Genomic DNA, 67067 nt, shown 5'->3' with positions numbered 1-67067 from the left:
AAGTTGGATCCAAGAGCCAAGAAAGCCATCTTCTTGGGCTTCGGTGACGGTGTCAAGGGATATAGACTGTGGTGCCCTGAATTAAAGAAAGTTCTCATCAGAAGAGACGTTACCTTTGATGAGTCTGCAATGCTGAAGCAACCAGATCCTCAACAGAATGAGGAAGCATTGAAGAAGTCAGTGCAGGTGGAGTTTGAGACTCCAGCAAAGACTAGTCAGCCAATCAACCATCCTGAAGAAGTCTCAGAGGATAGCTCTGAAGAGAGTTCAGATAAAAATGAAGATCCAGAGGCTCCGCAACAATCAGAACCCATTGCAATCAGGAAAGGAAAAAGGGTTACTAAGCAACCCAGTTGGATGACCGATATGGTAGCCTATGCACTTCCAATCATTGAAGACAATGTTCCGTGCACTTTCAAAGAAGCTGTGCATAATGCAGAAAGTGTCAAATGGAAGGAGGCTATGGATGAAGAGATCGGGTCACTTCACAAGAACCAGACTTGGGAGTTGGTGCAACTTCCAAAAGGCAAGAAAGCAATTGGGTGTAAGTGGGTTTACACCAAGAAGGAAGGCATTCCAGGCAGAGACAACATCAGATTCAAAGCTAGATTGGTAGCTAAAGGCTATGCTCAGAAGGAAGGAATAGACTACAATGAGGTATTCTCACCTGTTATGAAGCACACGTCTATTCGCATCTTGTTAGCTTTGGTTGCACAGTTTGATCTCGAGCTCGCCCAACTCGATGTCAAAACTGCCTTCTTACATGGAGATCTTGAAGAGGAGATATACATGTCCCTACTAGATGGTTTCAAAATTGCTGGAAAAGAGAATTGGGCCTGTAAGCTGAACAAATCGTTGTACGGATTGAAGCAATCCCTGAGACAATGGTACAAGCGATTTGATCGGTTCATGATGGAGACAGAATACACAAGAAGTCAATTTGATCATTGTGTATATTTCCGTAAGCTTCCCGACAGTTCCTTCATCTATTTGCTCTTATATGTAGATGATATGCTGATTGCATCTACGAGCAAGGTGGAGATTGACAAACTCAAGGCACAGTTAGCAAAGGAGTTTGAAATGAAGGATTTGGGAGAAGCAAAGAAAGTTCTTGGCATGGAGATCAAGAGAGACAGGAAGAAGGGCACGGTTTGTCTGACACAAACCCAGTATCTGAAAAAGGTGTTAGACAGATTTGGCATCAATGAGAAAACCAAAGCTGTAAGTACACCATTGGCCCCTCATTTCAAGCTTAGTGCTTCGTTGTCTCCACGCACAGAAGAAGAACGGAAGCATATGGCACAAGTTCCATATGCAAATGCAGTTGGTGCATTAATGTATGCTATGGTTTGTACACGGCCTGACATCTCGCATGCTGTGAGTATGGTAAGCAGGTATATGCATGATCCAGGAAAAGATCACTGGCAGGCAGTGAAATGGATCCTAAGGTACATACATGGCACGGTCAATCTGGGATTGAAGTTCGAGTGAGATAACCGACTCGGGCAGAATTTGGAAGGATATGTGGACTCAGATTATGCTGGTGACTTAGACAAACGCCGGTCAACAACAGGGTATTTATTTACGCTTGCTAAAGGGCCGGTAAGTTAGAGGTCAACGCTTCAGTCAACGGTGGCTTTGTCTACTACAGAGGCAGAGTACATGGCAGTGACGGAAGCCTTTAAAGAAGCTATTTGGCTACATGGGTTGATTGAAGACTTGGGAATTGTTCAGAAGCACGTTGAGGTGTTTTGTGACAGTCAGAGTGCCATTTGTTTGGCAAAGAACTAGGTTCATCATGCCCGCACCAAGCACATTGATGTCCGTTTCCATTTCATCCGAGAAATTGTGAATGAAGGGGATATTCTGCTTCAAAAGATTGGTACTGCAGATAATCCGGCCGATATGCTCACAAAGGTAGTTTCTGGGATCAAGTTCCAACATTGTTTGGACTTGGTCAACATCTCTCGGAACTGAGCACCTTCGGGTGCATGGCAGTGTTGATCGATCACTATGTTGGATAAGAGAATCCTCGCCAAGGTGGAGATTTGTTGAGTTGGCTACAGATTCTGGCCATGTGAAGGAAAGTAGCAGCCAGCTACATGGTGGGGAAGCCATGAGGCCATGTGAGTTGGCCATGAGGCCATGAGGCCATGAAGCCTCAATCTGGAAAGCCACCGAAATGGGCTGGCAGCTAGCTCAATTTCTCTTGCATTGTAATCTCTATATATAGAGAAGCTAAGGAGAGTTGAGATGTACAGCTGAGGGGTGTGAGCTTAGAAAGCAAAGAGAGAGAGAATTACAGAGAGTGTTGTAATTCTTACCATTTTGTTCAATATAGTGAATCCGCTGCCCGTGGACGTAGGCGACTTGCCGAACTACGTTAAATCTTGTGTGTTATTGCTTGTTTGAGTTCCCTGGTGTGCCCCCGATCCTCAACAATAGTAGTATAGACTTTATATTCTTCGGGACATGATGTTATCATGCTGGTATTTCAAGACGAGAAATGTTAGCGATCAAGAAAAATTTTTCATGAAAATGATCAGGAAAGATTTATGACCTTTAGATTAATGATATGGACTTTGTGCCAGACAGATTTGGGCCGGGCAGAGTTGTGCCAGACAGATTTGGGCCGGACAGAGTTGTGCCGGACAGATTTGGGCCGGGCAGAGTTGTGCCGGACAGATTTGGGCCGGACAGAGTTGTGCCGGACAGATTTGGGCCGGGCAGAGTTTGGACTGAGTGTGTGCCACCCCGGACCGAACAGAAACTGCTCGGCCAGGAAGTGACCGGTCGGACCAGGATGCTCGGTCCGAGGATGGTCGATGCCAGACAGACCGAGTGACCGGCGCCCGGAAAGGCGTGGTCAGCCGAGGTAGTTGATTGACCGGCAGGAAGGCCGACCAAAGGAGGTACCCGGGCTAGGCTTTGCCGGGATGCCGCCTAGCCCGGTCCTCCATGTGTTTGTCCGGTTAGGCGCATGGGTATGAAGCATGGCATGGCCGTGGTAGAGCAGCTCGGCTGCCGAGCTCCAGCTGTGAAGTCAGGCAGTTGAGATTAGGTGATGTTCAGCAAGGTCTATGCTGACAGATGGAATAGCAGAGCCACGTGTCAGGAGATGACTGGGAGTGGGTAAGGGGCTCAGAAGGTATATAGGCATGTCTGCGCCCCCCATACGCGACAGACGAACACTCTGTAAGGAATTTCTCACACTCAAACACTCTCTCCCTTCTCTCTATTTCCTCTAAGGTGTGTGCTAATTTGACCGTCGGAGGGTGTTTCCGGCCACACACCGCCGGGTAGCTCACCGTTATTTGCTCGCAGGTGATCGGATATCGACGGAGCTCGGAAGAAAGGAATACGGGCACGCCGGAATATTTGCTCCCCGTACAATTGGCGCCGTCTGTGGGAAACTTGACAGACAAAACCTTGTCTTCCAGGTTCATCTGATCGCCGTCCATGGCGAACAACGACGAGTTTCCGTTGTCCGCCATCGACGGAGCCACCCCGGAGTATACCCGAAGGAGAGAGGGACCTCCTGCTGTCCACCAAATGGCTGACTTGGGAACGCCCACTGGCGGACAGTCAGGAGACGCGCGGGATAAGCGCGAAAGAAGTTATGGTCGTTCACGGAGTCCAGACGGTCACCGGCGGAGGAGAGACTCACACGCCAGACGTCTGGAAAATAAGTTGAGGGACCAAGACGCTGTCATCCGGCGAATGGCGGCGGAGATGGAGGATCTGAAGCGGCATGTCAAAGGGAAAGGTGAAGCTAGAGTGGGCGACCACAGTGAGCGCACCCCATCCCGCCGTTCAGGCGGTCAGAGTCAGCGACGCATTCCATCCATTTCTATTACCAGAAGTTACCAGGTTGGTGATTCCGACGTGCATGCAGAGAAGTCTAGCGCGCAAGACAGCACCTACCGGCCCTCACGTCCGGTGACGACTTCGAGGTACTCTTACTCCGCTCATTCAGAGGATTTGCGGGCGGTCTTAAAGGAGCGGGTTCGTCGGCGCGAAGCTCAGAGGATACCGGCGTTCCAGCGGCTATCCTACGGGGTTCACGCCAGCAAGGAGGTCGGAATACCTCCACCCCGCCAAGCAGCGCCACTCCTAGTGGATTCAGATTTGGCCAGGTTGAGTGCCACCCCTTTCTCCCTGGAAATAGAAACTACACCGCTTCCGGCAGGCTTCCACCAACCAAAGTTCGCGCTTTACGACGGGAAAACCGATCCTTACCTGCATGTGAGCCACTTCCGACAGGTTATGGCCGGACATAGGCGAAATGACGGACTTATGTGCCTAATTTTCCCGTCAAGTTTAGGCGAGCTGGGCTTGAAGTGGTTCGAGAGGTTGCCGGAAGGGAGCATACAATGATGGCATCAGTTGGCAGAAGCGTTTGTGACGCGCTTCAAAACCAACACAAAAACACCAAAGGAAGTCGATCATTTACTTAGTGTCAAGATGGAACCAAGCGACACACTGAAGGCATACAACTCGAGGTATTGGGAAACCTTCAACGAGATCTTGGATTGCCCGGTCAACCTTGCGATCACGCAATACAAGCGCGGTCTCCCGCTCGGACATAGGCTGAGGGATTCGCTTACAATGAACCAGCAGACATCCATGTGGCACCTAATGCAGCGCATCAATGAGCACATCCGAGTAGAGGATGATGCGGCGACGTCCACCGCGGAGACAACCTCGATGGCAACGAGCAAGTGGGCGACTGGGTTTTAAGGAAGGTCATGGGTAACGCACTAGTGCCGGGTGAAGGCAAGCTAGGGGCAAACTAGGAGGAGCCTTACAAGATAACCGGGCAAGGGGGCATACAACTTAGAAGATTTGGATGGCAAAGGCGTACCCCGGCCATGGAATGCGGCCTTATGTAATTTTTTGAGGGACTTGTTTCCCCTACACTTCTGAATGCAAATACTCTTTTTGTCAATGTAATAGAAGTGAATTACTTTTGCTAAAGAGCTTTGTTGTGTCCGAAATAATAGTGGATAAGGGGCCTACTCTTCTGTTCCAGCCGAGATGTTTTACTCCGACTGAAGAGTTGATGATTTGCTCAACTGCGAGGTTCCAGCCGAGATGTTTTACTCCGGCTGAAGAGTTGATGATTTGCTCAACTGCGAGGTTCCAGCTGAGATGTCTTACTCCGGCTGAAGAGTTGATGATTTGCTCAACTGCGAGGTTCCAGCCGAGATGATTTACTCCGGCTGAAGAGTTGATGATTTGCTCAACTGCGAGGTTCCAGCCGAGATGTCTTACTCCAGCTGAAGAGTTGATGATTTGCTCAACTGCGAGGTTCCAGCCGAGATGATTTACTCCGGCTGAAGAGTTGATGATTTGTTCAACTGCGAGGTTCCAGCCGAGATGTTTTACTCCGGCTGAAGAGTTGATGATTTGCTCAACTGCGAGGTTCCAGCCGAGATGATTTACTCCGGCTGAAGAGTTGATAATTTGTTCAACTGCGAGGTTCCAGCCGAGATGTTTTACTCCGGCTGAAGAGTTGATGATTTGCTCAACTGCGAGGTTCTAGCCGAGATGTTTTACTCCGACTGAAGAGTTGATGATTTGCTCAACTGCGAGGTTCCAGCCGAGATGTTTTACTCCGACTGAAGAGTTGATGATTTGCTCAACTGCGAGGTTCCAGCCGAGATGATTTACTCCGGTTGAAGAGTTGATGACTTGCTCAACTGCGAGGTTCCAGCCGAGATGATTTACTCCGGCTGAAGAGTTGATGATTTGCTCAACTGCGAGGTTCCAGCCGAGATGTTTTACTCCGGCTGAAGAGTTGATGATTTGCTCAACTGCGAGGTTCCAGCCGAGATGTTTTACTCCGGCTGAAGAGTTGATGATTTGCTCAACTGCGAGGCTCCAGCCGAGATGTCTTACTCCGGCTGAAAAGTTGATGATTTGTTTAACTCCGAAGTTTCAGCCGAGCTAATGTTGCTCGCCAAGAAGAAAGTCGCGGAGCGGATGTTGCTCGCCTTCTTTGGAGTTCCTTGGCCAAGCTGCTCTTGTCTGCCAAGAAAGAAGTGGCGGAGCGGACCTTGCTCGCCTTCTTTGGAGTTCCTTGGCCAAGCTGCTCTTGTCTGCCAAGAAAGAAGTGGCGGAGCGGACCTTGCTCGCCTTCTTTGGAGTTCCTTGGCCGAGCTGTTCTTGTCCGCCAGGAAAGAAGTCGCGGAGCGGACCTTGCTCCCCCTCTTTGGAGTTCCTTGGCCGAGCTGATCTTGTCCGCCAAGAAAGAAGTGGCGGAGCGGACCTTGCTCGCCTTCTTTGGAGTTCCTTGGCCGAGCTGATCTTGTCCGCCAAGAAAGAAGGGGCGGAGCGGACCTTGCTCCCCTTCTTTGGAGTTTCTTGGCCGAGCTGATCTTGTCCGCCAAGAAGGAAGTCGCGGAGCGGACCTTGCTCCCCTTCTTTGGAGTTCCTTGGCCGAGCTGATCTTGTCCGCCAAGAAGGAAGTCGCGGAGCGGACCTTGCTCGCCGAACTTGGAAGTTCCTTGACCGAGCTGTTGTTGCTCGCCAAGAAGCAAGTCGCGGAGCGGACCTTGCTCGCCGACCTTGGAAGTTCCTTGACCGAGCTGATGTTGCTCGCCAAGAAGCACGTCGCGGAGCGGACCTTGCTCGCCGACCTTGGAAGTTCTTTGCCGAGCTGTTGTTGCTCGCCAAGAAGCAAGTCGCGGAGCGGACCTTGCTCGCTGACCTTGGAAGTTCCTTGACCGAGCTGATGTTGCTCGCCAAGAAGGAAGTCGTGGAGCGGACCTTGCTCGCTTTCTTAGTACGGTCACCATCTTGCATATTGAGGACCGAGGAAGTATTACCCCGATCGGGATAAGTAATCCCAGTCACGCTTCAGCGGACGGAATTAAGGGGCAATTGAGAGGGAGATTAATGATATGGACTTTGTGCCAGACAGATTTGGGCCGGGCAGAGTTGTGCCAGACAGATTTGGGCCGGACAGAGTTGTGCCGGACAGATTTGGGCCGGGCAGAGTTGTGCCGGACAGATTTGGGCCGGACAGAGTTGTGCCGGACAGATTTGGGCCGGGCAGAGTTTGGACTGAGTGTGTGCCACCCCGGACCGAACAGAAACTGCTCAGCCAGGAAGTGACCGGTCGGACCAGGATGCTCGGTCCGAGGATGGTCGATGCCAGACAGACCGAGTGACCGGCGCCCGGAAAGGCGTGGTCAGCCGAGGTAGTTGATTGACCGGCAGGAAGGCCGACCAAAGGAGGTACCCGGGCTAGGCTTTGCCGGGATGCCGCCTAGCCCGGTCCTCCATGTGTTTGTCCGGTTAGGCGCATGGGTATGAAGCATGGCATGGCCGTGGTAGAGCAGCTCGGCTGCCGAGCTCCAGCTGTGAAGCCAGGCAGTTGAGATTAGGTGATGTTCAGCAAGGTCTATGCTGACAGATGGAATAGCAGAGCCACGTGTCAGGAGATGACTGGGAGTGGGTAAGGGGCTCAGAAGGTATATAGGCATGTCTGCGCCCCCCATACGCGACAGACGAACACTCTGTAAGGAATTTCTTACACTCAAACACTCTCTCCCTTCTCTCTATTCCCTCTAAGGTGTGTGCTAATTTGACCGTCGGAGGGTGTTTCCGGCCACACACCGCCGGGTAGCTCACCGTTATTTGCTCGCAGGTGATCGGATATCGACGGAGCTCGGAAGAAAGGAATACGGGCACGCCGGAATATTTGCTCCCCGTACATCTATATATAGAGAAGCTAAGGAGAGTTGAGATGTACAGCTGAGGGGTGTGAGCTTAGAAAGCAAAGAGAGAGAGAATTACAGAGAGTGTTGTAATTCTTACCATTTTGTTCAATATAGTGAATCCGCTGCCCGTGGACGTAGGCGACTTGCCGAACTACGTTAAATCTTGTGTGTTATTGCTTGTTTGAGTTCCCTGGTGTGCCCCCGATCCTCAACAATAGTAGTATAGACTTTATATTCTTCGGGACATGATGTTATCATGCTGGTATTTCAAGACGAGAAATGTTAGCGATCAAGAAAAATTTTTCATGAAAATGATCAGGAAAGATTTATGACCTTTAGATTATTTTGATTAGTGTGTGGTGTTTTATTCTAAGTGTAATCTAAAAGCCACAAATCTTTCATGATTATTTTCATAAAAAACTTTTCATGATACCTAGCTGTTTCAAGACACCAGCTATTATGCCAGTGTCTCTTTGGTTTCTATCAGTCATGCGCATCATACAAGAACAGGCCATTTAACACCTAGTGCCCGGTGCACCACGAATCCGGATCCTCCGTCGCACTTCCCTGTAGCGCTTCCCTGTCGCCCTCCAAAACGACGTTGTTTTGGAGGGTTTTTTTTTTTTTTTCTTCTTCTTCTTCTTTCTTTGTTTCTGACTCCACAACATGAGTGAGGATCCTCTTCTTGCAGCTTCGGTGCTTGCGCCCGTCCTTGCAGGCCTTTGGGTCTACTTTTAGGCCCAATTTTGATAATCCGAACCGTTCATATTTTATAATTTATTCAGTATATCATACCTGTAAAAAATCAAGTTGATCGGATATCAGAAAGCATATGTTCGGAAAACTGTTTATTAAATTCTTTAAAAAATAGTGTTTAGTTCAATTTTTCAAACACATACTTTCTGATATCCGATCAACTTGATTTTTTACAGGTATGATATACTGAATAAATCATAAAATATAAACGGTTCGGATTATCAAAATTGGGCCTAAAAGTAGACCCGAAGATCTGCAAGGACGGACGCAAGCACAAGCTTGCAAGGAGAGGCTCCTGACTCCCACAACATACCCATTGTCTCTGACTCCACCCCTCTTCTTCTTCTTCTTTCTTATTTTGATTTACTATTATTAATTGTTTCTGACTCCACCCCTCTTTCTTCTTCTTCTTCTTATTTTGATTTACTATTATTAATTATATTACCATTATTAATTCTTTCTGACTCCACCCCTCTTCTTCTTCTTCTTTCTTATTTTGATTTTCCCCTCTGGTTTCTGGGTCTCCAGATCTGCCTCTCTGCTTCATCTTTTTTTACCCACAAACCCAAGAACTAAAATCAAATTTCATCAATCATACCCTTTTCGAGTTGATTCGTCTTTTGTTTGGATTTCCTGTTTGATGTCACTGGACTGACCTTGTACCACTGGAACAAGTTCCTTACCTCTTGGATCTAAATGATATCCACCAGGCTCGTCTGAGGAAATTGCTAACACATTACTTGCATCTAAAGAAGAGTAAGAATTTCCCATGGGCGTATCAACAGTAACTATCGCTAATTTCTTCATCTCAACAAAGTCATCCATTAAGCTCATGTCTGAAACTCCAAAAATTTTGTGAGCAATCCAAGCTGTGCAAAAAAAAAAATAAAATGGGAAGATCCTCCACCGCTTGAATGAAGTGTTTTGAGGGAGAGAGAGAGAGAGAGAGAGAGAGAGAGAGAGAGAGTTATCAGTGAGAAGAAGAAGAAGTTTTTGGTTCAGATGAAATGCTTTCGGCTTCATCACAGTGAGAAGAAGAAGAAGAAAAAAAATAGGAAGCTCCAAAAGCTTTGGTTCAGATTTGATGCTGTGTTTTTTGTTTTTTTTTTTTTTTGGGTTCAGATTTGAAATCTGATTTTTTTTTTACAGATTTACTCACAGATCTGTATTGAAAATATCAATTTAATCACAAACTTCACAATAAACTTCAAAAACAGAGATGGCAAAAATTCCCAAAAAATAAAAATAATCAAGAAATGAAAGAATTTAAATAGAATTGAAAGAGACCCAGAAAATGGGTTTTGTGAAGAGAGAGAGAGAGAGAAAGAGTAGTGAGTTGTGGTGTTGTTGGGTATGTGATGTATCGGTGCCTCTCTCTTTGTCTCGCGTCTGTCTGTTGAAAGAAGAAGAAACCCATCAGCAGAAAGAGAGAGAGAGAGAGAGAGAGAAAGAAACAAAGAAAGAAGAAGAAGAAAAGAAAAGGAAAAAAAAAAAAAAACCCTCCAAAACGACGTCGTTTTGGAGGGCGACAGGGAAGGGCTACAGGAAAGTGCGACGGAGGATCCGGATTCGGTGCACCACCACCGAATCCATCCCATGAATGGGCATTTTCCCATGGATGGACCCATTTCCCATGCTCATCCTTAGATTGCTTGTAATCTTTGCAGAACTTGGAATCTTTTGCAGAAAGAGATGTTACAGAAATTTATTCATGTATTCTCTTAAATATGCTCCTTAATCTGTAAGCCCCCACAAATTCAATAATACATTCTACCCTCCTTTACTACATTGTGATTCTTGACAAGTCCATCACCTTTGAATTTGATTCTATTTAGAAAATATTTGATGATGATCCCTTTTTTTTTTGGTTTTACTTTTTACTTTTTCTTCTTCATATTCCTCATTTCACGTCAGTTTAGGGAATACTCCATTATAAGGATTAAAGGAAAGTATTTTACTCTTGAAGCACGTGTACCTTAAGTCCTAAGAATGGGCACTCAACTTATTCTATCAACAAGATAATAAACATACCATATCACTATAAAAATCTGCCTTCATTCCTTGAAAGATTTTGGGTCAAGTGGACACAACTGAAATCGCATTTAGGAAAACAAAGCCAAAGATGTTTTTGATATTTCCATTTCTTTCGGTGAAAAATATTTTCCCGGAACCAATTCAGAGAATGACTTCCACAGAAAACTTTTTCTTGTGTTTGGTTGCAACCTTGAACATGATGTGTTAGTTTGTTGTGTAGTGGTGGTGGCGGCCGTGGCAATGGCAGATGATGACAATGACAATGGTAGTGTGATAGTAGTAGTGTTACCAGAAAATAGTAATACCCGAGTGATTTACATTTTAGAACACATGTTTTCAAATATGTGTACATTTTTGTTCCGAAACGGTGAATTTAGTGATCTAATGGGATCCCAATATTTTTTCCACGTATTAAGAGGAAAAATTCAATTATGTTTTGAACTAAAAATCTAGAGACAGTGGAGTTTTGGCAAGAAATAAAGCAAAAACAATGGGTCATAAATGCTCCTAAAATATTATTGTACATGATCATTTGAAGAATAATAAACTACATCTTATTAGACGTCTAATTAGTGGAAGAAAATTGCTCTTGCAGTTAAAAGATCCTTAAATCCCAATAGTGTGGTCTATACAAGCCTACTCTTATCATATAGAGCATGTGGCATACCACGTCCATGTTCCTGTTCCCGTTCTCCTTCCTCGTATTGGAACGATTCACAATTCAAGTAGCATAGTGCAAGACTATAGTTCGAAAAATGTTTTCCACCTTTGAAAAGGAGAAAATGTTTTCCAACAGAATCAGTTCATATTTGGTTAATCATGAAAAATGTTTTCCATTTACTTACATTTACTGTCGTACCAGACATAAAATAATGCAGAAAACATATTCTAGAAAATGTTTTTAGCTGAAACAAATGGGGCGTTAATGTTGGTTGAAATTATTTCTAATGGAACCCTCCTCACTCGGGATTGATTTCCTCTTATTATGATGGCATGCAAGCAGATACCATTGGCCAGTTTTGGTCGTGTAGTATTTCTCCTTGAAAGATGGGAAGCTAAGATGTGATTCATTTGATATGGTGACTCAGTGACTTACCGAGAAGATTAGTGCAGTGAGATGATTTTATTCATTCCATTATATGTTTGTCTGTTGGGTGTAGTTTCAAGTTATTCATTAAGTCAAATATAGAGAACTCAAAAGTTGCTGGATCAATCTATATTGTTGAAGAAATATATTTGTTTTAATTGACCCATCTACCGTTACATATATATATATATATATATATATATTTTAATTCTATCAAGACGTCTGAAAATATTTGATAATTTTATGTACCTATTTGCCATTGAAGTTTTGCACAGACGACATGGAATCATTTTTTTCTTGAGGCACACTAGGAGATCTTCCTGTAGATTTAGGTGGAAAGCTTTCTAATATGCTCTGATAAGAATGGAATTTATTCGTCCACAACATGACAAAAGCTTTTGGCATAATTATTTGGTTAGTGGGTTTCATGGTTATATTAATTTACGTCACTTAGACATCGCACAGTTCTTCAACAATCTTATATACAGAGAGAACAAAGGAGAGAGGAGGAAGGTATAACTTCTTTCCTGAGAGATCCTTTAAGATAACAAATATGGCTGACGCTGCTGTACAATTCTTGGTTGGGAGCATTGGATCCCTTCTTCAGAAAGAAGCAGCCTCGTTAGGAGCAGTCCGTGGTGAAATCAATGAGCTTAAGCTTGAACTAGAAAGCACGAGATCATTCTTGAAGGATGCAGATGAGTTCAAAGATGATAGTGAAGGGTTGAGACTATGGGTGACACAAGTAAGGGACATAGCATACAAGGCTGAAAACATAATTGATGAGTTCATGTATCATATGGGTGGCCAACTAAACAGAGGTGGTGGTTTCAGAAGTTTCCTTGGAAGAGTTGTTCACCTCCCCAAGGAACTCCTGGTGAAGCATCGAACTGCCATCAAGTTGCAGGAGATCAGTGCCGAGATCAAGGCCATTGCAAAAAGGAGCAAAAGATATGAATTTGGTAGAATAGAAGAAGGTCAAAGCTCACATGCTGCTCCAACATCGGTACAGAACCTTGCAGAGTCTGCATTGTTTATTAATGATGACGATGTTGTGGGGATTCAGAAGGAAATAAACTCATTATTGAAGTTGTTGATTGAAGGAGAAATGCAACGAACTGTCATTTCAGTTTGGGGCATGGGGGGTTCTGGTAAGACAACTCTGGTTGCTAAAGCCTACAACAATGAAGCAGTGAAGCGGTGTTTTGACTGCTACGCGTGGGTTACTGTCTCCCAGCACTATGTGATTGAGGACCTGCTTAGAAAGATGATTAAAGAACTTTTTTGCGGAAGGAAAGAATTAGTACCATCAAGCTTAAGCTCCATGGGTTACAAACAGTTGATGGAAACTCTAGTGGAGTTCCTGCAACAGAAAAGGTATGTCATTGTTCTAGATGATGTATGGGATGTTAATTTTTGGAGTCAAATTAAACTTGTACTTCTAGATGGTAGAAATGGAAGCCGAATCATTCTAACAACCCGAAACAAAGACATAGCATCTTACCCTTATGGAGTTGCACACCATGTTATCCAGCGTAATCCTCTTGAGGATTGTGATGCTTGGATCCTTTTTTGCAAGAAGGCTTTTGCCAGTGAACCTAATAATCACTGTCCTCCATATTTAAAAAACCTTGCTTGGGCCCTTGTGAAAAAATGTGAGGGTCTACCACTTGCTGTTGAGGCAATGGGTGGTCTCATGGCTTCAAAAGACAAGTCAGAACTGAAATGGGGGGCAGTCTATGACAGTTTCAATTGGCATCTGTGCAAAGATTCCAAGCTCGAAGTGGTGAAAGCCATTTTGTTGCTCAGCTTCAATGGCTTACCATACTACCTTAAGAATTGCTTTCTGTATTGCTGTCTTTTTCCTAGCAATCATTGGATTTCAGCACATAAACTTGTAAGACTATGGATGGCTGAAGGGTTTGTAGAAGAAAGGAAAGGTCTCACACCAGAGGAGGTTGCAAAAGGCTATCTTAAAGAACTCATCTCCCGAAGCCTGCTCCAAGTTACAAGGAAGAACAACACTTTTTTGAGGCCCAAATTATGCAAACTGCATGATCTAATGCGAGAGCTTGCACTTTCTGTATCTGAACAAGATCATTTCTGTTCTATATATGATCCACAGGGAATAAAAGATGAAAGAATTGCTCGCCGCTTCTCCATTCACACGTTTGATCATGCAATACTTCAGCTGTGCAGTACTGATATGTCACGGGTTCGTTCTTTCTTTGCTTTTCATTTTGACAAGTGCCATACCTTTCCATTAGATCCATTTCTATCTGGTTTTAGACTGTTAAGGGTATTAGAGCTGAGAGGTGTGCCAATTGACAGTGTACCCAAAACAATAGGTAAATTATTCAATTTGAGGTACTTGAATCTAAAAGGAACTCGTATAAGGGAGCTCCCGAAATCCTTGGGAAGGCTTATGAATCTGCAAACCCTGGATCTTCGGAGGACAATGGTGAAGGCACTTCCAGAGGGGCTAGGTAAGTTGCACAATTTGCGCCATTTACTTGCTTATGATGGTGATACTGGAAAGGAAGTATTTACCTATATGATAGGGGTGCAAGTTCCAGCAGACGTCTTGAAGTTAAAGAACTTGCAAGTCCTAACCTCTGTTGAAGCAAATGGCGACATAATTAGGGGAATTGGGAACATGACTCAACTCAAAAGGATAGGGCTTACAAAGGTGAAAGAAGAAGATCAATTAGCATTGTGTGCCTCACTCCAAAAGCTTAAACTCCTTCGCCATCTACTGGTAATGGTTTCCAATGAAGAGGAAACCCTTCGGATGGATGCTTTATCATCCCCTCCTCCACTTCTTAGGAAGCTCACTCTGATTGGGAGATTAAATAGTGCGCCTCCTTGGTTTAGTTCACTTAGCAGTATTGTCCATTTGCATTTGCATTGGAGCCGGCTGACGGAGGATCCCATTCCGTACATAAATGCATTGCCCAAGTTGGAGCGCCTTGCTTTTGTCAATGCATATGATCATGGCATAAAGAAATTGTGCTTCCATGAAGGCTTTCCTAAGCTTCAGCACTTGTCTGTACTTGTTTCCCCTGAATTAGTTGAAATAATAATTGAGAAGGGTGCGATGCCAAGCCTCTCACGCATAAGTCTGTGTGTATGTACCAAATTGAAGAAGGTGCCCCTTGGCATTGAGTACCTCACCAACCTCCAAGAACTGGAACTGAAAGATGTTTCAGATGAACTTGTCAATAGCATACGAGGAGAAGAAGGCTTTGATCATCCAAGAGTTCGCCACATCCCAGTGATCAACCACTACCAGCAGACAACATCATTCTGCAAATTTGAAAGCCTATCTTAGGTTTTTGTGGGGGACCATCATCATGAGTCATCACAGGTACTGCTATAGTTTTCCTTTTCTGTTTTGTCTTTACATTTGTGCAAGGTATTGGAAATATGGTGCTATATTACATAGACTCTTATAATTCTAAATGTATGAAGTACCTGTGTCAGACGTGTAGTTTGACATTTACCTAACAAACATATATAGTAGTTCGAGTTAACTATAAAACTGTGCATAAAACCCCCCATACTATGCATGAATAGCTGCTCTATCACACCTTGTGAACATTATTTTACTTAGAAAACAAAATTGTAGTAAGAAATATTAATTTGTTGTATCCTTGTATCTTTGGAAATGAGAATCAGATGAATCAGATACTCATATACTATATCTGCACCTGATATCCATACCTGAGTTGTAACATAAATGTTAGTGGCATGGTGTTGACAAGGTTATGTTCTTTCATTTTAAATTGCATCATTTGATGTTGTGATATAAACTGAAATCATTTGTTATTCATGATAAAGCTACTGTGGTAAAATTTAGTGCATCATCATCTTCTTCTTATAATTATTATGATTTATCATTTAATACAGATTGATTGAAGTTGAAAGTTGAAAGTTGATAGTTATCATCCAGTGTGACTAGGAACAAATCTGGTTTCTGAACTAGAGAAGGTAAAATTGCCTCAGCTACCAGTATATCAGCTCTCTGAGGCAGATTGGTTGGGGTTGGAAATTAAAGTTTGCATCCAATTCAATTCAAAAGGGTATTTAGATTGAAATTTGCATCCAATTCAATTCAAAAGGGTATTGTATTTAAACTTTATAGCATAAGAGATTGTCTGGTTGCTTTGTAATCTTGTTGAATAACCGTATTCTATTGTCGGTTGTATGTACTTTGAGAAGTTGGTATGCTTACATTCTTGTTGTGCATGGTCCTTTTTCTTGTTTGATCCTTCTTTCTTTTTTCACCATAGCTCTCTTGGATTTGTTAATGAAATGAACTGGTAGGGTCCATTACCAAAATTGCATACTAGGCATACATTGCTTCATAAAACAAAGTGTGAGCTTCTCTCCAGTTCACCAACCAGAGAGAGTATTTGGTCTTAGTAGTTCCATCTTGGCCAACTCTGCAATCTGAATCATTCATCTTATAGAATATAGCAAATATTACAAGTAATAAAATGTGACGTATTAATCCATTAGTTGATAAAATTAAAGTGGAGAAACAAGAGCTATCATACCACCAATTTTATGAGATTGAGGAAGAAGGTGACCAACTATCTATAATTTTATTAAATTTCTAATCGAGCGTGCCACCGTAAGCTATTACAGGGTTGATTCCATATGAAAAACACAGCAATTAAGAATCAAATCTACTTTTAAAAGATCAAATCAAATCCCATCCTAATCACAAGCAAAACTGTTTTTATTCTAATATAATGCTAACCTCAAAGTCTTCTCTTTGAGATGAAATAGAATCTCAAAATTGCCTCTTATAAGTCATCCATGACAGTCGTCAATGGAATTCTACAGACACAAACACTCTTATTAAAAATACGAGAGACTAAATATGATCTATTGTCAAAAAAAAATATTATATTGGTACTTAATCATTCAATGAATATCCAATGAAGGTTGGACACATGTGATTAATTAAGATTTTTAGTAAGGCTCTTCTTCAGTTATGTAGCAATAAATTGTCGCTTGTAATGCATTGGCTACCCTTTCTACATCAGACCATTCACGAAATCAAACTCAAACCTCCAATTGCACTCGCATTGTCAATGTTGATGTTCATTTTCTAGATTAACTATATATAATAGAGAGGAATTTCTTTTTGGGGCACACTGGCCTAATAAACTTCCTTGCATCTGTTTGTGGAGCCAAGGAATCAATCCTTCAATTTAATTTTTTGTCCAACAGTGATGGTTTACACAAAAGTGTGGTATCTGCACTGAAGAAAATGTCGACAAACAATACATCCATTGATTATTCTTAAAATTGCAAGAAGCTATATTCTTGTTCTCTCTAGCATGGGCACGGAAACGAGACTCCAAAGAACATTTTTGTACTTAGGAGAAGCAAACCTTTGTGGTAAAAAAATGAGAAATGCTACTTTTCCTTTCATTTCTTTACCAAAGTTTTCACCCCTGCTTTTGTCAGGCTGTGATGTTTTTTCAATACATATACCAACATTCAGGAAAGTTCTCTGTTCTCTGCCTGTGCTTGTTGATGACCGGTAATGCCACATGCTGAGTAGAGCATAACTTTTCTTTTTTCAAATTCAATATTTTACTTTTTCATCTCTCTTCAGAGTAGAGACAATTTGTGAAGCTGGTGAACATTTCACAGGGAAGAACATACAAGAAGGATTGTAATCAACAATAATAAGAAGAAAAGAAAAAGGAGAACTGAGAGTCCAATGGTAAAATTCTCACAATATGGTCCAGAGAATGAGATTCCTACATGACATCAATCTTTCAAGCCTGCAAATAGGTAATGTAAATGTCATTTTTTTTTTTTTTAATTCAATTTCTCAACCAATCAAAGAAAATAAATTGAAAAGGTAAGAATAATGTAGAATGCAAGGATTGGAAAAAAAAAAAAAATGATTCAACAACAATCTTTTGATGGCATACCCTATCTTTTTATTTTCTACTTTGTACTTTCGAAACATGCAGGATGTTTAGATGAAATAATATTTACAGAAAACGAAAGGAGAAGAATGATTGTGGAGCCCATAAGTTAACACTATCCGTCTTGCAATTTTAGTTACAGAGAAAGGAACCCTCCATTGGAATAGTTAGAGCACAATTGAACAAAGTGAGTGACAAGAATCATATATGCTGGTCCCAACTTTCACCAGTTCACTTAAAACCAATTGGTGTTAGGGAGGAGAACTTCAGCTTTTGTATGGTGGCAGTCAGTGCACTATCGGTGGTTAGTCCACAGTGCTCACTACCAGGTCACCTAAAACCCATTGGTGTTAGGGAGAGCTTGCTATGGTGGATTACTTGGCCCCATAACCTAACAACATACAACCAGAACAAATTCATAAAGTTGATGACAAAGATCACCAGAGATCTGTCAATCCAACTAGTAGACATAGATCCCAGACAATGAACAATTATATGTCCTTAGGTTTACTTCAAATGAGTTGCATTCATCTGCATACCTTTATGAGGATGGAAGCGAGCACCAAATTTGTGTAAATGATTCACAATAGCACTAGTATGGGAAGACATTACACTCTTCATGTCCGAAAAATTTACCACTTTGTCATATAAATCTTTATGCTTGAAGCTAGAAAACCTTCTAAGTGCTTTCCTTTGTAAGCCAGAGAAGTGTGGGCTAATATTACTCCACCCATTTCCCACACTAAGTAGAGCACTGGATCGAGCAAACTCCAATGCACCACTTCTTGTAGCCATAAAAGCTGAGAGAGAAGAAAAAACAAAGTGTTGATCAACTTTGGACACTCAAATACAATTGAACACTCACAGAAGTACAGGCACATTTTTCTATCAACTGGTGTACAAGCACAAAGCTAAACTCTATTATTATTATTATTATATGACGAGGAACATCCCCAAGGAAGGGACATTTGGACCCACCGTTCAGAGTAAAAAGATACCTACAATACCAAGAAACCACAAGTATTATTAGAGGGTGTTTGGCATGTGCTAAATTAGTATACTTTTTGGCTTTTTATGAAAAAACATGAAGTATGGGTTAGGTTTGAAGTGATGTGGTAGAGAAGTGACGTGACTCAAATGAAATGAATGTAACCCAAATAAGATAATGTGCTAAAATAGCATGTGCTATTTTAACACATGTCGTGGTATTTTAGCACATGTCAAACAGTGCCTTAGTTAAGCTTGGGAGACACCAGCCAGAATTGAACCTAATACATCCGAGTTTACGGCTTGTTCTAAAGCTAAACTCCAATATACCAATTATGCATTTTAGCATTCATGTTGCCTTAAGGTAGATAGGAGTGTAAAAGATAACTTCACAATTAGCCACAGATACAGAGAAACCATAAAAACAAGTAAATTACAAAATGATGTGAGTACCGTTATAAGGAACTTCCAAGACATAATTTGCAGGGAGACCAATGCCGAAACCAGCCAGAGTGATGCCAACACTAAATCCAACACCACAGCCAGCTCCAACATAACCAATCACCTCAGGACCAAAGCCAGGACCCCATCCAACCCCACAACCAATGCCTATTCCCATGCCCCAAAAAGCTCCAGATGTTGGATGCACTGGATTCCATCTTTCATATCTCCTGAACAAACCTTTTATGATCATTAGGACCTACAATCAGAATAGACAAATATGTAACAATTCATAAGACAAATTTCTACAAGCAACAACTCACAATGTGCCTAATGCACAATAGAAGGAAACTGGTTTAATTTAAGAGAGTTTTTACACCTATTTTCCAGTTACATTCAGTATTTTAGCTGTGTATGAGGCAGGCAACTGGTTTAATAAAAGAGACACAACAAAATTATAACACTATTTTGCTAGTCAAATTAAGTATTTAAGCTATTTGAACTATATATAGATGCTGAGAAAAAAAATCTCTCTTATCAAATGAGAATATTTTCACCTGTCCTCGATTCTGGAACAAATTGTGGTTGACTTTTTTAAGCTCCATTCCTCAACAAGGAGTAAAAAGGTACTCAGAGCATATTGATGCTCCCATTTATATATATATATATATATATATAAGATAAATTTGGTTTCCTTGTCAAAGTGCAAAGAATTACGTTGTTCCATTGGTGTCTGGTAGACTACCTGGAAACACAACTGACAGTAGATAAACAGTTTTTCCTACTAGTTTAATTCTAAGTACAAAAGGTACAAAAGTGATGAAGCAAATATTGAGAGGGTGACCTTCCTAAGGAAAAAATATAATCAGCAATCTGAGAATATTCAACCCCCTATATTAATAGACATACACCAACAATACATCTTCACAAGTTTTCAGTGAAGCATCATCATTTCTTCAAATAAATAGAAATGAGCCCTATATAGAAAGTGTTGGAACTCTCTTAATTGATTCAGGAAGATCACTGACCAAAAAGATTAACTCTACTGGTGGGCTCTTATTTCAGACTATGTTAATGCAGAAATAAGATTTTCCTATCGACTTTTTTGGTATGGAAATTACATGGTAAACTAAAAGATGAAAAGACAAGAAAAGAGTCTTAGTTCTTGAACTTCATAAACAATTGCTATTTTTAACTAAAGAGACAATGATCTTGAGACATCAAGATTGATGATACAGAAAGAAATTTTTTAAAGAAACGCATTCACAAAACTACAGAATAGCACCCCAAGGAGTCAGCAGGTAAATTTGGTAATGTGTGACAAAAACTAATACTGCACCTGTGAGGAGGAGGGATATGGTTCAACTAGAAGGCACTGCAAGTATGAGTAAATTAGAATAGGGGGAAAAAAAAAGAAGAAGAAGAAGGATGAGGGTGCGATTCTAAGAATACTGGTGCCTGCAAATTTATACCGACTATGATTATAAAATATAGATGAAGAGAAGTGATAAAACACAACTATAGAAACCTGACAGTTCATACCCACAATCAATTAAGGTGGATATTTTGAGGAACAGACTCCACTTTTTTTTTTTTTTTTACACTATCTTTCACGCAGTGGTTGAGTTGAACGTATGCTTAGTATTCAAGGATATTGAGGTACAAGCCTTACAATTCTACAATATCTGAGCATCATACAGGTCCTAAAGACTCACCTGAAACTTTCTGCTGTTGCAACTCAGGTTTCTGATTTCACCTAGTCATGCATTGGAAAGATAGTCAAGTTATTGATTTCAAGGATCAAAATTTACTAAATTATAACAAAGGATTCCATCCATTAATGTCGCCCTATGTAGTCAAAGGAAGATATATAACGAAATTTGTGTCCAACATGCTAATGGAAGCAGCAGCAATCCTAGGTTCTACTATCCCAACAGAGTAGTGTTCCACTCTCGTACAACTAAACTACAACATAACAATCTACTCCATCATTCTATGACTTTAAGAATTGCATAAGTACTACTTGAGAACATTATTTAGATGACACTCTTAACATAACATTGCAATGACCATGCCAACTATTATTAAGAGAAAATGGTAACTCAAGTGAAAAGGAGGCAATAAGATGAGCTCCTGTAAAATTATAAAACACATTTTCCACAGCTAGGATGAAACGTGCTTGCCATTGTTACGTGTTCCAATGTACTATACTTAACCAATCAGTGATCTGGGGCTGTTGCGCGATACGCCTCATAAGCATTCAAGTCCTAGGTTCCTAGCACTCTATGAGACCTTCAGGGTCAGTTCCAGTCATGGCATGCACAGGATAGGATTTTTTTTTTTCTCTCTTTTTTCACATTGAGAGTATAGGTATTGTGTGGGGGCATGAAAGACAAAAACAAAGATGGGTTGAGATACCTTGATATTTAACTGAAACACAGCATTTGATCAAGTGGAATGGTGTAATAGGATTTCATGTAGCCGACACCAAGTAGTTGGAAAGGGCTTAGTTGAGTTGGTTTTTTTTTTCCATTTCTTTTCATACTGACATTTCTCATACACTAGTGAATTTAACAGATAGATCATCTGCAAAAAAAAATAAAATAAAATAAAATAAAATAAAAATAAAAAAAAAAATTCTAGAATATCTAAACTCACAAATAGCTATATTTTACAGTAAGTTCTTTATCACCTTTACTAGAACAGTATCCCGAAATAACACTGTGTTTGGAAGCAGGAAAACAGGATTTTTTATTAGAATTAGATGCCATTAGTACAAATTTTGAAGTAGGATGGTCTCCAATTCCAATTACAGGGTATAGATTCCATGCCCCTAAACAAACTCCAATCAAATTTGTACTAACCCTAATCATATGCTGATCAGTTAAATATAATGAACTCATAGTACCAACCGAATTGCACGATTGGGTTTTTGTTTTTCCATGTCACTGATTAATTACAACACTCCAACCCCTTTCCTAATTGAACAGTTTGCACCTTTTTTCGGTTGCAGGAAAAGCCATGAAAAATAAAATAAATTAAACATTTCAATATTATATCCTTAATTAATCAGCCAAAAAAAAGAAAACCCCCCACTTAACAAACCTGAAACAACTATTCAGTTAAGTTCAAATGTCTACCCTATACTCAACTAATTTTCAATTTCTTTCAACACAGCAACACATAAACACTACATGGAGAGAGAGAGAGAGAGAGAGAGAGAGAGAGAGAGCACTGTGATTACGTTACCATCAAGCTGAGATTCAAATCGGAGCTTCTCTCGATTATTTTTTTCGTTTTTCAGTGTGAGTGCCGCCAACGAAGCTGGAATTGGATAAATGGGGTTCATGAAGTGCAGAGGATCCGACATTAGATGGAGCTCCGTTTTGTTTCGGGTCGGGTTTGGCGTTCCTTTTTTATTATTTTTATTTTTAATATTGTATATATATATATATATATATATATTTTTTTTTTATGTAAATTAGACTGACCTCCCTGAGGTTCTAACAATTACAAGAACCTCTCTCATTTTTCTGAAATTACACCAAGCTCCCCAAAGATTTGTTGATTACTTTCTTTCTGCACCCACAAATTCAAATTTTACAAATGCATATATGATGGGAATTAAGCAAGTGTATTTAGAAGCTCCAAGTAATATCTTAATTCAAATTAAAAAAATTTAATACTTTAATTCGCGAGCATCTTGATGAAATGAAACTCTTATGTTCGGTTTTGGAAAAAAATAAAATTCAAATATAATCATCAGCTATAATTTCAAAATAATAAATCCCATAAACAACATAGGGCTGTTTTGAGAAGTTGGTAAAAAGCTGACTTTTGGCTTTTTACCAAACTTTTTGGCTTTTTTAGAGGTGATTTGGGAAGTTAGTAAAAAGCTGACTTTTTTGATTTTTGATTTAATATTTTTTAAAAATGTCACATCACTCCAAAATGACCAAAATATCCTCACTTTTTGATTTTTAAATTAATTAATTAAAATATTCTACGGGTAATTTGGTAAATTTGGGTGTTGCGTTTTTGGTCTTCCCAAATGGGCTTCTTGGCGTTTTTGCATGGCTGGCGTTTTTGTTGCAATGCTCAAAACGCTGGCTTTTTGTTAAGTTGCCAAAATGGCACATAGTGGTGTTTTGGGAAGTTAGTAAAAAGTTGGTTTTTTGACTTTTTTAGTCTATGTTGTCTTTTTATGGATTAAAAATATGAGAAGTGATATGACCCAAAATGAATAAAAAGTTAAAAACTGGCTTTTTTTTTTGCTTCCCAAAAGACCCCATGAAAGAGAAATGAAGAAGATATCTTATTGTGGTAATCATATTTGTTATTCATACATTAAATTGTTCAAATGTTAATTTACTTGTTAACCGTGAAGAGTGAGTTAACATCTAACGAGATAGAGAGAGAAAAAGGGGCAAGCAGTAGTATATGTGGTGCGAGCGAGAGGCAAGTGAAAAGTTAGGGTGATGGGGCATTTTATTTTTGAATTATTTAACCATTTTATTTTGTTTACAAACACATATATACTTGAATAGATCCCACTCTTATTGAACACAACCTTAACATCTTCGTTACAACACCTACACACTCACTAAACTAACAAATCTTAGCACAGATAATTCAGTCTCATTTCATCACTTTTTGCCATGTAACACACACTAAGAAACATAAGCTGTAATGGGTTATTTTAGAGCTCATTAGTTCCCTTCAAATTGGTCTGCATGTATTGCTTTTGCTTTGCATGAAATTTTAGATATTGATGATTCGGTCTATGTTATTGTTGGCTACATATTTTGTATAAGCCAATTAAAATTCAACGCGTGGTAGGATAAGGGCCATACGGGAAGACTATTCAAGTTTTTGATCGTGATCGTACACGTGGCAGTTAGTATTGGTTCTTACAAGATCTGCGTAGTGCTGGATCAGCAAAAAGATGCAAAGCGATGTGGCTTCAACGGTTACTCACATTCAAATTCAAAATCAGGAGGGAAGCCTAATTGCAGGTAATGGCATAGTGGAGCTACCTATAAGGCAACATGATCAGCGACCATGGAGGAGCGATTCGACAATTAGAAGTGCAGTTCGATGGTCATTCTTGAAAAGTATAAATAGCAGAAAAGGCCCCAGAAAAAACCCCCAGACTCAGATCCAAAAAATCAGTTTTATTTACTTTATTTTCTTTCTAGTTTTTACATTTCTTGTTCTTTACATTTCTGTACTTTAAATTCCTGCACTGCACTTCGTTCATAGGAGTAGTTTCAAATAGATTGTTGCTGTAAACTTCTACGAGGCTGAATTGGATCATTGTAAATTTTTCATTTTAATAAAATGCTTCAATTGTTCTTCATTTGATTGTTGGTTGCTTAATTCTCCTAAATCAAGCCACTAGTAAAAGTCCTCTTCATTAAGGCTGAAAGAACTAAAACACAATCGTCTGATAATTGGTTGGCAATTAACATTCTATAAGGACTGATTGATCCTTGCTAGCACGCTCATAATTACAATAATAACCTTCGAAAGCCAAAAAGCCAACATATATTTTTGGCACGCCCGGTAAAACTAATTGAAATGGCTAGACGTAGAAGACAAGGAGAAAATGAACGCTTGGAAGAAGACGTGGAAAGATAGGTAAAAATACCTAATCTAGAGGATAATGTGATAACACATCCTGTGAAAACACCCATTTTATCAGAACCTATAGTCGAACAGACCAGCACTTCGGAACAAGTATCACATGTTCATAATATTGGACAAGGCCAAGGAATTGGACCATCCACTATTCTATCTACTCAGCCAATGAATCCATGGGGTGGCCTAGTAGATGCCATGGGACAGCAGTTAATGAACACAATGGAAATATAGATAACATCCTTTTTGGATCGAATGAATACCCATCAACCAACAAACACAAGACACATGGAGGAAATTTCAAATGTCCCTCAGCAAAGATTAGCTAGAGATAAACAGCCTATGCAAATTAATAGACATTCTAATGGTCAAACTAGTAATCAAAACTATGAAAGACCATCACCTCAGTCGTGATATGAACTTATTTCGAGGCCTATAGCAGGTCAAAATGCCTCAGTACTTAACAGTGAAGCCATGCAAATTGGTGGAACTGGCCCAGTACAAGAAAATGGCATAAGAATGGTTCTACCATGTTCGAAGCCATATCTGGCATGAGGGAGTTCACTAATCCTTTATTCGAATTTATACCCGGGGGTTGGAAGGTTTTCCTACAACTGGAAGAGACACAACATCTGTTCCAACACCCTTCGCAAGTTTTTTCGCAAGACAGGCTCAAAGGGGTCACATATACCCTCAACAGCAGCCGGCACCACAGGGACAACCAGTCCCAAATATACCACCCTATGGACCAAACGAACCCTAGGCACAAGGTTGTCCACCAAATCCTGTGTTTCTTCCTCCAGTAATGGTTCAACAGGCACAAAATATGGTCCCTAGGGACCAAATTGCTGATATTGTTAGAGAGATGTATGGACCAATGGCTCGGGGGGTTCAAACTCCTGTGTACAGGAAACCATATCCAGAATGGGTGGATAGGGTACAGGAATACCCAAGAGGATTCAGGATGCCAGACTTTGCCCTTTTTTATGAGAATGGAAACCAGTTAACAGTGAAGCATATTGCTAGGTTTGCTACTCAATGTGGTGAATTTACCAATAATGATTACATGTAGTTAAGATTGCTCCCAAATTCTCTTATAGGGGCAGCCTTCGTATGGTATATTAACCTTACGCCTGGCTCCATTCAGACTTGACAACAAATGGAAGAGGCATTTCATGCCCAATTCTTCCAAACGGAGCCAGAAGTTTCTATGGCAGATTTGGCAAGGTTAAGCCAAAGGCCTGATGAAAAGGTTGCTCAATTTATTGCCAGATTTAAAAGAGTACGAAACAAATGTAGGGTCATCCTACCAAAGTCAGAATTCGTGAGATTGGCTCAAAATGGCTTAGAGTTTAGATTTCGAAATAAGTTTGACTCAACTGAGTTTAGAGTCTTAGTGGAACTAACTTATAAGATATCTAGGTATGAAGCATTACTAGAGGAAGAACAAGATCGAAATAATGCATTATACAAGACATATTATAGAGATCCTAATTATGAGATTGATGCAGCAGAGATTATGGGGAAAGAACCTGTGATCTGTGGGGCATTAATTCATAAGGACACAATAATTGACCAGCAGTTTAAAAAGAAATACCTTCATAGGAAATACTCTTTCGATTTAACAAAGGCAGATGACATTTTTGATTATTTACTTGCGGCCAACTTCCTTTAGTTACCAAAATGAGTCAAAATTTCATCTCTAGATGAACTTAAAGGAAAAGTGTATTGTAAATGGCATAATTATTGGTCTCACTCGACTAAAAACTGTATTGTTTTTTGAGACAAGATCCAAGAACAAATTCGAAAAGGAAGTTTAAAATTTCCAGCTAAAGTAGAAAGGCCATAGGGATCGACAGTAATCCCTTCCCAGAAATTGGAGAAAGTGCAGCTAATGTTGTTGTACCAGACTTCCAGAATTTATCCTTGAAGGAATTAGAAGAGGTCAATGTGCAAATGCATGTTGCCAGCCAGACTACTGTCAAGAAAGACACTAGAAGTTCACCAGTTGTTGAACAAGGCTCTACAGGTCAGAGAAAAGACTCTGATGAGGAAGCACTAGATGATGATTCTTTAGAAGCAGCAGTTATCCAAAGAATGTGTCCCAAGTGTAGGTTGAGCTATAAGTGACTAAAAGGGCTTCCGATTGATGGGAAGCAATACTACAAGGATGTGCTGAGACGTCCAAAACCAACTAGTGCTTATAACAAAAGACCATATCCAACTGGTCCTAGGCAGTAACCATTCATGGCTGGATCATCAGCTACTAGAATGCAATTCAAGGGTAAGAGGCCTCTACATGAGTCCAGACCTCTCAACTATTACAGAATAGAGGGCAATCGTCTTGAAAGAAGGACTGAAGTAGGCTCAAGTTATGGGATCAAAGCCAAAAATTGGCCTCCTAAACCAGCCTCACACAAGATAGAAAGTGGACACCTTCATGGAAGGCCTGAATTAGGCTAGGAGTCAGGGCTAATCAATGGCATTCACAGACAGCTTCGAAACTGGCTTCGAAGGAAGAAAGAGACAGCTCAACAACTGAGTTGGTGGGTTCATGGGTACCTGGAGTCCCAGATTGGTTTGTCATGCAGAACAAACCTAGGGAGATACCTGTCCAAAGAAATGCTGTTGGAGATCAGGGTAAGATGGTTAAACCTCCCCTGGTGGCCCCAAATAATTGGGTGTTACTAAAGCATCCAAAAACAAAGGAACCAAACATGGTCCCAGTAATTTCTAGATCACAAAAGAGGTAGATCCAACGTAGGTACACTCAGTATCAGAAAGATCTGAAAGAAAGTGGAGAAAACTCTTCATTGGTCCAGAAAGAGGGGCAGACAAAAGGAAAGAAAAATTCAAAGTCAGACCATAGTCCAAAGTCAACTCTTCAAGACAAAATGGGTTCTAGCAGAGAACAGTTGGCCAAAGTTCACTCTGAACTAAAAGCCAAAGAGAGGTCTAGTTTAGCAGGATTAAAAAAGACTTTAATGGAAAGTGATAGCAAGACAGATGGAGAAGTTAGCCTAGGCCAAAAGAAAGAAATGGTTGACGAAGAAAAGTTCGAAGCCTTCATGGCTGAACAAACATTTTTGGTTGAAAAGCCAGCAGAAACAGACCATTCAAAGGAGTTTTTTAGTAATGAAGTGCCAGAATGCAGCATGTAAGATGTTTTTGAAGTAATTGAACAAGGTGGTCAAGAGGAGAAACAGGTACAACTAGCCATCCAATTTGGCTCATTTCCTCCAGTATCAGTGAATATGGTATATCTACTACCACATGAATTCCAAGCTGGAGATGGGAACCAAGAGGGTCAAGAAATTGACCCAATTCCAGTCTCTAGTGAAGACTCACAAGTGAGTATGGTGCAAGATGAATCTGAAATAGCTACCCCAATGGAAACTAAAGACGAAAGTGAAGAAAAGGTGAGTATTAACCTCTCATGTCCTTTTGAGTATCCCACGACATCTATGACATAGCATGTCAAGCCTTTGTATATCAAGGTCTTCTTCGATGGGACACAATTAAACCGAGTCTTGGTGGATAATGGGGCAACAATGAATCTGCTTCCGAAATCTTCCCTGAGGAAACTAGAAAAAAGGAATCCCAGGTTAATCCCAACCAGCACAACCATTGCTGGCTTTGCTGGAGACAAACAGATGGCTCAGGGAATTTTGCCCATCAACCTGAGTGTGGGAACCAGGAACTACATGACGGCATTCTTTGTTATCGACAACAATGCTAAGTACAATGCTTTACTTGGTAGAGATTGGATTCACACTAACAAGTGAAATGGATTTTCAAATGCCAAAGTATAAGCATGTTGCCATCCTATGTTGTTGCATTACATCTGCTTTCTCAATTTCAGATAGCAAATGTAACTCATGTCCCAAGATTCTTGAATAATAAAGCTAATGATGTGGCTCAAAAAGTTTCGAATTTCAAGAGAAGGGATAATACTCAAAGGGACATAAGCCAAACAACATATCAGAAATTAATACCATCCTTAAATAAAAGGAATGTGGTCCTGGAAGTCAATCATAATGACTTACAAAAACAAGATTGGAGGCATCCAATAATATAGTATCTGGCTGGCCCACCTTTAGAAGCGATCAAAAAAGTTAAATTGCAGTCTATGCAATACATAATGTATGGTAATGCTCTCTACCAAAGGGGAGGGGAGATGGGTTATTATTGGAATGCTTAGGCCCAAAGGAAGCATTGACAGCTATGGCTGAGGTTTATGAAGGCATCGGTGGTGCTCATCAACCTGGTGTGAAGATGAGATGGCTGCTTTGAAGGCATTCCTACTATTGGCCAACTATCCTTAAAGACTGCATAGAATATGCAAGAGGTTGCCAGGCATGCCAAAAGCATGACACAATAAGGCACGTGCCCATAACTGACCTGCATGCAGTTGTAAAGCCTTGGCCATTTAGAGGATGGGCCATAGATATGATGGGAAAAATACACCCACCATTTTCGAAGCATCATTGTTTCATCTTAGTGGCCACTAATTACTTCACTAAGTGGGTTGAAGCTAAGCCATACAAGGCTGTAGACCATACTGAAGTCATTGGATTCATTAAGGATTTAATTCATAGATTTGGTATCCCACAAACTATAACTGTTGATAATGGGACTGTATTTGATGGAAAAATGGTAAAGTCTTTTGTGGCAAAGTTTAGAATTAGCCTTGTTAATTCCACCCCCTATTATGCACAAGCCAATGGTCAAGCTGAATCATCCAATAAATCTTTGAAAAAAGGAATACAGAAAGTTGTGGAAGACAATCCTAGGGATTGGCATAACTTATTGTTAGATGTATTGTGGGCTTATAGGACTTCTCCAAGGTTAAGCACAGAAATCACCCATTATGCCTTAGTATATGGGCATGATGCAGTGCTACCTGTGGAAATTAATATTAAGTCATTGAGGGTGAGATGCCAAGACCAGTTAGATCTTGAGCAATACCATCAGAGTATGCGCTTGGAGTTAGAAAGTATAGATGAAGCTAGAATTCTGACATTAAATAGCATTCTTTTCCAAAAGAAGAAAGCAGCCTAAAACTATAATAAGAAAGTCAAACACATTGGCTTTGATGAAGGTGATTTGGTATGAAAGACAATACTCTTAATAGGGATTAAAAGCCATAAGTTTGGCAAATGGTCACCTAACTGGGAAGGACCATATCAAGTTCATAGAGTCCTACCTTTTGAAGCATACCACTTTAAAAAATTTGAATGGATGTGTACATCCCAAAAAGATTAATGACAGATATTTGAAGCCTTATTATCCAACCGTGTGGGAAACACAAGGAATAAAATAAGTGTTAAATAAAAGAACATGAGAACACTTCAATGATAAATAAGAATTTATTTCATAAAGAGTCAAGTACATGTAGCCATAGATTGGCCCAAAGTCAGTACAGTGTTTAAATTATTCTTTTACAATAGATGCTCTATTCTTGAGGGATGGAAACAATTGAATGGCTGTAGTCATTTCTTACTTTCAATCAGCTAGCTCTTGATTAGTGATTTGTAGCTTGGTAGTAGTCCGATTCAAAGCTTGGTTAACTATTGATAATTCTTCCTCAAGTTGAGCATTCTTTTCCAACAGTTGAGCTTGAAATTGGGAGACAGAGGAATGTTGTTCTTTCAGTTCTGACACTTCAACATGAACTTTAGAAACAAAACTCTGATCTCTCAACAACTTCTCCTCTGCAGCCTTAGCAGCATGACAGATGTTGATGTAAAAATCTATGGTGGCTTCTGCCTGAGATAAATGACTTGAAACAGTCATGCCAGATTATTCAATAATCTTGCAACACTGGAGGAAGCCATTCTTGATTATAGGCCTCTGTAAGGCTTCGAAAGGAATCCTCGAAAAAGATGCCAGCAGTTCCAGACAGCTATCCAAGTCTATCGAAGGCAAGGAAGTCTTACCATTAGAAGAAGAGCTCTCAAAAATTTTTAGTAGAGAATCAGCTAAAACTAAAGGCTCAGTCTCATTGCTAGTCATTGGAGAGGTGGAAGGTATGTCAAAAAGACTAGCAAGTCTAGCCTCAAAGATATCCACCTCATCCATTGACATGGAAGGTGCAGAAAGAGCCCTGGTAGAAGGAAGAAATGACTGCATAGAAATAGGAGAAGAAGTGGAGTATCCTTAGCAGTCTCTATAGTTTTGGCTACCAGTCGGTCAAGAGAAGAAGGACTGGAGCTAAGCAAAGATAATGGATGATGAATTGGAGAGCTACCAGTACCTTCTCCGTAGGAATCGACTTCTATCAAAGATAAAGTAACAGCTGGAATTTCCTTAGGAAGGGGAGGAGAAGTAAAGCTCGAAAGAGAATCAAATTGAGTAAAATCGAATGACAAATGAGGGAGGTATGGAGTTAAATCAAAAGAAAAAGAAGCAGGGATACTTGGCTGCAAGGAGGGTACGGAGAATATAGGCCTAAAAAGTGGGAGTATTATCTGAATAGACTTCATATTTTGCGATTGATCAACTTCAATCGAAACTGAGGGAGTCCTTATTGGAAGAATAGGCTCAGTAGTTGTCACTGCAAAGGAAGAGGTATAAAACAATGTTAAGTCTCAATATTAATAATTTGGGAAACAAAAGAATAGAGGCATGAAAGAAGTTACTTGTTTCAGAAGTGGTAGCAATGATGAGAGAGCTACGAAGGGAATAATGCTCAGTAATGTGCTGCCTTCTCGCAGTTTTCCTTTGGATTGCATCAGCAATAGCAGCTTCATCTCTTAATAGTTGCTGCTACCACTTTTTTTCAGCTCTCTGGAAAATAATTATTGCCTTAGAATGTTCCTGCTCCACTGTTCTGGTAGCTGCCTCATGAACAGGGTTTTCGACCAAATCAGCTGCCTCGTAAACAGGGTCTTCGACCAAATTAGAAGGGGAGACAGGCATCTTCTTTCTCTTTTTTCTTTGCAGTGGTATTTCTTGCTCTTTCTCAATCTCTCTCTCTTCAATCTGAGATTCAGACTCTTCAGGAATGAGTATTAGCTTCCTTTTATTTTTCTGCTGATGTTTGTCTTTGAGAGTAGCTAAAGCTTTAGCTCTCTTAGGAGATTCTTCTTGTGGAGACCCTACACCAAGAGGTATAAATATAAAGGAAACAAACAAAAGAGTCTAAAAGAAAAGAAACCTGAAAATACATACCTTTTTCAAAGCAGCTCTGGTAACTCTAGCAAGAGGGGGTGAGGCTGCAGGAACAGTCTTGGCAGCTGTGGAAGGAGAGGGAATATTCTCGACTGCTGTTGGTTTAGCCTTAGAAGGCACACCTAGTCCTATCAGTAAATCGTAAGGATGTATGGCTAGACACAGTTCCATATTGGCTGTCCACCAATTTTGAAATCTCTTTATAACTAGACCGGAGAGGATAAAGGGTATAAATTTGAATCACTCAAGTCTTTCAACAGCTTAAATGTTGCCTTCTCTAGTTTGGATTTAGGTACTCTTAGAGCTCTGGCTGTGAGATAGACATTCGAGAGACTGTAGAGTGGAATGGGAATTCCTTGAGTAAGCCCAAATTATCTGGAAAATTGAGAAGGGCAATATACCTCAAATATGCACTTGTAGGCTCGAGGGTTTAAAGTACCAATGAACAGTTCCCTCGGTAACAAAATGGAAGCCCACATATCTTTGTGTGGTGGGATGGAACACTCCTTATTAGCCAAGAATGTTTGCAGCCAAGTTGGTCCTTTGTTGGCATCAAAGGGGCAAAAGAAGGTGGCAGCTGGGGAAATAGGAAGTTAATGAAGAAATGTGAGGTAGTAGGCAAAGGAGGCAGGATAAAGAGCAACTCTGGCATACTTTTCTCCGTAAGTACTAGGGTCTTGAACTAAAAACTTCAAGCACTTAGGATGTAGGCCAGTAAAGTATGCAAAGAGCCAGAGTTGAAGCACCCAGAGAGGGCCTCCTTGATTGATGTTGAGAGGTCTTTCACAAAATTGGGAGCAGGCTCTATAGACATGGCCTAAAAGGTAAGGGGCCAAAGCTATTCGTTTCTTTAAAACAAGGGCCTTCGCAAGTGACGCGAACTCAGGCATGATATGCTAAGATGATGTACAGAAAAGAAATTTACACAACCAGTATAAAATAAAGGAAAAGAGTTCTCAATCTCTCATAGGGCCTTCCCTTTTATTTTTAGCCTTTACAAAATCACTGAAGGAGGAATTTAAGGGTGGAAGGGAAAACTTAACAGAAAGGTCTGGGTAATTGGATGTAAAAGGAGTACCAAGTGATGAAAGCCCTAAGAGATGGCAGATATCAAGAACGGTGGGGGCCATCATGCCATACCGAAACTGAAAAAAAATTAAAAGCCATGCTCCAAAAGCAAAGAGCAGCAAGAATCAAAAAAGGGTCTTCAAGAATGATAAACTTGGAAAGACGAAAGGCGTCGAGAATACAGAGCTCTTGCAGGTCACACTCTCTTGCAGGCACAACTCTGTCATACCATTCCTCCCACTCAGCCCTCAATGTCGGCTAGCAACAGTGAGGTCGGTTTATTCTCCAATTTCCCCAGTTGAGCCCCTCTTCATAAAGAAGAAAGTGGTCCTCCAAATGAGGGTATAAAGCTGGAAGTTGAGCGGGAGCTTCTCGAAAGATGGAACCTAGGACATATTCTTGTTTATCGCTATGGCGAGGAACAAAGAGGCGTCCGTTTATGGCACTTGACCCATCAGCTGTAAATTTGGCGATCTCTTCCTCAATACATCTCTTCAAAGCCATTGTTGGGCTTATACGATCACCATTTGGTACTTTCATAGAAGAAGAATCCATTGGTGGCAAGCAACAAGGAAGAGAGGGTTAAAAGAGGAGAAGGGTTTGTGTATTGAGCAAACGAGTGAATTCAGAGCACGAAATAAAAGGGTTCTAAAACCTTTGTGTCTGGAAAATATATCGTGTAATTCGTAAAGAAGTACTAAAAGTACAGATACAAAGGGTTTCCTTCAATATTGATACATTTGGAGGGAAACACATCTCAGATGCTGATGTCAGCTTCGAAATAAAATATTTGGCTTCGAAACCAGATTTTGACGCCAAAGTCAAATAACAACGAATTCGAAACCGGGAAGCCGGCTTCGAATTACATTCCATACCTAAAGATGTAAGAATGCTCAAGTATTTGTTTACTTTAAATGGATTAAAGACCTGTTTTAAGTTTCTTAATGAGAGTAGTATCCTTCGAAGCAAAACTTGAGATCCCTTAAGGATGGGAATTGTTGTTCGAAGTATCAAAACCAATAGTTGGTTTGATAATATACAGAAAAGATTGCTGTTTCGGATTAAAACAGTGCAGCCCTCGAAAGGGGCTTCCATATTTTTGAAAGTATGGACTGTTATTCGAAGCAAAAATGGTCAATTTAAAACTGATTGATCGTACTAACCATGACCATATGTTGGATATGATTAAAACAAGCTTTAAGGAGCAAGGTTGTTAAATTCGAAGCACTGATTCTAAATGAAAACCAGCAAAAGTTGTCAACTGTATTCTATGAATTGGAAAAGTTCATATTGGTTTTTCAGTGTTTCATTTGAGATGATTGAATCTAGATTCGAAAGATGAGATTGTTGATTTCGAAGCCCTAAATTTGCTTGTAAAGACAAACGAAGATAAAGTCAAACCATGCCAAATGAAGAGAAAAGTCTTAGCTGTATTGAAACAAAAGCAATTACATCAAAAGGCCTTCTTTGGGTACAAATTCAAGTTCATAAAAGTAGGGTATAGAATATATAACAAGATCATGGAATTTGGTCCAGCTATGGTCAATAAATTTCTGTTCTTTTTTTATTCTATCTTCTATTTTCTCCAAGCTTGGCTGCTGAAATTAATGGGCTCTTGCTTGATAAAAGAGTTCTTTAGCCTTTATTTCAAACGCTGTTTCTTTTAACCCTTGTTCCAGCTCATCCATATCCAAGTCATCCCAGTATGCAGAGTCTTTATTCTTAAAGTCATCATATTCTTCGATGAGGTTCTCTGCTTCGTACTGAGTATGAACTCGAAGGGATGAAAGTTGGTTCAAAGATTGGGTGGTGACCACAGAAGTCCGGTGCCAATGAAGAAGCAACGGGAGTTGGTCCAAAAACATTTGGAGTTCTTCTTGGGCGATGGGGTTAAGGACGTAACCTCGAGTCATAACATCACAAGTCCATCGAAAGTTCTTGAGAGGAGCATCGTCTTCAAGAACATTGAAAGGCAAGTGAGAAAAAGCCGCAAGCAGAAGTTAAGCTTGCTTTCGCTGAGCTGGAATAGGGGGAGGTGGAGGCTTATAGGGGGGAAAAACCTTGTCCGCAGAAAGGGTAAGCCTTAGTCTCTCTATCCAGTGGGGATTTTGCGGATGAGGAGGTATAGAAGCTTCCATTTTGAAAGAATGAGGAAACTGAGGGGCATTAACACAATCAAGCCAGTCAGAAGAGCAAAGCCTCGCCTTCTGGGCTAAGAACGATGGGCTATACCCTTGTGCCTCTTCTGGACGTCGGGTAGCTTGTACTATCTTTGTAGGCATGGAGGATATGTACCATGCTACAAGCAGATTGTTCTCCAAACTGCATTAGCGGTCGATGGGCACGTAAGGGTAAACCACCAAACTCCGAGCATCAGAAGGGAATTCTAGAGGATCAGTGAACTCGACAAAGTGATGATTAACTCGCTCTCTTAACTCCCATGCCTCAGGTTCTGACTAGCTTCTCTAACCAGAAGCCCCAGAGGAAGAAAAAGCCACAGCCTCATCCCATGTAGAAGATTGTGAATTAGAAGAAGAGCTTCCAATGTTCGTTTTTGCAAAATTTTGGGTTAGAGAATTATGAGTAGCGGGTGCGTAATCCAAAGGTTGATAGTTTGCAAAAGCTTCCATGACTTGAATATAAGGAGGTGGGTAAAGGTGGCTAATCAATGCATAAAGGTTCTTTCGAGGAAGAACAACATCATCAGATGACTTTTCGTATACTCGATCAATAGACGAGAGAATTGGTTTGGCCATAAAAGATGTATCAGTCTGTTCAAATACTAAGGTGGTGGGGATGTTCAAAAGATTAAAAGAGAATTTAATGCAAATAATGAATGACGGTTGCATTTCTGAAAGAATGCAAAGCCTATGCACGTTCTAAGACGTAGATAAAAGACCTTGATCCACTAATATCATCGAGTATTGGGTATATTAGTGCGGAGGGTAATGTTGGCTACATATTTTGTATAAGCCAATTACAATTCAACGTGTGGCAGGATAAGGGCAATACAGGAAGACTATTCAAGTTTTCGATCGTGATCGTACACGTGACAGTTAGTATTGGTTTTTACAAGATCTGCGTAGCGCTGGATTAGCAAAGAGATAGAAAGTGATATGGCTTCAACGGTTACTCACATTCAAATTCAAAATCAGGAGGGAAACCTAACTGCAGGTGATGGCATAGTGGAGCTAACTACAAGGCAATATGATCAGCGATCATGGAGGAGCGATTCGACGGTTAGAAGTGCAGTTCGATGGTCACCCTTGAAAAGTATAAATAGCAGAGAAGGCTCCAGAAAAAACCCTTAGACTTAGATCCAAAAAACTAGTTTTATTTACTTTATTTTCTTTCCAGTTTTTACATTTCTGTACTTCAAATTCCTGCACTGCACTTCGTTCATAAGAATAGTTTCAAGTAGATTATTGCTGTAAACTTCTACGAGGCTGAATTGGATCATTGTAAGTTTTTTATTTTAATGAAATACTTCAATTGTTCTTCATTTGATTGTTGGTTACTTAATTCTCCTAAATCAAGCCACTAGTAAAAGTCATCTTCATTAAGGCTGAAAGAACTAAAACACAATCGTCTGATAATTGGTTGACAATTAACATTCTGTAAGGACTGATTGATCATTGCTGGCATGTTCACAATTACAATAATAACCTTCGAAAGCCAAAAAACCAACAGTTACCAAAAACGTTGATACTCTAGTGAATTACATATTAATACGTACGTTCTGAAACATAGTACATTTCTGCTCCAAAATAGTAAATTTAGTGATCCAAGGTGTTCTCAAAAAAAATTTCCAATATATTTCCTTAAATGTAATTTTAGGAGGAAAAAAAATTAAATATAATGAACTAAAATCTAAGAAAAGTTAAGTTTTGACGAGACAAAAACATTAAAAATGAAAAGAAAAGAAAAAATTATTAAATGCCTAATAATTAAAAAAAAATTATTCTAAAAATACCTTAAATTGTTAAGTGTAATATATACTAATCTATCCGTATCGTATCACATTTTAAAATATGTTGCGTATCACGTTTCTATTCCTGTTCCACGTACCAAAACGATCCACATTCCCGTAACATAGGTTTCGGTGCTATATTGTGGCCTCATATAGCTGGTTTCCTCTCGTCAAAACAAGAACGAGAAAAAGTATTTCACAAAGCAATTCAAGACAGTGATTCTAAGATTAAAAAAAATCAAATTTAATAATAATTTTTACTTAAAACAAATTTTCAGAAAGCATGAAACCACTATCTAGCTTCAATCACTGTAATTGTTACACTATTGACAGAACAAGTTCCAGTCATTCTCGGCGATGAATCTGTGTCCTTCGCAGCTCGGCTGGTAGAAAAAGCAGGTTGCTTAGGCGTTGGCAGAGGCGCAACCTCATTGCTGAGCATCGAGACAATGCCAGACATAGTAGGTCGATCAGTCGGCTTTTCTTGGACGCAGAGAAGTCCTATGTTGATGTATCTTAGCACTGTTGAATTACAAGCATAATCCAGAACCACATCCAGCAATTCTGATACTTGACCATCATTCCAGAGATGCCATGCCTGAAAATTTCAATTATTCAGATGATATGCATCTTATCTGAGATTTAAAAAGGAGAAAAAAATAAATGGAGAGAGAAGAAAAGGTCTCATCTGTTGCTTACATGTCCAAGGAGATTGAGAGAGTCACACTGATAAAAACCAGAATTCCTCTTGCCAAACAAAATCTCAAGCATCAATACTCCGAAGCTAAACACATCAGATTTTATCGAGAAAAGGCCTTCCATTGCATACTCAGGGGACATGTATCCACTAAATTAAAAAAACAAATAAATTAGTAACTCATGACATATATTGATTTTGGGCATAAAAGTTGTGTATGTGTAAAATAAGATTTTGCTTTCACTTACTAAGTTCCAACAATACGTTTGGTGTTTGCTTGTGATTCGTTGCCACCAAATATACGTGCTATGCCAAAATCTGATATTTTGGGGTTCATTTCACTGTCTAGTAAAATGTTACTGGCCTTTAAATCTCTATGAATAATGCGCAACCTTGAATATTGATGCAGGTAAAGAAGCCCTTGAGCAATCCCTTCAATTATATGAATGCGTGTCCCCCAATCCAACATTTCTCGCTTGTTTGGATCTGTTTCAAGTTTATATCAGAAAAGTTTTTATTTCAAATTTTGTATGACATCAAATATATAGAAGAAAACACTTACCAAATATGAAGAAATCTAGGCTTTTATTGGGCATGTACTCGTAGATTAATATATTTTCATCGTGCTCAATACAACAACCCAATAGTCTAACAAGATTACGATGCTGGAGTTTGGCAATCAATTCAATCTCGTTTCTAAACTCCTCGTGCCCTTGTCCTGATCTTTTTGAAAGCCTTTTCAGTGCTATTTCTTGTCCCTTGTGTAATTTACCCTGGTTACGGGAAAGCCAAATCATGATGTGTTACTAAACTTGAAGGTGTAGTCATTGTGTAAATGTACCATCTTAGTTAGTTTATGTGTTTTCCAAGAAATGAAAACAGAAAACAAAAAATGAAAGCACATCCAAACTTTACTTGAAGCACTAAGTCTAAATATTCAATCGTACCTTGTAGACAGGACCAAAGCCCCCCTCTCCAAGCTTATTTTCTGGTGAGAAACTAGCTGTTGCAGCAGAGACACTAGTGAAACTAAAGAATGGTAACTCAGCATCTTTCTTCCCCCTTGTCAAATTATATCCAGTATTTGATTCATTATCAGTTGCATTGGAACTACCATCAAAATCATATAATACCAAATCCTCACTTAAATGTTTTGCCCCTGTTCATCATAGCACAAGAAGATTCCGTCATTTCTTTGGAAAACACAAAGATAAGTTAAATGGGGTAACACGTCAATTTTAAGTGATAGGTGAGGAGGGTAAAGTTACGGTGCATGGGTAGATGATGAGATACAAGCTAACACGTCAATTTTAGAAAAATACAGACACGTGGGGACACACACAAAATATATGGTTTTATATATTTATTGTATGTCACACATGAATATTTCATTCAAAGATAATTAAAAATGTAACGTAACACTAATTTGTAAAGTTTAAACGAAAAGATTTAATAGTTATAAGTTATATTGTTTTGTATCGTCTAACTTATTTGTTCAAGCTTATAAAGTTTCATGTGTGTTTAAGCAATAGCCTCATGCCTCCTATGTAGCCGAAGCATGTTTGGTTTAATTTTTTTTTTCATATACATATATAACACATTTAAATGTGTCCAACACATGTCCGGAAGGATGAACACAACACGGACACATTTTCTAGGAAAATATTTTTCTCTTACTCAAACAGAGCATAAGTATTCACTTTGGTGACTTCTTTGAATCTAAGCATTGAAATAAGTGGATGAAACATATGCATACCATTTTGTTTGAGCTTCCTCTTCAACAGATAGCAAAGAAGGAATATTGAAATAAGCAGAGTCGGGGAAATGAAAGCTGCTATGATCACCCACAATTTTCTTCTTTTCCCTGAATTTGTAAGAGTATAATTATGATGAGTCTATCTGTGTGTTTTTAAGATTTAAATAAGGAAGGAAACAAAACAAAAAAAAAAAATGAGTACCCTATTACATACTCATTACCTCCAGCAGGTGAAAGCTCAGAAGCAGCAAGCTTCAGATAGAAATCTTGATTAGCAGTGTTCCCATCTGAGATTTGTAAGTTCAACAAAGCTCCTTCCAATATAGAACACGTACCGGCATTATACGCGTAGGCTGTGCAGGAACAATTCTGCAGGCAACCTAATTCACACCATTGAGAGCTCGGACCAATATATTCTTTTGAGCTTGCTGGAAATTTCACATCTGAAATTTTTAAAAACACATCATTTTTCCTAGTAACATTGCTTTCCAACTGCAAAGGGATTTTCCTCACGCAACCACCTGACCAGTCATCTAGTAGCGTTGCTTCGGTTGAAAGTGGTTTAAAACCCTGCAAACACGTGCAATGGGTTGAGGAATACTCATTGAAGATACCAAATGCCCCACAATAAGCATAAACCTCGGATAGTTTACTCGGTTGAGTCGGTAATATTTTCCAATCCCAAACACCGTCTAGCCATGCCAGCTGGCTAATCTGTCCTGATTGTTCCATCACAAATCTTGATAGCATAGCACTGTTCTTAAGAGAGTAGGTAAAATAGCTCTCACTTTCATCTGAGACAAAACTGAAATTGAAGATATTGTTTGACCCCATTTCTGGAGCCAAGTTAAATTTTTCACCATCCCAGGCTCCACTACTCCAATACCTTACGGACATGTTCCACTCTATATAAAATTGAGTGGTTTTATTTGGATTTATGTCTATCCCAAGTGAGAACACCCCAGGAGCTGGATCTTCTGAGTTCCTCCATGAAACGAGGCTCTGGGTTTTGCCCGTAAGCTTATCTACTCTGAGCTTTGCACCAGGCAGCCATGTATCTGTTGGGTGATCGAAACTCTGCCAAAATACAGTAGATGGCTCCGAACTATTTCTTAGTACAAAGTTGCCATCATCAAGAAGCACAGCTTCTGTAGAATTAGCTATTGGGGACATCAAATTTGTTGACCAAATTGGGGTTTTAGATGAATCTTCAAGTAGTAGAAGATTACCATCCTCTGAGAACTCAAGTTTTGAAGAAGATGGATTAGACAATGGCTTGTCTCTGTTTGCTACCCAAACTATGATCTTATCCGTAAAGTTTTTATACCATATGCCAAGGTAAGTGTTAAAAGAAGTACCTTTAGTGAAGAAACCGAGTTCAAAAATGTTTCCTTGAGATGCTAGAGTCCGGTTCACAAGGAGATTCTGACCTGCTGAAAGTGTGTCGCCTCCAATTGAATGGCAGGTATTGAAAGACACAAACAGAAGAACAATGCAGGCAAACATGCTGCCACAATCCCTCCGGTATGGCCACATTTCGGATTATGTAAACCAACAAAAATTGTCATAACGATGAAGAACAAACAATAGTATTGTAAGAGACAGTCATGTATTTCATCCAACTTGAGGTCAATCATATTTGTAATTTAGTGCCATTTTCAAATGTGCCCAATGCCGATTAGTCCACCTATTAGTTGGAAGAGGTATGACAATGTGGAACATTTTGATCATTCAACGGGTTATATTGTTTGAAAACAAAGAAAGGTGATAGCAACCCAATATTCCCGTGTGTTTTTGACCGTTCTTGGTGTGGACAAAGGCCATGGTAGGTCAAAATTGTGATATGTGATACTAGGGGAGACGAATCTTAAGTGTTAAATTTTTTACTCTGATAATATGTTAAAATACCTTACTCAAAATAAATTGACAAAGACAGAGAGGCTTCTAAAAGATATTATCTAATTTTGAGTGGCTTAGAAAGACTTTGTGGGACAAATGATTCCTAGTGGAATCACCTAAAGTTTGGGCATGAAAGTTTCATTTGATGTATAACCCATCCATTTTTTGAAGATTTTCGCGTATTGAGATGTATGACTTTTTATTAACATTTAATTATTTTAATCAAAAAATCAAATTATCAAACAAAGGCCTAAATATTTAATTATTTTAACTAAAAAATCAAATTTTCAAACAAAGGCCTAACCATTAGCTTGATCGCTCACATAAGGCTGGTTTTGGGGTAGTTTTTCTTAAATTGGAAGTCAATAATAATAAAATAGAAGTTGAAAATATTTTTTCCAAATTTTATTATAATTAATTTTTTGTAATTTATTTATCAATCTTATAAATTATAAATAGAAATTAAATCAAATCAAATATTCTAGTACAAGACAATTAAAAATAAAATAAAGGAGGATTTACGTGCATGTCCTAATGGCCCCGTTTGTTTTTAGAGATAAAATGGAGGGGATTCATAGTGAGAGGATTGATAGTGAGGGGATTAAGTAAAATTGTGTTTGTTTTGATGATAGTTGTTAGCGGAGGAATTGTTAAATTATTTTTATATGAAATAATAAAACAAATAAAAAAATATAAAAAATTAAACATTAATATTTATAAAAAAAAATCCCAATATATAAAAAATTAAAAAATTAAAAAAATTTCTAATCCCCTCACTATTTTTTTAATACCATCTCTACCTCCTCCATCTCAATCCCCTTTCCAACCTCCATCTATATCACCTCCTCCATCCGAATCCCCTCCCCAACTCTACAAACAAGCACAACACTAAATAACCCCACCTCCATCCTAATCCCTTCCCATCTATTTAACACCAAAACAAACGGGGCCAATAAGTGGACTTATTATCTAATAGGTCATGTGATAATTAACGACGTTTTTCATCAAACACTATTAAAAAACTTCAATAATTGTTAATTTTCAGCGATATTTTTTAAAAATTTGTTACAAAAAAATCACTAATTATAAGTTTTAGCGACAATTTAAAAAAAAACATCACAAAAAATAACTAAATTTTAACTTTCAACAACAGTTTGAAAATTGTCACAAAAAAAGTCATTAATTATAAGTTTTAACAACAATTAATAAAAATTGTGATAAAAAAGTCACTAATTATTAATTTTTAGCGACATATATAAAAAATCGTCATAAAAAATTATTTTTAGTGAGGATTTTGTTAGAACTAATTTTCAATAGAATTTAATAGAAATTAAGTCTCACCATTAAGACTTATTGATAATTTAGCTTAAAAGGAACCACATGCTGCACCAAAAAAATAACTATATTAGGAGAACATGTAATTTTTGCACAAAAAAAAAATTGAATTATCCAAATTCAGAGTTATACATATTCAACAAAGAGAAAACACGAATGTGCGACAAAGAAAAAGAACAGAAGGAAAAAGAAAAGTAAAAGAGAAGGTTCAACAACTCTGCAAATGCAAAACACATTATATAATTTTCTTGGATGGACCATCAGATCTTTCAAACTAATAAACAAACACAAAAGTCGGAGGCTATAAAACTAACTGGGAAAATATCACTTCAGTGGTATTTGTAAATAATAATAAAAAAAATTATAAATTAGTGATAAATTTTATAAATATTAATAATCAAAATTTTAAATTTTTTTCATGAATTGATAATTATTTTCTCAAACTAACGCCGAATTGTAATTTTCCCTAAACTATTGGAAGAATTACATCTCATTGTTTGATCAAAAATAGTATTTACTATAAAGTTACGATGTAAGTTTTTGATGTGGGAAGAAAAAATGATACAGATACAAAATTTATATTATTTTAAAATTGTGTCCCATTTTTCACTAATTTATTGTTCCTCCTAAAATATTATAAAAAAATACAAAGATAAATTATTAGAGCATTTTTAATAAAATTGTGTCCCAAGAGCTCGTGTGCTTTCACTAAAGTAAGGCATTTGCACAATTAATTCAACTTTTTTTTGGTCTCCAGTGCATGAATTCTGCAATAAAATTGTTCCTGCCATGGCAATTCGGGGACAGAGAGGGGTGGTGGGGCCAAAGCACAATTAATTCAACTTTTTTTTGGTCTCCGGTGCATGTATTGTGCAATAAAATTGTTCCTAACTATGGCACTTCGGGGATAGAGAGGGGTGGTGGGGCCGAAGCACAATTAATTCAACTCTTTTTGGGTCTCCGGTGCATGTATTGTGCAATAAAATTGTTCCCAACTATGGCAATTCGGGGAGAGAGGGGGGTTGGTGGGGTCAAAAGTTTATGTAGTTAGTTATGATATATTGTATTATTAGTTAAAAAAATTGTTGAAAGGTTTAAGATGAGAAGGATATAAGATATTAGATTCAGTAAATATTTTTTTGTTTGTGAGAGGTTCACCATTTGTGAAATAGTACGGTGAGAAATCTTTTCATTGATTTTGGAGGACATTTTATTTCTAATTTTATCCCTTAATTTATCTGTTGACTTTTCGTTGATTATCTATTCAAATTTGTATCTACCTCTTCTAATTTTTTTCTATTTGTTCAAATTTTTTGACTATCTGTTTAATTTTTTCCCATATCTGTTTAAAACTTTGCTATCTATTGAATTTTTACACATCTTTTCTCTCTCTCTATCTGCTGCAATTCTCATTTTTTACTTATCTGTTCCAATTCTCATTTTGAACAAATCATATCTGCCATTCAAAAAAATTATTTGTTCAATTTTTTTTCTATCTATTAAAAATATATGTTCATGAATCCACTATTTGTTGGAAACCTTTTCTCTCTCCCTCTATTTGTTGTAATATGTTTCTTCAACATTAACAACAACAATAACAATCAAAATCAACCATCAACAATAGAAAAAAAAAAAAAAAGAAAGATCATCATCATCTTCATCAACAACAGATCTAACACAGATCTAAGCTCAAATCTTTATAAATAAATATAAAAAAGAAAAAGAAAAGCATATATATAAACAATCGATCAACAGATAATAAAGAGAATAAAAAAAAGATCATCATCATCTTCATCAACAACAGATCTAAGCTCAAGTCCAAAAAAAAAAAAAAACATACATATATATAGATAAACAACAAATCATATACATTTATATATACATAGATACATACATTTATAAATGTATATATAAACATTACATACACATCTGTTGAAACATATATATGTTGAAATATGCCTATGCATTACATATACAGATTTTAGGATCCAAAGCCAGATCAGGAAAACCATTACTATTGTGTGTGTAAAAGGTTTTGGGGGATTGTTTAGAGATTGAGGTTGAGATCATTGATCTCAATTTCTAGATCTGATCCCTTGTGATCTCGACGACTAAGGTTGTAGTCCGACTGGTTCACAATTCCCTCTCAAATCTGTACCAAGAGAGATCTGAGGAGATAGAGATCTGTGAGATCTGAGGAGAGAGGGAGAGAAGCCGAAACCACCACCACCACCTTTGCTTCGCTTCCTCTACTGCCTAGGTTCTTTGGCTACGCCATCCTCTGCTCCACTTCCTCATTGCCTCATCATCATCGGCGGTGAAACTAAGGTTGGGATTAGGGTTTTGATTATGCGTTAGAGATTTGAGGGGTGATGGAAGGATGACAACGACGGGATAGTGGTAGGACGGTGGTGGTATTGGGACGGTGATGGTGTCGGAGAAATGATGAAGACGGTGGTGACGACAAGGAGAGGGAGGAAGAAACAGAGATAGAGACGAAGCAAGTTTCAGGGAGATCAGCGAAAGTGGAGAAGATTGGCGGAGGAAAAAGTGTTGGCAACGATAGAGATAGTGTGGTCAATGACTGAAGATAAGAGAGATAAGAAAGAAGAGAAAGAAAGAGTAGAGGGAAGAGAAAAGAGGGAGTGTAAGGGCATCTCCAACGGTTCACAATTTTTTTCATCAAATCTGAGTAAAAAAACAACAAGTTCCTTAATCTAATATGAACCACTCCAACGGTGTACTGTAGCTTTCATCAAATCTAAGTGGACGTTCAGGGGGACGATCATGAGTTTTCAACATGGTCTTTTCTGTTTGTTGAAAGTGATTCAAATGTCATTACCTCACTTAACAATTCATTCACTTGTGAGTTCTATGGGGTTAGTACCAATGCCTTTGGTTTTGGAATTTGGTTCACACAATCATCCAAAACAGTTGTTTGAATGGTTAACCGAGATAAACCCGTCAATGGCCTCGGCTCCAGCCTTTCTCTCCAGCGAGATGGAGCTATGGTCCTGACCGATGTCGATGGCTTGATGGCTTAGCAGACCAATACCAGCTTTACTAATTTTCTTACTGATACTCTTTTGCCTTTTCAAACATTCACCAAGAGCATGAAATTGATATATGGGTTGAGAAATGGAAGTTTTGCTTCTGGGTATTTCAGTTTGTATTTTGATAATGATAATGTGTTGAGATTGATCTATGATAGGCTTACTATGGATTATGATGGAAATTTGAGGCTGTATAGCTTAAATAATTTAACATGAATGTGGGTGGTTTAATGGGAGGCTCTTACACAACCTTGTAATGTGCATGGTTTATGTGGTACGAATGGTGTTTGTGTTTATGCCCCAGAGCAAAAGTGTTCATGCCCTTCTGGTTATGAAGTCAGTGATCCAAGTGGTTGGAATCAAGGTTGCAAGCCTAAGTTCAATTTGACTTGTTCAAATTCTTAGTAGATGAAATTTGTGGAGCTTCCGTATATAGATTATTATGGGTTTGATCTTAATTATAGCCCATCAGTTTCAATTCAAGATTGCAAGAACCTCTGCTTGGACGATTGCCATTGCAAATCGTTTAGCTATAGGGTGACCAGGCAGGGGGTATGTTACACAAAAAGTGCCATTTTCAACGGCTACCAGTCTCCAAGTTTCCTCGGCAAGATTTACTTAAAACTGCCCGTGAGTATGGAAGCATTGGGAGAATCAAAACAAACAGTATATAATGTGGAAGCATTGGGAGAATCAAGATCAGAACCATGGCTGCTGCTCTTCATTTTCTGTGTAATCCAAACGACCAGAGGGATAACCAATCGGATTTCTGGCCGGCCGTCTGGTGGGCCCCACTTCCAACGTACACACATGGTAAAATGGTGAAATCTGCCCTAACTCCTCAGTTTGGTGAAAATTTTGGGCCGTTCTCAATTTGATACCGTTGGAGACAAAAAAAAGTTGTCTTTTTTTCACCAAATTCAAATTTGGTGATGATTCTGATGAATCGTTGGAGATGGCCTAAGGAAGGGGTTTTTGGTCATTTTACTTGAGTTTGGGACAAACGGCAAGGGTTTTGGGACCATGTATATGGGGTATATAAGGAAGGGGTTTTTGGTCATTTTACTTGAGTTTGTCCTTATACACATAATGTTTTAGCGCCTAGATCTTTGGACAAAGAAAAGCCGAAAGTGGATTTAGCGCCTGAGTGCCTTATTAATTATGACATTATTTTAGTTATGATTCAAGAGTTGTTTCTAGACACCCCATTTTTGACCATCCTTAAGACTTGAAAGTCATCGCTTGTGCACTCAATGATTATGATTGCATATGTTCGTTTTAGTGCCCGAAGACCTCGGCAGAATGCCCTGCCTTTGAGCCTTTAGACCCCGTTCATTCTATGCCTTGTTTTGGATCAAAACCTTAGCGTTTTAAACCTCAAGACCCTGGGACCTACAGGCCTCCTCTAGTGGGCTGTCAGCCACCCTTGTGCCTTGCCGGCCAATGGTGTGGCCTGCCGGCCATCAGTGTCTTTTTTGAAATATTTTGTTGACAACTGTTCCAACTGTTGGCACAATGGGCTTCATCTCCATACACATGTATGGATGGGTATATCTTAGCCAAATGCATATTTTTCTATATATGGGGGGGTCCCCTCACCCATTTTTTAGGGTTAGAAATTTTGGAGCAAAAATTTCTCTCTCTCTCTTTCTTGGAAATTTGTGCACATTAGAATACATACACAAGACTTTTGCCTACACTTCCTTAACCAAAGTTGATCATCTTTGAGCTGAGGTTCGTTGAGTCCTTCTTAGAGCTCTAGAAGGTGGTTTTGGCTTGAATTGTTGCCTAAAGTTGATCTTTGCTTCAAGAGGTATAACACTTGCCTTTTTAGCTTGCTTTGCATACTTGTTTTTCTATCTTTTCCCATTGATTTTAGGCTGTTTTTGAGCTTTAAAAAACTCCATTTTTTTGTGGGCTGAAATTAGTGGTTTTAGGCTATTTAAGGTTGGGGGTGGCTCACCCTTCTTTATTCCTTGTTTGTAAAGCCTTTTCACCTTTGTTTCTCATGTTCAAACTATCTTTTTTTGGGCTTTTGAACACTGAATTTCAAAGTATTTTTAGTGGTAAAAATCATGTTTTGAAGTCCAAATTTGGAGGGGTTAGCCTTCCCTCCTTGTGTCTTGTTTGCTAGCCTAGTTAGCTCTATGTGTTAGCTTATTTTTTTTAGCCTTTTGTAGCTTAATTCCAGCATTTTTAGGTTGTATTTTAGACTGTTTTGCCTTTGTTTTTGGTTGGTTAAGTCATTTGAATCTTATTTTGTATGCTTCTAGTGTAAGTGTCCTCACAAGCTTGGTATTTTAGACCTTTAGACACCACTTGTTTGAGTTGATTGCATGTTTTAGTATTTTTATCACTTAATTTCAGCACTAATTAATCTCTGCAACCTCACTCATTTCTTGACTTTTTTTATTTGCGTTGAGGGTTGTTTTAACCTTAGGATAGTTTAAGCTTGAGATTGAAGTCCATGCTTAATGATTTAATCCTTTTTTGAGGGTTCATTATCAACGGCATGACACCTCTCTCTTTCCTTAAACTACCCCTTGTTTGGCACTTCTTTCTCTTTTAGAGGACTTACTCACCAATGGACTTAATTGGTTAAAGAGCAGAATGGTAAATTAAAATGAGTAAATAAAAAAATGGAAACTAAAATTGTGCAAGATAAGCATTTGGTTGTGTTTTGGTGTGTTCAAATCAAATGTTAATTTGAACACAAAGAAAATTGGGGCATTTCATATTCAAAGCGATGAAATGTGCCAATTTTCTAAAGCCACCATTGCTCTTGATCATGCATGATAGGGTGAAGGTTTTGGGTCTTGTTTGTGCATTTATTGAACTTGTACATCTTGGTTCCTTAACCATCATGCAATGAAATTGCTTGAATTGATGGTTTGAGGACCAAGTGTGTCACTCCTTTGAGATGTTTTGATGATAAAGAGGGATACATAGTACAAACAACTTGTGAGAATACCATCTCTTTTCCTTGTTTGCTCTCTGTTGCAACAAGGAATAGTGCATCGTCAGTGGCCGGCCACTGTTACTGGCCGATAGGCCATCAGTGTTGGACAGCAACCGATTGGCCACCACTTCTGGCCTGCCTGCCACCAATGAATTTTGAGCAGAATGTTTGTCAAGCAGAGGAGCTTTGATCTGGAAGTTGAAAATCAATGTAAGTGTTCTGCAACAGAGGCTTTCAGAGGCAGACAGTAAATATTTTTCGGGTGGAAATCGAGCATGCATGCATCTCTCCATTCCCGAGACTACTTGATTAGTTTGATTAGTGCTTAATTATAGTTTTGTTGTAATTAATTAATTGTAGCTAATTAGTTAAGTGTTGTAATTATTTAATCAATTAGATTGGTTAATTTGTTAACTAGTTTAATTAGTTTTGCTTTGTAATTAATTAGCGTAGAATAGTTAATTAATTAGTTTGCGTTGTACTTATTTAATTAGCTTAGAATAATTAATTAATTTATTTCATTCAGTTTTGTAATAATTAGTTAAGTAATTTGGCTTAACTAGTTTATTCATTCAGACCCTCTTGCGCGAGGGCACCAATGTTATAATAATGTGTATGTTTTCTAATCCCACGTCTTGCAAAACATGTTAAGTAGTCGAGCCTAGTAATCGCATATCGCATGTGTTGCATTAGCTATCTTGTATAGTTAGGAATCATGCATATTTTTCTAACTCTTTTGTTTTATCTTGGCTTGGAGTACTAGGTGAGTTTTTAGTGCTTTAGCATACTTGCATGAGTGTGAGTGATTGCCATGACTAGCATGCTTGCCATGAGCCTAAGTGCTTACTTGTTAAACTATTTGAATGCTTGTGGATGAAGGCTTGTTACTTGAATTGGAAGGATTCAATGAATGTACGTTTTAGCCCACTTTGTCAAGTAGCAAATTCACAAACTTTAAGCCCACTTTGTTAAGTGGCAAAATGAAATCCTTTTCGAAAAACAAACATGAAATTGAATTGTTTCAATTCGAGCAAACTAGTCTATACCTTGTGTACGCGCATCACATAGTAATGCTAGCCTAATATATCAGAACAAGAGCATATAATGTTGATAAAAATCATATCATGATTAGTAGAGGTCGATCTTTGATCGGGCGAGCGGGGGTGCTCAAATGTATTCATAAGCTCCCCCTCTCGTACCTAAGTTTTCGAACCGAGGCAACTTTGGCGATAATGGACACCTGGCCTTTAGCACGAGTCATGGGTTTCCTAAATTTTCCCAAATTAAAATATTTAGGTGGCGACTCTGTATCTGGCAAAGCAGTCCATTTTTGGCAATTTGATTCAAAATTGATTTTCTAAAAGATTTTCCGAATTTGGACTTTTTGGTGTTTATCAATTTCACATTGCACTTGTGAGATTAGATTCAAAACCGCGGGAGTCCGAACTGTAGGGCTTCTTTCGAGCTTCCGAGAGAGGGCGCGAAAAAGTCGAGCTACAGTTTTTGGCAACTCCACTGGGGATTTAGAGAACTTGACTCAAACTCATGATATGATATTTTATTTACACTTATGTGTTTCTTTGCATTGCATTTGCATTGGTGCGTTTAAGTCACTGTGTTTGCTATTTGTTATTCCTGGACGGTTTGCCGAAGGCTTGCTTGAAAAGCTTGCCAAAAGGCTGACCAGTCACGGGTTCTGCCATGATGGAAACACAACCCTTGGATCTGGATTACTACTGTGTCGTTTGATCCGTCTTTCACTTTTCGATGTTGGGTGCGAGAGGTATATTAGGTAGTCTTGCTGAGGCACCCTTTTTGACCATTTGGCCTAGTTGCATATCGAAAGCCATAGAGACTGTTCCAAACTAGGATAGAATGCTTATCCGAATTCAGGATTGCGTGAAACCGCTTTGTTTGAATAGTGAACCCTAGCTCCTGACAAAACTAGGACAAGGTAACCTTACCCCCTCATAGGGGTGTTTTGGTTCTCACTTACCTAGTATGTGCTTTACAGTGAAACTGTACAAGAACGTGCATATCAGTTGCAAGTTTGGGTATCAGATTTGGAGGCAGAATTTAGTGTTTGAGTGCAGTCCTACAGCTTTGATTACATCTGTGTATGGTTAACATCTGAGCTGAGATGTTGTGCGATTTCTGATTTTTGCTTTCCTTTTTGCTTTATTTCTTTTTGCTAGGTAGTATATCACAATTGCTTCGGACAGTTCGGTTGCCCCCCAAGCACTCTAGACCCGTGTAAGGAAACTTTAGAGATTCGAGGATCTTGTCAAGGGACAACCTGTGTTTACTTCGCTCCTACCAGTTACTAGACGGAAGAGAGTTAGGCACAATTCACCAGTTCAACAATCACTTGCATCCAATCAGGCTCAATATTCTACATTCAGGCCAACAAAAGATTACTCGCCTATTCAAATGACTCAGTACTCTGCAGCTAGTATAGAGGACTTGATTCGTCATCTCCAACAAACAGTGAAAACTATGCAGCAAGTTGCTGTCCGCCAAGCTGAAGTTATAGCCCACCAAGCCGAAGTGATAAACAGGCTGCAGCAACAACAACCACAGCCGGCAGCAGCTTCTGCTTTCCATGCACCTCCTGCAGGTATCCCAGCACCCGGAATCACTGCTAATATCCAAGAGAATTTAGGCAATCTGGTAAACCCCATCCCACCGCAAGCCTCCAAGGCACTAGTGTACCAAACCGAGCCTCCGTTTGAATTCGAAGTTGACCCGACTGTACTTAAGGTCAACAAGCTGGAGAAGCTTTTCAAGCGGGCATAGGGTGTGAACTGAATCCCCGACATCGAAGATGGATATACTGACTTTGTAGTAACCTTGCCCCATACATAGACCGATTCGATGGCTCTACGGATCCCATGATTCATCTGCGGTTGTTCTCCGATATCATGCGGCCAATAGGCCTCACCAAACTTCAAAAGCTGTCACTTTTTGGCCGGACCTTGTCAGGGATAGCGGCTATCTAGTATGCAAAGCTGGAGGATTCAGTAAAGCGGGCTGAGAGGAAATAGCTAAGGCCTTCATCGCACAATATTCATACAACACACAGACCAAGGTCCCAACCCGTGATCTTGAGGCAACTCATTAAGAGCCAAAAAGGGCTTCTCAGACTTTGTAACGAGGTGGAGGGCTAAGGCTTTGATGATGACTACTAGGCCGTCAGAGAAGGATCAAATCAAGATGGTAGTCCGTAATCTGCATAGGAAATTATTGCAGAAGATAATCGCCTTACCGTTGTTCACATTCACTAAGCTCCATGAGATAGGGGTTCAGATTGAAGATGCAATAAAACAAGGGTTGATAACCAATGAGAAGGAGTAAGCCAAGAGGCCTTTTGCACACAATTCCAATGCAACCACTAGTGAAAGCACAACTGTGCAGCCATCTGATATGAGTGTTGTTACCACCACAGCCAAAACCGCCAACTCTTTTGCCAACACAACTCCACAAACTTCAAACAACCAGGCCCAATCCCAGAGGACCTTCACCCCACTCTATATACCTTTATCATAAGCCCTGAGGGTGCTGATCAAAAAAGAGCATCTCAAACCGTTAAAGTCCCGCCCATTACCCGATCCTCTCCTACCAAAACATAACCCAACCAAGTACTGTGTATTTCACCAGCAGCACGATCACGACGCCGACCAATGCTTTAGGCTGCGTCAAGAGATTCAAGATCTCATCGATAACAAGGTGATAACACCACCCCAAAAGCCAAATGTAACCACCAACCCTCTCCCGGCCCACAACCAAATTCCCCCACCTCAGAACTTAAACCTAATACATACACTGGCCATTCCCTATGACCCTAGCTTATATATTACCCCTTCTCACCTATCTAAACTGGCCGTGTTCATTCCTGAAAGCACAAACTTGTGCATGATGAACGCGTCTATACTTCAACCTGAACTCGTGGTGGTGACAGTAGTCGAATGAGAGAAGTTGGCCTTGGAGAAAAATGCTAGTCCGCTACTTGAGTGCTTTGAGGATTTGGTTGAGGAGGAATATGATTCGCGTCACTACATTGTGCCAGCTGATCAAGCCAAACCAGAAGTGGTATTGCCAACAGCAGCGGATGTCAATGTGGTTAGAGAGGATGACCCAAGTCAGGGACTGGACGATCTAACGGAGCTAGATGAAGACTTAGACAATCTGCAGTTCTACAACAAACAAGATCAGGGGGATGTGCAGATTGACTGGTTTGATCTGAATGGATCCACAGACAACTCCGGGTGGCTTAGTGATGAACCTAACCGAGAAGAAGAAACTGAAACAAAACCAGAAGAAAAGGAAGCAAGAATAGCCGCAGTGGATGGAATGGCCGAGGAAAAAGGGAAACTACTTGAGAGCACCGATATCAAGAATTTAGCTCAAGAACTGGGCTCCGTGAGTACCGCAGATACAGAACAGGAAGCTGCGTTGAAGCAGTTTGTGCAAGAAAGGGATCAAGACAAACATGAAGCTGGAAAAGCCCAACACCTTGCGGGGATGTTTTTAATGTGAGAGTTATTAGAACAAAACCGGACAATTGCTTGTCGGTTGCCGAAGGTATATAATGGGAGGATGACGATCTATATCTAGCTCACACAGATCAAGACTGAAATGAATCCCTACCAAACACATGGTATGCTGAGGAGATTGACCATATGACGAGGAGTGGGCGGTATTTCAAGCCACCACACATGGATCAGGCTGAGGCCTCTGGAAGGATAGAGAAGTTGAGAAGTAGAAAGAAAAACAGTTGGAAGAAGAGGTAGTGCTGAAGCAACTGAAGAAAATCCAAGCCAATATTTCAATCTGGGGTTTGCTCATGGCTTTTCAAGTGCTTCGACAGGCCTTATTATCAGTAATGGACAAAGCCAAACTGTCCATTGACACTACTCCTGAACAGCTTGTGGGATTAGTTTTCCCCGGTAGTGCTAGTCTGACCCTAACCTTTTTCAAGAAAAAACTGCCGCCAGAAGGCTCAGCACATAACAAACCTCTGTACATATCAGTGAAGTGCAAAGAAAAGTGGGTGCCAATGGTATTGATCAACACTGGGTCAGCTATCAACGTCTGTCCTTCTCAAACAACTTATGACATCGGCCTGAAACCAGCAGATTTCGTGCCTACAGCCTAGGTGATTCGGGCGTATGACAATAGGAGCAGAGAGGTTATGGGCATAGTACATATTAAAGTTCAAGTGGGTCCAACTCAACAAGATATTGAGTTCCATGTCCTGCCGGCCACTTTCAATCTACTGCTAAGGAGACCTTGGTTGCACTAGATGAAAGTTATCTCCTCTACCCTCCACCAAATGTTGAAATACCCTCACGAGAAGGGAGTGACCATTGTTTTTGGGAATTCATTCATACATCCTCCGCCAGAGGTAACTACAGCTGTGCTGGAAATTGTTCATGGCGAAGAGGATGTTTTCTTTTCAGGGTTTACTCTAGCTGAGGCCCGAGCAGTGCAAACTATCTTGGCAGCAGATGAGGGCTTATATGTCAGTGCCCAATCAATCTATTTTATGAACAAGCTCCAACAAGTGCCAGGAATGGGGTTGGAAAAAAGTGGCTGGAAAGGCGTCACAGTATTGGCCGATGTGCCACATAATCCGCATGCCTTTGGTCTTGGCTATACGCCCACCAAAGAGGATTGGGTTAGGAAGAGAGAAGAGATGGCAAGCAGAGCTAGATCCAAGCAAGCTAGGAAGCGCTATGAACTTGTTCACAAATCGATCTTGGGAACCCTGAATGGTCATTTAGGGAGGGCGAAGACTTCCCATTTTGCAACATTCCTGAGCCCTGGATGAATTCTGCAAAGCAGCGTGTCCCCGGCTTTGAAATCTTCTTTGACTTGCAGTTGCAAAGACAGTAATGTAGAAGAAAGGTTGAGCCAACTGCTGAAGCTAAAAAGAGCATAGAAAATGACTAAGACAACAGCGAGCTTAGAATAGGGGCGGCACTGGCATGTCTCCTTTTAGATCCTCCAGTTGACTCAGAGAGCTTAGGGGATAACCTAACCATCTCTATGATCGAGGATCAACCGAGTGTGAACCCTTCTAGTAGCATTTTGGATGCATCCAAAGAACCATTTCTCGTTTGGCAGCTGGAGGAAGGCTACCTGTCTAGTAGTTCTGAGTCGGGTAGTGAACCAGAATCTGATTCCATAGAGTTTGTGGAGTCGAAATCAGATTTCGATTCTTCTGAGTCTGAGTCTGGTATTCCTGGGGGTGATAACCCGGGTACCAAGGTCTTGTCCAGGTCGTCTTTTTCTTTTGCTTTTGAGTCGGTTATAACCGAAGAGCTAGATGGGCTGAACCTTATGAATGAGAATGCTGCTGCTGATTCTGAGTATTTCTCTATGCCACTTGTTTATTGCATTGATCAAGATTTTCAAAATTTTAATGAAAACGAAGAGGAAGGAATTCCTCTGGTTTTGAAAATTTTGATTAATCGAGAGGATGAGAGGTTTGCCAAACCCCTTGCTGATGAAATCATTGCTTTTAATGTGGGTACTAAGAAGGATCCGCGTCTGGTCTAGATCGGGTCCACGTTATCTTCGGAGGAGCGCGAGCGCTTAGTCGCTTTATTAAAAGATTTCAAAGATGTTTTCACGTGGTCCTATGAAAATATGCCTAGAATCGATCTTGAGATTGTACAGTATCGGGTCCCTCTCGGCCCCGAGGCCCGACCCGTCAAACAGAAGTTGCGAAGAACATGCCTGGATTGGGCTTTGAAGATTAAGGAGGAAGTTACCAAACAGATTGAGGCAGGGTTCTTGCTTGTGTCTAACTATCCAACATGGTTGGCCAACATTGTTCCAGTCCCGAAGAAGGATGGAAGAATTCGAGTCTGTGTCGACTTCAGGGATCTTAATAAGGCTAGTCCGAATAATGATTTTCCCCTGCCACATATTGATAAATTGGTAGATTTCACCGCGGGCCATGTATTGCTCTAATTCATGGATGGATTTTTCGAGTATAACCAGATTCTGATGGTGCCCAAAGACAAAGAGAAAATCACCTTCACTACACCACGGGGAACCTACTGCTATCAAGTGATGCCATTTGGGCTGAAGAATGCCGAGGCTACCTATCAATGGGCTGCAACCACTATTCTGCATGATATGATCCATAAAGAGGTCGAGGTGTATGTGGATGACATGATTGTCAAGTACAAAGAAAGAGAAGGCCACTACATCGCCTTGAAGAAATTATTTCAACAGATCAGAGAATATAGACTGAGGTTGAATTCGCAAAAGTGTACTTTCAGCGTAACAGCAGGAAAATATTAGGCTTTTTGATCACACAGAGGGGCATCGAGATAGATCCTTCCAAAATCAAAGCTATCCTAGAAATGCCACCACCAAGGACTGAAAAGGAGGTGCGAGGCTTTTTGGGTAAAGTGCAATTTATATAATGGTTAATTTCTAAATTAACCTTGACTTATGAACCACTTTTTGGGAAAGAAATTCCGATGAGATGATCGATGTCAATTCGCTTTTGAGCAGATTAAGCAGTATCTTTAGAATCCGCCTGTGTTGTCCCCGCCAGAGCCGAAGAAGCCTTTGATTTTTTATTTATTAGTAATAGACACCACGATGAGATGCATGCTTGCTTAGAAATCTGAGGATATGGTGGAGAAAGCCATCTATTACTTGAGCAAGAAAATGCTGGAATACGAGACCCGTTACATCCCGTTGAAGAAAACTTGCCTAGCCTTGGTATGGGCTATCAGGAAGTTGAGGCACTACTTGTTAGCTCACTCTGTAATTCTAGTTTCGAGATTATATCCCATCAAATATCTCTTTGTGAAATCAGCATTTATGGGTAGGCTAGCTCGTTGGTTGTTTCTTCTCTCCGAATTTGATCTGAAGTATGTTACCCGCAAGTTGGTCGATGAGAGAGCTATAGCGGAGTTCTTGGCAGATCATCTGGTAGAAGGGGATAAAGTGGTAGAATACCTGTACCCAAATGAAGCCATTCTACAAGTCGAGGAGACATGGACAATGTACTTTGATAGAGCGTTTAATCAATATGGTTATGGGATAGGTGTGTTGTTGATAGCACCCGACAATTTCCATATACCTTTAGCTTTCAAACTCCGCTTCAAGGTATCCAATAACGAAACAGAATATGAGGCGTGTATCGCTGGTTTAGAAGTCGCCTTAGAAGGGTAAAAAGGTTTGACGTCATCGGGGACTCGAACCTAGTTGTTTCTCAAGCAAACGGAGACGGAAGATCAAAGAAGAAAAGATGAAGATCTATCACCAGACCTTGGACGTTCTGATTCCTAGGTTTGAAAAGTTGACTTTCATGCATTTACTGAGAGAGAACAACAGGTTCACTGACACCTTATCAACTCTATCTTCTATAATAGACATCCCACTTGGAGTCCGAATGCATCTAGTCATCATTGAGCAGAGATATACACCAGCCTACGAGACTATCACCGCAATAGACGAAATACAAGATCAAAACCGTTGATACTATGATATCTGGAACTTCTTAGAAAAGGAGATTTATCCACCAGGGACAAATGCCAAAGACAAAAGGGCAATATAACGGATGGTCGTTCAATTTATCATCTATGGAGGTAAATTGTACAAGAGAGGTCATCTGGGAATGCACAAATTGTGTGTCGAAGTAGAGGAATCAAAGCACCTGATGGAGGCCATTCATGGGGGAGACCGCGGAGCGCACATGAATGGAGTAATGTTAGCCCAGAAGATTCTCAAGCAAGGTTACTACTAGTCTACCATGGAAGAGGATTGTATTGGTTTTGTTCGGCGATACCACAAATGCCAAATTCATGCCAATCGCATGAACATCTCACAGTCAAAACTGTACAACATGACTTTACCATGGCCTTTCTTAGTCTGAGGAATTAACGTCATAGGCGCGGTCACATCAAAAAGGTCGAATGGGCATGAATACATTCTGGTGGCAATTGATTACTTCACAAAGTGGGTGGACGCTCAGTCCTACGCAGTTTTGAAAGCAACGCATATGGTTGAGTTCATCCAAAACAACATCATTTGTCGCTATGGGGTCCCAAACGAGATCATTTCAGACAATGACTCCCACTTCAAGAAAGAGGTGATCGACTTGTTGAAAAAATACAATGTGGCTTTTCACAAGTCATCTACATATCGACCAAAAATCAACAGAGCTGTTGAGGCTGCCAACAAGAACATCAAGCATATTCTGCAGAAGATGGTTGAGACCTACTGGGACTGGCCAGACAAGTCGCCATTCGCACTCTGGGGCTATAGAACTTCAATCCAGACGTCTATAGGAGCAACTCCTTAGTCTCTTGTCTATGGGATGGAAGCTATTCTGCTAATCGAAATAGAAGTTTCATCACTGCGAGTTATGACAGAGTGCCAAATAGCAGATGCGGACTGGCAGCAGAGTAGGTTCGAAGAATTAATGTTGTTTGATGAGAGAAGGCTGAAAGTATTGTACCATGTTCAGGGTTATCAATGCAGGATTGCTAGGGCTTTTAACAAGAAGGTTAAGTCCCGAAATCTCAAAGAAGGGGATTTGTTACTGAAAGACAACCGAGCTCCCATCCATGACCCTAAGGGCAAGTTCAGACCTAATTGGACTGGTCCTTACATCATCAAAACTATCTGGTCGGATGGAGCTGTTATTCTCATGGACCTGGATGGCCTAGAATTTTCCTAACTGATCAACATGGACAAGTTAAAGAAATACTATCCCTGAGAGGCTCGCTAGGCCGAAAACCCGGAAGAGAGACCTAGGTAAAAGTTAGAGCACAAAAAATTAAAAATAAAGAAAAACGGAGCTCGTAAGGTTGAAAACCCTAAAGGGTGGCCTTGGCAAAAGTTAGAGCGCAAAATGACAGAGTTAATACTCGAGTGAACCTGAATCGAACTACCTAAGGCTTGATTCCCATCTTCGGGATACGTAAGCAACTTCATTCTAAAGTCCGGCTGTAAACACCTCTAAATCAACTATCCTATCCATGTGTTTGACCAGGTCAGCTTTGTCTGTTCTTTATCAGAGAGTTCGGTTATGATCTTTATTCTGAGAGCTGGTTAGAGTACTGAGCAGTGCTATTCAGTCAAGAGGCAATTTGTGATCTTCGGATTCGGGGTTGTACATCTTGAGGATTGATTTCGTGCGTGTCAAGTGATGATCCTTCTCGAAAATGGTTTTGGAAAGTTTTGATAAAAGTTGATTTTGTTTAAATTTTACCTTTTACAACTTAGACTATTTTTTGACCAAAAGGAAAATTTTCAATGCTCACAATTTTAATTTCATTGATTTCAATACAAAGTTCTCCAACTCTCAATATAAATCAAAGTTGCTTTTATTACATCTTAAAAACTTGAAAAAAAAAGATCAAAGCAATAAACTAGGGGCATAAATGAGTCAGGTGCTCTTGCGTCCCCCGCTCGTGCTTGTGGAAGCTTCTGATGCCAAAGTGGGCCCGGTTTGTGCCTCTTCCTCAAGCCAAGCCAGGCATTCGCCAGAAAGGGCGCAATTGACACTAGGGGCAGGAACCAAAAACTCTCTCGTCCTCCAAAGTAGTGAGGTACCTAGCCAAATGTGAACCTCGGATGGGGGAATGAAACCGGGTACTCTACCTTCTCCTCTTGACAGATCTGATTGTGCCTAAACTAACGTCTGAACCGAAAAGGAAAGTAAAATACACAGTGAGTTAGGCCAATCAACTGTATCCCTGGTTGCCGAGCTATGCTGTAACTCATCTCAATCAGATTAAGCTAGGGGCAGCGCCAGGCTATGTCACCAGTAGACTTGTTGTATATCCATTCGCACCACCACCCCTCGTTTAGGAAATTCACTAGCTGTTGGCGGAAGAAGTATGCTCAAGTTGAGTATGCAGGGCAAGAGTCCATTACCTCTAACTTATCCATAAGCCACACCTGGAGAGGAATGAAAGAAAAGAGAGATTAAAGAATAGAGAGATGAACATTGAGAGAAAAGTGAGAAAATGGCTTTTAGAGAGAAAAAAAAAAAACCGGAGCATGAGTGCTGAGCAATGTGAGAAACATATATTAGAAAGGGTGAGAAATATTACCTGAAGAAGTAGTGGACTCCTTGCGAATCTGGTAGTTTTCCATCAATGAAAGGCACCTAAGCTCATTAAGGTTTCAGCCAGTGCCAAGCCAATGCAACTCTTACCTTCTTTCAGGCCTTGCGCCACTTCAATCAAGCGAATGTTGGACCCGTCGAAACCAGGGGCAAGAAGGAAATGAGCTAGCATACATAAATAGAGGGTATCCTGCCAAAAACTACGCCAAAGATGGTCGCCACAGTCACCGGCGTCGAAAAATTGACGAATTAAATTGGGAATATCCAGTTCTCTGTTGTGGGCCAAAGATCGAGCCTCGTGCATAGTAAGCCCACACATCTGTCCCAAAACTTGGGTGTGGCCAAAACGAGGTTGAGGTATGATCTCCTCATCCCACTGGGATTCCATTAGTGCTTGAAATTCTTCAATTGTCGGGCACATTTCTTGTCCCCTAAAGCTAAAGACGTGTGTAATCGGGTTCCAGTATCTAGCTGTGATATGAAGGAATGGAAAACAAAATGGAGTCTGACTCAATGGAAAAAGTGCATTTAAGCCGAAACCCCAGAAATTCACCTTTTTCGAGCCGTCCAAAGTCGCAATCCAATCCGCAAGGTTTTGGGCAAGAAATGGCTTCATTTGTGGCAAAAATAACAGTTAGAATGAGTTCTGGAGAAGAAATGATAAATTTGAAGCTTTTGTAGAAAATAAGGCAATGAGTAGAAGCCAACTGTCAACAATCTAGAGGTTCTGCGCATTGGTGGCCGGCAAATCTTATCCATGGCCGGTAGCCTTCCTTTTTGGCCTACTGTTCACCTGTGTATTGGAAGGTGTGGGTAGCTTGTATTTTGTTTCATTTTTTTTGTGTGTTTTGGGTGGTCTTTTGTCCTTTTGTTTTAATCTTTGCTTGTATTTGTATTTGAATTATTGTTATTCTGTGTATTGAGTTGTTTTGTTTATCGAGTTGTATATTGCATTTTGTATTTTGGTTGTTGGTCGGTTCATTATCCGATTAAGCATTTTGTTTCAATCAAGCGCTCTTGGTTTCAATTCCCTGTCCATTTCATGCATATATGGTGCTCATGATGCAAAAATGATAACACTTTTCATAAAAAAACTGCGAATTTTTATTCCGATCATGGCTTTTTACAAAAGTGGAGTACAAGTTTTAAAGTAAAACAGAACTTCCTAAAGCTATACATATGCCAATGCTACCAAAAAAAAAGAAACTAAGCAAAATACAGATAAATCAGCGCCAGTCATCTCAGGCTCGAGAGGCCCTCTTCGTCCTCTTCCTGGGTAGAGACTCAGAGTTGTCTCCATCAGCGTCGCTGTCTGACTCAGATGCCGAGTCGGAACCAGAATTATCGCTGCTCTCTACCTCAAAGCCTGACTCAGCATCACCTCCACTCGCAGATCTTGAGCCACCATCATCTCCACTCTTGGAGGACTCAAACTGCAGAGTCACTGCCTTCCTGGAGCCATGGGTCTCAACATCGCCGTCACTCAACACTGGCTCCAAGGGGCTCCTCCGGCCTCAACCATAACGCTTCTCTCGGCTGTGTGCTGGGGCCCCGTCTCTCCCTCCCCTCTGCTGCTGGAGAAGGTGGTGATGGTGTAGGTGCAGTCACCGCCACTGGTGCTCTCGTGGCCGGAACCTGAAAAGATACAGTATTGACATATCAGATGTAATGTATAGTTGCAGATGCAGTATGATGAAAGTGGTGGAATGCAATAAGCCAGATACAATACAAATATAGTATAGTGTGTCAGTGCAGCATATCAGTATGATGTGATAAGGGGCAAAATGTATGAGTCTTAGTGCTTCAGTCAGAATGATGTGCATAATAGTGTGTAAAATATTGAAATGCGGGTAGAGAATAAGGAAAAATACATGGATGCCGTAGAGACTGAGCAGTGCCTCCCTCCTCAGTATCATGCTCTCGAACGAAGCTACTAGCTCAAGCAGTCCCTCAGTATACTCTGGGGGTGCCTGTAGCTGTATTGGGAATGATCAGTATCTAGAAGGAACAAATATCATAAAGAAAATAGAAAGAAAGGGAAAATGTGGTACATACCAGAGGTACGTCACGAGCTCGGACGTATCTATGCCCTGCCATAGCTGGCTCAATTGGAATCTAGTAGGAAGTCCCGACCGGCCTCCAACATGTTAGCATGGTCGGGATCGCTGGCTAACTGGTCGACTGCCCAGTGGGAGGGGCCCCTTCAGTCGTGGCCCTCGTCGCCCGAGTCCTACCTGCCGTAAGGGCACCTGTTGCTCTGCCTGGATGAGCACCCATCCAGGAAGGCATAAGATGTGTCTGGATGAATGTCAAATAATCCCCATCCTCGAGGAAGTAGTCAGCATGCAAGCCCCGGTGAACTGAATCATCTCCTGGATGTACTGGTCTCTAACTCCAACTGGCATCGTTGCCCAAGGCTGCCAAGCGATCTGCAAATAGAGAATGCACAGATTGTTAGTTGCCATTAGAAATCGAAATGTGAACCAGAGCCGAAGTAAAGCAAAAATAATTGTGAGTTTTGGGTTACCTCATCGGCGATCACCATGTCGAAGTACCGGCTAAAGAATGCGAAGGTCTCCCCGGTCCTCTGTAGGCATTTGCCATCATATCGATGAGAGTACGGTACAATGGGGGGCATCTCCACCTCCGGTTCCGTAGCAAGAATTGGGAAATATGCATATACCCAGAGTTGTAAGGAAAGGCAACAGTGAGTATACAGTGTATAGAAAACACAAATACATAGAATGTAGAATGCAGAATGCAGAAAGGCAACAGTGAGTACACAGTGTATAGATGTAAAGAATTGAGAATGTGCGATGCAGAATGCATAGTGTATAGGTGTAAAGAATGCAGATGTAGTGTACAGAAAGGGCAAAGCAGAAAGCACAGAAATAGAAAATAGAAAAATATAAAGTAGAAGTGAAAGTTGCACTGTATACCTCCGAGGCTCACCAATAGCCTCCGACCCTGTCTCTCCTCTTGCGGGAAGTGGAGCTCATATAGCCATACAATGTGGCGAGGCCAGCGCCATCTCAATCATAGAATCGCACTTGGGGTAGTGTCACCAAGGCACTCAGAAGATACAATCCTACAATGTTCCACCTGTTCGCAAACAAGGTGGTACCAAGAAGGAACATCAAGAAGCCCCAAGTGTACTGATCAGTCTCCTCTGGTGTCTGCGGCTTGCTCCCACAAAACTGCTCCGCAAACCAACTGTATCGCACCATGGCTGGTCGGTATAGCGGCCGGCGAGCCCCTAACAGGTAGATCCAGGCGACCTCCCACTTGCCCATGTCCATATCATAAGGGATCGGATAACCCCCTACTCCTATGCCAATAAGCATGGAGAAGTCATAGGGAGTCATCCTTATCTCCCCAGTAGCAGAGCAGTGGAAGGAGTTGGTGGTATCCTACCACCGCTCCACCAGTGCACCAAGAAGTGGTCGGCTCGCGATATGGCGTGATAGCCCAGTGCCGAATAAGTCGAAGTCAGTCTCGTCGATGATGTAGCGTACACTAGCAGGGAGCTCCAGATATCAGTCTCTCGCTGACGTGGCTCCGTAGCCTGATGAAGCGAGAGTCCTCCTGTGATCAGAACAGTGATATGCAGTGATATGAGAACAGACAGATGAAAGGCAATGTAAGAAATACAGTGCAAGTGCGAGAAATGCAGTGAAAGTAAGCAATACGGTGCAAGAAATACAGTGAAATCAAGAAATGCAGTGCCAAAATGCAGAAAAACACGAGGGTGTAGTGTATACCTCAATGGCACCGTAGGAAAGGTGGGAGTCCAGCTCCCTAAGCAGGAGGTCCTCAGGTACGCGCTGCACGAATGCACTAAAATGTCTGATGCCCCTGAGCGGCAGGATGTGTGCCCGAAGATGATATGTGGCCAGATCAAAGGGTCGAATCCTGAGTGGTAGTGGCTCTGGCTCAGGTTCTGGAATAAACTCTGCCTCGGGAACAGGTAGAAATACTAGTGGGACCTCTAGGGGAGCTCCGTCATGAAGTAGATCATCTGCAATCTAGAAAGAAGATGAGAAAGTGGGTGAAAAATGAACGAAAGCGGAGAGAAAATGATTAGAAAAAGTCAACCCTAGGAAAGAGAAAATGGGAAGAAAAGTCAAAGCTCGGGAAAAGGCACAAAACCTGAGAGAAACTTGAGGGAAACAAGCCTCAAGTGGTGAAACTCCAAGAAAAAGCATCGAAATCAAATTTCAACAAGTTTAAAACGAAGGAAACAAAGAGGGTTTAGCGAATAAACTTCGCGTGGGGCATTAGGAAACGCGTAGAAAGCACAAATCTAGAGAGAAGAAGTGTCTAGACAGAAAGAGGGAGGAATTTCGGACATGAGGAAGTGAGGAAATGAGCCCATGTGTCCCATATTTAAAGACCCGAGCCAAAAAGACCCAAATACCCCGAATCTGTCATCGGTGGCCGGCAGACCACTTTTGTGGCCGGCAATGCTTTTCCGTGGCCTGCAGGTGGCTGGCAGCCTCCTCCTATGGCCGGCCGGTGGTCGGCAACCTCCCTTAGAGTCCTGATGCTATTTTGTGTCCTTGGTTCCAAGAAGTGTAGGGATGGTTTGTTGTTAGGTTCAGATTGTCTCTGCGAAAGCTCAAAACTATGTTTTCGGTGCACGATGTTCGTCACTTGTCAACATGAACGAGGTGTATCCTTTAAACATATTTTAACTCTTCCGAGAGGTAAATCGGAAGTTGCTACGGAATTTGTTTTTGTCAAATTATGCTTTTGTACCTTGCATAGAATATGCATTTCACTTTCTTACATAGAACATGCATGCCACTTTGTTGCGTACAATATGCATTTCACATATGTTGTTACGTAAGATATGCATATCACATATATGTTGCATGTGCGTCTAGTATCCGTTATGAATCATGCATAGAATATTCTTTCGTTCTGGTTGCACGCAGAGCATGCCATTAACATTTGTATCTCAGTTGTTTGTCTTACATAGAGCATGCATTCTTACTCTATTGCACTTGTTAAGTTTCTTTCTTACACAGACAAATGATATTATATGTACGGTTCATTCGAAGAAATGCACGATATTATATGTACGGTTCATTTAGAGGAGTTCCGAATGAGTCATTCGTGTCTCGGTAGGAGAACTTGCGTGTCTTTATAGCTAGCATCATAAGTGCATCTATCGCATACTTTCACTTGCTTAGTGCATCTATCGCACACCTCTCTGTGGTTTTACCTTGGGACGTACGAAGTACGCGCCCGAGTGGTCGTTTCTTAGGATGCGTGAAAACACGGCCTTGGGCGGGTTTTATCTCGGGACGTACGAAGTATACACTCGAGTGGTTGTTTCTCAGGACACGTGAAACACGGCCCTGGGCGGGTTTTACCTCGAGACGTACGAAGTATGCGCCCGAGTGGTTGTTTCTCAAGGCGCATAAAACGCGGCCCTAGGCGGGTTTTACCTTGGGACGTACGAAGTACGCACCGAGTGGTTGTTTCTCAATACGCGTGAAACGTGGCCCTGGACAGGTTTTACCTCAGGACGTAAGAAGTACGCGCCCGAGTGGTTGTTTCTTAGGACATGTGAAACACGACCCTGGGTGGGTTTTACCTTAGGGCGTACGAAGTACGCACCCGAGTGGTTGTTTCTCAGGACGCGTGAAACACGGCCCTGGGCGGGTTTTACCTCGGGATGTACGAAGTACGAGCTCGAGTGGTTGTTTCTCAGGACGCGTGAAACGCGGCCCTGGGCGGGTTTTACCTCAGGACGTACGAATTACGAGCCTGAATGGTTATTTCTCGGGACGCGTGAAACGCGGCCCTGGGCAGGTTTTACCTTAGGACGTACGAAGTACACGCCCGAGTGATTGTTTCTCAGGATGCGTGAAACGCGGCCCTGTGCGATTTTCAGTTTCTCGGGACGTGTGAAACACGACCCCAATCAGTTTTGTTCTCAGTTTCTCAGGACGTGTGAAACACGACCCCGAGCTTTCTTTTCTCAGTTTCTCAAGGTGCGTGAAACGCAACCCTAGGTGGTGTTTTCTTTCTTCGTCTCTTGTTTGGATGTAGTTAAAGTGCGTTTTATCTCTTGTATCAAAACATGTGCTGATTTTAGTTTGAAGCTGTTCATTCATATGTTATTATCTCGTTATCCTGCTTATTGTATTCATCTCGCTTATCGCATTTGTTATTGCTAAATGCATCATCTCGCATGATCATAAGTTTTCAACATGGTCGGCTTCACAAAGTGTATAAGTCCAACCTTCAAACTATTTTGCATGCATATCATTTGTATTGCCCCTAAACCACGCTGGTTTGATTCCTTGTAAATGGATACGTAGGCAGCTTGCGGGCACAACCATTTATTTTTTGTCTTGTTTGTTTGTCCAAGTCTTCGGCCTGGTCAAAATGGGTCGTCTTCGGGCTTTGACATTCACTCACGTCATTTCATGACTTCCGAGTTCTGTCAAAAAGGGGCAACTATAGACACCCCATTTTTTACCGTCCTCAAGACTTGGACGTCATCGCTTGTGCACTCGATGATTATGATTACATGTGCTTATTTTAGTGCTCGAAGACCTCGGCGGAATGCCCTGCTTCTAAGCCTTTAAACCCTGTCCATTCTATGCCTTGTTTTGGACCAAAACCTTAGTGTTTCAAATCTCAAGACCCTGGGACCTGCAGGCTTCCTCTGGTGGGCTGCCGGCCACCAATTGTGCCCTGTCGGCCACCCTTGTGCCTTGCCGACCAATGGTGAGGCCTGCCGGCCATCATTTTTGGCCTGCCGACCATCAGTGTCTTTTTTCAGATATTTTGTTAACAGCTGTTCCAGCTGTTGGCACAATGGGCTTCATCCCCATACACGTGTATGGATGGGTATATCTTAGCCAAATGAATGTTTTTTTATATATAGAGGGTCTCTCCCCTATTTTTGAGGATTAGAAATTTTGGAGCAAAATTCTCTCTGTCTCTCTACATTTCTCTCTCTCTTTTGCAAATTTGCGCACATTAGTCTACATACACCACACTTTTGCCTACACCTGCTTAACCAAAGTTGATCATCTTTGAGCTGAGGTTCCTTAAGGCCTTCTTGGAGCTCTAGAAAGTGGTTTTGGCTTGAATTGTTTCCTAAAGTTGATCTTTGCTTCAAGAGGTATAATACTTGCCTTTTTAACTTGCTTTGCATACTTTTTTTTTTTATCTTTTCCCATTGATTTTGGGCTGTTTTTGAGCTTTAAAAAACTCTATTTTCTTGTGGGTTGAAATTGGTGGTTTTAGGCTATTTAAGGTAGGGGGTGGCTCACCCTTCTTTATTACTTATTTGTAAAGCCTTTCCACCTTTATTTCCCACTTCAAACTATCTTTTTTTGGGCTTTTGAACACTGAATTTCAGAGTATTTTCAGTGGTAAAAATCATGTTTTGAAGTCCAAATTTG

The 67067-nt window shown here is 40.5% G+C and overlaps 3 protein-coding genes across 10 annotated transcripts; 1 reads left to right on the top strand and 2 right to left on the bottom strand.

The window, feature by feature from the left end:
• Positions 1 to 12157: 12157 nt before the first annotated feature.
• LOC114318390 (disease resistance protein RPM1) lies at positions 12158 to 15852 on the top strand. Its single transcript, XM_028265282.2, has 2 exons — positions 12158 to 14971; positions 15514 to 15852. The coding sequence occupies exon 1, from the start codon at positions 12158 to 12160 to the stop codon at positions 14933 to 14935; it is 2778 nt and encodes a 925-aa protein (XP_028121083.2). The 3' UTR covers positions 14936 to 14971; positions 15514 to 15852.
• A 1034-nt stretch (positions 15853 to 16886) lies between these two features.
• Positions 16887 to 22353, bottom strand: LOC114260225 (Putative membrane lipoprotein). Of its 8 annotated transcripts, none has more exons than XM_082901882.1 (6): positions 22236 to 22353; positions 20702 to 20742; positions 20326 to 20361; positions 18999 to 19245; positions 18098 to 18358; positions 16887 to 17408 (listed from the first exon to the last, which is right to left on the bottom strand). In XM_082901882.1, exons 1-6 carry the CDS (start codon positions 22333 to 22335, stop codon positions 17395 to 17397), a joined length of 699 nt encoding a protein of 232 aa, XP_082758008.1. In that variant the 5' UTR covers positions 22336 to 22353; the 3' UTR covers positions 16887 to 17394. The 8 variants fall into 8 exon arrangements, with proteins under 8 accessions (XP_082758008.1, XP_082758011.1, XP_028056088.2 ...); XM_082901885.1 differs by having other exon boundaries at positions 18195 to 18358; XM_028200287.2 differs by lacking the exon at positions 20326 to 20361 and adding an exon at positions 19544 to 19731 and having other exon boundaries at positions 22231 to 22298.
• A 14678-nt stretch (positions 22354 to 37031) lies between these two features.
• Positions 37032 to 41133, bottom strand: LOC114260233 (G-type lectin S-receptor-like serine/threonine-protein kinase At4g27290). Its single transcript, XM_028200310.2, has 7 exons — positions 39512 to 41133; positions 39291 to 39398; positions 38482 to 38693; positions 38097 to 38307; positions 37783 to 38020; positions 37537 to 37684; positions 37032 to 37435 (listed from the first exon to the last, which is right to left on the bottom strand). Exons 1-7 carry the CDS (start codon positions 40824 to 40826, stop codon positions 37130 to 37132), a joined length of 2538 nt encoding a protein of 845 aa, XP_028056111.2. The 5' UTR covers positions 40827 to 41133; the 3' UTR covers positions 37032 to 37129.
• Positions 41134 to 67067: the final 25934 nt, after the last annotated feature.

Source organism: Camellia sinensis, chromosome 13, assembly GCF_055761805.1.
Source record: "Camellia sinensis isolate YWXY chromosome 13, ASM5576180v1, whole genome shotgun sequence".
Classification (NCBI taxonomy): Eukaryota; Viridiplantae; Streptophyta; class Magnoliopsida; order Ericales; family Theaceae; genus Camellia; species Camellia sinensis.
Note: the sequence above shows the minus strand (reverse complement) of the source record. Positions and strands in the feature narration are given on the sequence as shown.

What these genes read in the sequence shown, in the direction of transcription:
- LOC114318390 (XM_028265282.2), top strand. Translation starts at nt 12,158, where the DNA reads ATGGCTGACGCTGCTGTACAATTCTTGGTTGGGAGCATTGGATCCCTT.
- LOC114260233 (XM_028200310.2), bottom strand. Translation starts at nt 40,826, where the DNA reads ATGTGGCCATACCGGAGGGATTGTGGCAGCATGTTTGCCTGCATTGTT. An exon ending in TGAGCTTTCACCTGCTGGAG is followed by an intron (nt 39,399 to 39,511) that starts GTAATGAGTATG and finishes TTACAAATTCAG; the next exon opens with GGAAAAGAAGAAAATTGTGG. An exon ending in GCTTTGGTCCTGTCTACAAG is followed by an intron (nt 38,308 to 38,481) that starts GTACGATTGAAT and finishes TCCCGTAACCAG; the next exon opens with GGTAAATTACACAAGGGACA.
- LOC114260225 (XM_082901881.1), bottom strand. Translation starts at nt 22,335, where the DNA reads ATGAACCCCATTTATCCAATTCCAGCTTCGTTGGCGGCACTCACACTG. An exon ending in GCAACAGCAGAAAGTTTCAG is followed by an intron (nt 20,362 to 20,701) that starts GTGAGTCTTTAG and finishes TCATACTTGCAG; the next exon opens with TGCCTTCTAGTTGAACCATA. An exon ending in CTTGGAAGTTCCTTATAACG is followed by an intron (nt 18,359 to 18,998) that starts GTACTCACATCA and finishes CTTCTCTCTCAG; the next exon opens with CTTTTATGGCTACAAGAAGT.